The sequence below is a fragment of the Dermacentor variabilis genome, chromosome 3 (assembly GCF_050947875.1).
Source record: "Dermacentor variabilis isolate Ectoservices chromosome 3, ASM5094787v1, whole genome shotgun sequence".
Classification (NCBI taxonomy): domain Eukaryota; kingdom Metazoa; phylum Arthropoda; class Arachnida; order Ixodida; family Ixodidae; genus Dermacentor; species Dermacentor variabilis.
The window spans coordinates 94,123,544-94,195,632 of NC_134570.1; the positions used below are offsets into that span (position 1 = coordinate 94,123,544).

General features: G+C 46.0%; 1 protein-coding gene across 2 annotated transcripts; it reads right to left on the minus strand.

Moving 5' to 3' along the window:
* Nucleotides 1–11,330: 11,330 nt before the first annotated feature.
* Nucleotides 11,331–31,072, minus strand: LOC142576060 (3-alpha-hydroxysteroid sulfotransferase-like). 2 transcript variants are annotated; one of them, XM_075685985.1, is made up of 2 exons: nt 30,856–31,072; nt 11,331–12,420 (listed from the first exon to the last, which is right to left on the minus strand). In XM_075685985.1, exons 1-2 carry the CDS (start codon nt 30,871–30,873, stop codon nt 11,425–11,427), a joined length of 1,014 nt encoding a protein of 337 aa, XP_075542100.1. In that variant the 5' UTR covers nt 30,874–31,072; the 3' UTR covers nt 11,331–11,424. The 2 variants fall into 2 exon arrangements, with proteins under 2 accessions (XP_075542100.1, XP_075542099.1); XM_075685984.1 differs by lacking the exon at nt 30,856–31,072 and adding an exon at nt 12,494–12,641.
* Between the last annotated feature and the right edge of the window lie 41,017 nt (nt 31,073–72,089).

Here is a 72,089-nt window from a genome sequence, read left to right on the forward strand (position 1 = left end):
CCTTGTAAATAATTATTGTAGACACTCATGAAAAAGTTGTGTTAAAGTTTCTATAGATTTCGATGTTTGAAGAATACCGCGTGACTTTGTTTTGATATGGACGTTTAAAAAATGCAAGGAAATATAACAGATGTAAGTTCACCTACGACATTGCCTGCGTTGCCAACCTGTCCCCTTTGACCGAAGGTAAGACGTGCAAACACAGACACAAGAGAAGCAGGTAGCACTGACGCCGTCTATCAACTGGAGTGCGCACTGTGAAGGAAAAGAAAGTGGACGTAAAGCCTAATTACGCGTGCTCGTACGCATGCGTATGAAGGTTTTGTGTTTACTTTCTTTTCTCTTGCATCCGTGTCCGCACGCCTTACCTTGTGTCACCATCATCCCCTGCCAACTACTTTAACTTTATTTCGTTCTGTCCTCCTTGTGTCACGATGAGTCCCTGCCAACTAGCTTAACTTTATTTCGTTCTGTCCTCTGTTATACGCTGCGGAGTACAGCGCGTCTAGCCATGACGTTCCATTGACCAGTCTTCGTCGCCAGCACTATTAAATACAGAACAATTCAAGCTATTCTTAGACTTAAAGGTAGGTGTAGGAGACGTCGCACTCAGAGGTGATGCCAGCTATGCGTTTTTTTAGTTATGCCAGCAAAAAAAGAAAAAGTGACAATTTATGCAGTAGGAAATAAAAGAAATGTAAACCATTAATATTTTTCGGAAGGAAGTACCTGCTGACGAAGGACCAAAGGACTAATAGCTGCAGCGGCGATGCTTACCTTAACCCACTGTCTGTTTTCACTTCATATATAGAAATTGAGCGTGCACTAGAAGGAGGAAATAACTTTATTGAGTCCTGAGAAACCCCTCCCCACCCACTCTTGGTTTAGTTGTCGGCAGGGGTCGCGGACCGCACCCTCGATGGGACGGAAAGCCCGTGAGCCTCCGCCCTTTCGTGAGCCCTCTGGACGGCCCTAAGCTGCGTCTGCTGGTCGTCGCTTCGCAGGGCGTCCACCCAGTCTTCTTCTTTACTGAATACGGTGCCGCTTAACGCGGAGCATTGCCAGAGCGTGTGCGCTAGTGAGCAGTGCGACTGACCACAATCCGGGCATTGCGGCTCTACTTCTGGTGAGTAAAGGCTCAGCCTGTATCTCGAGAGGAACGACCCTGTCTGAAGCATTCTGAATATAGATGACTGTGGTCTGGTGAGTTTAGCGTGGGGGAGCCGGAAGGTCCTCCTCGACAACTGATAGTGCGTTGTTATTTCGTTGAAGGTGAGCCGCGGGTCTCGGTGCTCCCCTCCCTCCCCGCCACTTCGCTCGCCATGATCGCCGCGGTGCGTGAGTCCTCGCGCGCGTCCGTGCGCCTGCTCGTTGGAGTTGGGAAAGTCGGGGTGCACGTCGGCCCCCCATGTGGGCTGGAAACCATTTGGCGATGTGATGACCAGCGGCTCCCTCGTTGCCGAGAACGGCCGCCGCTTCCCGCGATATCGAGCCCTAGGCGAATGTTCTCGCCGCCAATCGCGAATCTGTGTACACGTAAGGACGTTCGGGGTCCCTCATTGCCATGGCTATTGCTACCTGTTCGGTCACCTCTGACGTTACCCCCTTGACCGATGCTGTGTTAATGATCGTACCATCCCAGCGTATTGAGACGGCCGTGTACCGCTCGCTGCGCCCGTACTGGGCCGCGTCTACAAATGCCGGAAGTCCCGGATAGTTGGCGGTCGATTTCAGCAGTGCTCAGGCCCCCGCCTTTCGGGTGGACGTTTCTCGGAAGCGGTAGTATACCTTGAAAGTGCCCCTGACCGCCGCACTGAGCGCGACCTTGGGTGCGTTGCACTCTGCCTCTGCATTTATCCCTGCTTCTTCTAGGATGCGTCTGCCGGCCCTGGTGGTCGACAGCCGCAGCACCTGTGCCTTGGTCTGTGCTTCGGAGATTTCTGCTAGTGAATTGCGGACACCTAACCGATCGAGCCGCTACGTGCTTGTAGTGATCGGAAGACATAGCACCCTTTTGATGCTCTTGCGCATCAGTGTCTCTATGTTGGCCGCGTCTCTCTTGGTCCATTTTAGATTTTTTCCTTTTTAATACTCCTGAGTTGCCACGTTGGATACTCTCATGCCAGCTTGTCGAGATTTAGGTTCGTAAAGAAAAATTTAAAGGTCTTGTTTATGCATGCTTCGTAGAAACTACAAGTCCATATTTTGCCTCGAATAAAAGGTACAAATTAAACCGGATGGCGATTCACAACTCCATCGCGTACACTTCGCTCCAAATAGCGCATCCAGCCTAACGTACTTACCCGCTCTTTCCCGGCCATCGCGAACGCAGACGAAGTAGTCCAATCCACTCAGTGTAAAATATCATTAGCATCGAAAAGCACTGTTTATAGGTGTGTTATCACAGATATTCTGCAAGCTTCACAAGTAAGGCGATAGAGGTGAGCATATCAAACAATGTTACTCTTTGTCTCGCGGCCTATCTAAATCCGCAGCGTTCCGAGCAGCTTTCACGCAACCGGCGCCTCGCCCACCGTGCAAGGTTTCAGTCTCTCGACGATGGCTGGGAGGCACGTGACGTTTAATAAAGTGGCGGAGGAACGCGCAACAAAACGTGGCCCATTTTGTCGCCTTATATGGACAGTACAACGATATACCTTTTCCGACAGACGAATTACGACGTTTATGAGCGCTAACGATTAAATCGTACGTTAGTTTGCCAGCAGCGATCTCAACACGGCCGTTCCATGCACGGAGCTTGTCTCCCGAGATTCATGGCAAGTCGCGAAGCGGAAACGCGCGATGCCTGCTTGCCACGATAGCTCCGGCGGAAGGGCGTCGCTATTTATGCGCCATGCGCAAAACGCCTACAACGTGAGCGATCGCCAAGGCTGCGATTCACAGGGTTGCCAGATCGGGCTATTAATAGCCAAATTGGGCGATTTTTTATGCCGGTTAGCGTCGAAAATTCTGAGTTGGCTGCATTTGAGCTATTTATGTCTTAAGGACTTCCCGAGTCCGAAGGACCACGTCAAAACTGAAAAAATGAAAGCCCAAATCTCATTGCTGCTATATAGATAAGCCGGCAATCTCGAAGGCTGTGTTTTTAGGCAAAGTTGGCGCTGGGAGGATAACGTTAAGTCCTGGCTGCCATGTTTGCACGTCATTCTAGCGCTAAGCTCTCTTCTTTTTGTTTTGGGTTCGGCGCCATCTGCTGCCGGTTCACGCGTGATTCAGCAAGAAAAACAGTGGGGCAGACAGCTGTCGACTACGTGTTCTGTGCCGGCTGCTATACAGGAAACATTTTGTGGACTTTCACAACAGCTCAAGTATACGTATGCATTTCGTGACACGTCATTTTCCCCCGTGGCCCATAATGCAAAAATGCAAAAACGGAGTGCTGGAAATCCAATGCTCGCCCTGCTATCTGAGCTCTTTTTGCCGCTACTTGTGCTGCCTGTTTCGAAAAAAGACCGTAGAAAGCGTGTTGTTCAGCCAGGTTTCATTGACAAAGAATGATCTGAGAAACCACATGTCGAGTGAGAGACTACGCTAAGTTTGGTGTTTCACAGAGTGGGGATTGCTGCAAGGCTTTTCAGCCAGATGAACAGTTTCTGTCGCGTTTCAAACCTGCAGTTCTATATGGTCCAAGTGACCGTGGGAGTTAACTCAAATGGGGCTAGATTGTGTACTTTATCCATTTGAGTAAATCCCCAGTGTGAGAAGTATCAACTGGAACTTTACGCAATGTTTCCTTTTTTCGTTCTTTGTTTTAGTCAAGCAGCTTAGTGTTACGTGAAAGTTGCGATTATTTGATGGTGCTTTTTGGACGTCACATATTATTACAATGATAAGCTCTCTGTAGATATGAAAAGGATGTACGTCCGCATTGAAGATGGCAAGGCGATTGCTCATAAAAGGTGGATTAGTGATTGCCTTGCCAAAGTTCAGGATGATAACTTGTCGATTTGGATACCGTACCCCTGCAAGAATTTTTGTTCATTTATTCTATGTGCGTACGAATAATTGTGATTATGGCGTACTTTTTATATGCACGTACTTTATGATCATCGTAATTCCTCTTTGTTCCATTTACTATGTATTGCATATTACTTTGCGCACGCGAATTTTCGAGCTGTGATGAAAAAAGAAAGAACTCCGTTCGATATACATACCAGTTGTTTGTGGCACTGTTACGTCCATATTTTATTATTTTTGCCCTCATCGCAGTGGTGGTTGGGCAAATAGTTCTTGCAAGTATGCAAGGGTTTATTAGCGTTCTACTGACTTCCTATTCTGATGTATAGTGCTTGAATTTACTAAATTACTAAAGTACTAAATTTGTTAGTCAAAGATGTTTACGCTTTACTTAACTTCATTACAGCCGTGCGCGACACATAAAATAAGTTTTGTGTGTTCCCTAGTGGAATTACTTCTTTGTTTCATATCGCATTCTAAGTAAGGTACACAGCCTCCCCTGGGAAATCTAGCAACACAGGCATTCGCGCCTGCAGTCACAGAAACTAATGTGCACGTTTTCATACTACACGAATCTTGCCGGCGAATCTCTGTTCAAATATTTTGCCGTTCAACTCTTTTCGATACTAATACCACCTGGATTTCTTCCAGCGCCGTAATCCAGCTAGCAATTAAAACTATAAACTTTACTTCACCTCTAGAGTTATGGGCCAGCAGGTCGTTCTGTTTGTTCCCACTCAAAGGTGAATTGCGGTCACAACAGCCGCTTCTTCGCACGAGGGAAATGCGAGAAGGTTTCCAGTTTCCTTCAGAGACTAGGGTTCCTCCAAGCAACAGTATTTGATAACTCAGCGTCGAGCTGCTTTTGAATAAATTGAGAGAAAAAGAGAAAGAGAGAGAGAGAACGGGAGAGAAATGACATGTTCATTTTAGAAATCAAGGCTGCTGGAAAGGCATCCCTATTTTAAACCCTCGAGTCCTGGTTGCCTCTTGGGAACTCGATCGTGACCAGCCTAATCTTATTCTCGAGTCTGGAGCTGGCAACATTGCGCCCGACTCTTCTGGAAAAATGCCTCAGGTAAATCGAGGCGCGAACTAAAGCCAGCTCAGAGCATGGCTCAGTAAATACCAATAAGGTCGTGAGCAAATCAGAAAATAATTTCTTCGGTTTCTTGTAAGAATATGTGGTGTCCAAATTCAGGTCTGTGTGGCATCTCTAATCAGCAATTCTTCACGCTTGCGGCGGAAGTAATTTTAGAGGCGGGAAAATATGCAATCCTATTTCAACACCATCTAAAGGACATCTGCACAACATCAACAAATCTATTGGCAATGTTTTTGGCTGCTTTTCGCTCACAAGAAATAAGGGTCTGGCCATTTTTGGGCTACACTTTGCGATTATTTGGCTATGTTTTTTTGGGACCATCTCGCCACCCTGGCTGCGTAGCTCAGGACAACTCGGGTGAGCAATGTTCCCGTCAGCGCCTCTGCGCGTTCTGTCATGTTTGCGTTCTTGATCATAATTTATCGCTTCTGTCAGCCTTCAGCGATGTCTTGAAGGGACTGGTACGCAATTGGGAGCTTTAACACGTAAGAAAACTCGTCAGTCACACACTTTGTTTGCGGTGCCGCTTCGCGAGCAAAAGCGACAGCGGTCGTGGGTGGCGGCTGTTCGACGGGGACGATAAGCAATCGCGCTTTGTTTACTGCAGTTTTAGAGCGATCATTGTGTTTTAACGGCGAAAGCCTTTCTAGGCTCATGGTGAAGTTTATGTCAGCAGACCTGACCGCCGCAGTGTCCGCCGAAGCGTCATCACGCCATATGAGGACAGATTAAAGACCGATTGAAGAATGAAAAATGATTGATAGTGACAGTTAGTGAATGATAACGTCATAATAAAGATTGGTACAGGTCAATAATGACTAGCATAAATAATAATGACTACTAATAACTCTGAAATGACCAATATGTGTAACGGCGGCACGTAATGACCCCAATTGATTAGAAATGAGTAGAAATGTCTAGTATTGAGTAGTGATGACTAAAATGGGTGTTCATGACTTGTAATGACTACTAATGACTACGGAATTAAAATTGGTTAAGTTATGGGGTTTTACGTGCCAAAACCACTTTCTGATTATGAGGCATGCCGTAGTGGGAGACTCCGGAAATTTCGACCACCCGGGGTTCTTTAACGCCCACCTAAATATAAATACACGGGCGTTTTCGCATTTCGCCTCCATCGAAATGCGGCCGCCGTGGCCGGGATTCGATCCCGCGACCTCGTGCTTAGCAGCCCAACACCATAGCCACTAAGCAACCACGGCGGTTGACTACGAAATAAAAATATTTCTGACGACGGCTTGTAATGACCACAATTGATTAGGAATGACTAAACATGCTTACTTGTGAGCAGTAATGACTAATAATGACTGAAATGACTTGTAATGACTAGTAATGACTGAAATCACCAATACATCTAGCAACTTGTAACGGCTGCAAATTATTAGAAATGACTAAAAATGCTTAGTAATGACCATAATGAAAAATAAAGAATGAAACGGCTTGTAATGAGTACTAATGTCTGTGATAGGACCAACATGTCTAACGACGGCTTGTAAGGACCACAATTGATTACAAATGAGTAAAAATGCTTGCTTAGTTGCGCGCAGTAATGAGTGATAATGACTGAAAGAGGCGGATTATAACAATACTAACTGAAACTGACTGAAAGAGGCGAATACTAAAAAGTGTTGGTGACACTGTCAAGTAACATAAGATATAAAAGCAATGTGATCTTGACTGAATGGGAAGCAAATTTTCAGCAATATCGTCTTCCGATATAATACCCGCGTGCTCCCGTGAAATCATCGAAACGCTCCGTTTGATTGACGATGAGACATGCGAAATTCATGCTGTGCAGGCAGTGGTAAGACGCAAGCATAAAATCAACCAACCATTAATTATTTCGAGAATCATATATGTTCAATTTTTCTCGAGCTCATCGTGCTGGTTTGCAAGCTTTACCGTTGCAGGCTTGTCAAGTGGCGGCACCTGTACGAACCAGTCACAGAAGCGACGGCGTTATCTCAACCCACTATAAAAAAATGGCACGTAAACGAAGAAAGTGTGTGCACAAATAACGGTGGTTGACAGGCCAACAAATGTTGGTATTAGAGACCGGGGCACTATAATGAAAGGGACATGCTGGCGATGAGCTACACTGCGTAGGAAAGCTTGTTAATGCTAATCCGCGGCAAACACTTGGCGCATAAGGAGACTATGTCATCCCAGACGGCCGTGAAGTCAGACCCATGTCGCATATTGTACAGTGTGATTTTCTCGCGCACAGTGACAGCGCAGAAATAACTATCTGGGACGCGCACAAGCGGCAAATCGCACGCACACACTTCAGTCATGCCTGCAGTGGAAGCAGGCGACTCCGGCGCGAGGCCCACCTGCGGTTCCAAGGGCCGCCGCTACGCGGCTTTCAGTGCCGCCTATAGAGGCGCCACTGAAAGCCACCTAGCGGACGCTTCCAACAGTACACGCGGGAGCAGTAGCAGACGACAACCCTTTGCAGCAAAGATGGCTGAAGTTCGCGGCTGCGATTTCTCCTATGTTCGGGTGACAGGCTGCTGACCTCTGTGTGAACGGGTATGAACACGATGTTACCGGTGTTTGGGAAAACATGGTCCACATACGTGCAAGGTGTGTCCCGCAGACAAACGCCATGAACCCCATTTAGATAGCGTGGAGCTCATGTTCACTAGCCGATAAATTTTGTTGAGTGATGCGATCTCTCGATGGTATTTTTTTATTCTACCCTTGCCGCAATGCTGCTTCTGTACCTGAATAATAAGCACCCGTCGTTAGTGCAGACTTATATCAAACAAATCCGCACGGTGCAATCTCTGCATATGCCGTTGTGATTTTTCTGCCGATGAATACATGTGACATCGCCGAATAAGTGCAGTCGAAATCGCCTCAAGAAGAGTAATTGCCAATTTATTGATGGAAACGCGTACACTAGCCAACGAAGTCACCATACACACCGGTCAATAAAAGCGCGTGTTAGTGCTGTACCACCGATGCAATTCTGCTGCATACGCCGATGAACTACCGTTCCCGCTACAGTTTGTGCAATTTTAAATTCCCCAAGGGAGCTGCTTGGAAACGTACAAAGCTAAAGACTGACTAACTTTGCAGTACTTTTCTATATTACTAGAGAGCTAGAGGTGCCACATGATATATTTAAAGGCAGAGCAGCGCCAGTCAAAGTAGATGAGCGCTGGCGGCAAGGCCCGGTTTAGTCGTCTGCAGCGTAAGTATGAGAAAGAATTCAGTTGAGTACAAAACTCACATGCAAGAAGGCACTACGTTGTGAAACAAACAAATCACTCGGCGTGTTAAGTTTGCTCAGGCAGCAACGAGGTGTGATGACTTCCCAAACGGGACGCGAACTTTCCAGCGAGAAATGGAACAAAAATACCATATGCAGCAGCTATTAGCAATTCTCGCCCTGAACTACCTATTTGCTAAACACATTTCCAAAAACGCAAACAATATCTAAGATGCCCTCGGACGAAGAGAATAAAGCTGTTAAAGAAGCACTTCCTTGGTATCATTCCGATAAGGCACAGCGTGATTTATACCCTTTACAAACAAGGCAGGGTGAAAATTTCGCAGCTCAAAAGAATCGTTATCCATGGAGCAACTAGCAACAGTTAAACATGTGCAAAGCCACGCATAAAATAGATGTAAAAACATGAAGTGCGCGACAGCTGGTGCGAGGATTTACTGCGCCACATGAAACCAACCATTTCAGTTCTTGCAAACTTCAGTAGCTTTAACATACAACGCAATGCGCTCGTGCATTCGTGCTGCCTAGCTAGCGCAACGCGGTAAAGAAGCGGAAAACAATATAAGCGGCAAACAGCATTCCGGACTTTAGCGAAATGCCTTTAAACCTCATGCTGCACTGCAGACGAACTTCGTTGCTCACGCGTCTAACTATGATCGAAGGGAAAATAACACCGACGAGACAAAGGAAAGGATAAGAACAAGAAATTTCCCTTCGAAGCGACGATCCATTTTTGCTACCGTTGCTCCCGCTGATGAGGCTTTGCCGGGAATGATTGAACCGTATCCCCGGCCCGTTTTCACCGGTATTTGAGCACCCCACTCTGCAACAATTCTTCTTCGACATTCGCTCAAGCTTTGGCCACCCCACACGTGCGAATGGTGTTGACTATCTTGCTCTGAAAACGTGAATAAGACAGAGAAGCACGATCAACGACACAACAAACTACGGCGCGCGCCAGGCTCCTCTCCCGCGTGTTCTGCGCAAGGCCGCCACCAGTGGCGCGTCCGTCGGCGTGCACGGCGCCTATAGGCATAGCGCATGGTGGATAGGCATGAACAGGCGAGTTTGTGGCTCTTCTGGCGCCATCTGCCGCAGCGTTGCAACAGTACTGCGAAGGTGGCTCTGTGGCTCGGACGGCTCAACGCGTATTGATTCACGCGTACTGCACCTAGTGTGTGCCACGGTTGTGGCCGTTTTGCTTTGTTAAGTGGCCCACCGCTCTTTTTTCGGATACGCCTTGCGACAGTGCCGTGGCATGCACTCCATGGACAAGCGTCGAAATTACGGAGCTCCGGAAAAGAACAAGTGGAAGCGGCGATACGGCTGCGTTAGACTCATTCACGAAGGCCAGCCCGGGATAAATTGGCACACGTTTCCTGGCAGGCCTTAATAACTAGAACGGCTAGAGGAGTGGATCGCAGCTGTGAGGAGAGTAAAGTAGGTCAGCATCTATCATGATATATTGGTTTGTTTTGTAAATCGCGCTACAGGTGCATGTTTCGCAGCTTGTGCGATGCTAAGCGGTCATGGCCGGGTCAGCTGCTCAACATTTGAAAGGCATTTGCCACGACTGTGCTGATTTGACGACTGAATAATGTTGCCTCAGCATTGTTGCCTCAGTCTGCGGTTACGCCGATGAACGGCGACGCTGAACATAGGCTTTACAGGAACGGGCGCCTATGAGTTGCGGCCTGAAATTAAAGTCAGAAGTCTCACGCGCCACAAGTGGGACCTGTTATGAGCCTCGCCATTGCAAGGGACTCCGGAATAATTTTGGCCACTTGGGGATGTTTACCCTGCAGCCAATTCATGGTGCATGGGCGTTCTTGCATTTCGCCCCACTATAAATGCTGCCGCGGCCGGGATTTGATCCTGCGACCTCGTGCTTAGCAGAGCAACGTCAAATCCAGCAACCATGGTGGGCGTTTCATCATCGCAGCCCAACATACGTGTCTTTCTTACACTTCGTAATGCTCGAATAGGATAGTAGACTTGATGCGTTAACTACCGTGTACAGAAAATGCAGTTGTGGACTTGAGTGATTTTATTACTAACCTAGTACAAACGCTCGCATTGCCAGATCTCCGGCGCTCAACTCCACAAGAATCGGCATACTTTTGTTAGTTTATTCACGTTGCCGTCGGGGTCAAGCGTAATGTTAGATATATCCAAATTTTTAGCACAGTGTTGCTGAGCACGGCCATGACATAAAAAGGAAAATTCTGCAGGTCTCGCACACTGTGAGAATTCGTGTTGCTCGAAGCATTTTGTCTATAGCAGGCTATTCAGCATCGTTTCGGTTTGCCATGCCATTAAGCTGATATGGCATGCGTGCATGCTATGCTTTCAGTTATGTCAAGTCCCTGTCACGACGTTACATGTTATTCATGCCATGGTGTGCATGTAGTGCATTGTACATTTTGATACATAGTGAACTCAGTGCAGTGATTAGGAGAGGAGATGCTTGAGCTGAACAGAAGGCAATCGCTTCAATGGACGAACTTGTGTCCTAATATGGCAGTGGTGACAGCGACAGGAGCAGTTGTCGGTCGGCGGGTCAGACTGCTGCTGATCAGACTGGCCATGACGGCATCATGACCAGCAACACCTACCTGGTGAAACAAGCTAGTAGACAACTTGGGTAATTGAATCGGTGTTTAGGTAATTAGAATCAAAGCTCCTGAACTAAAAAGAAACACTGGTTCCCAGTAAAATAACATGGCATGGGAACTCGACATTTTTTTTGATAAGATCAGTCAACTCTTGCTCAATACGCACTTTGGAACTCTTCATTGCTGCTTAGACCGGGATATTTCATACGTCGCGACTTCTCGGCTGCGTACTTTTGGTATCTTTTCTGAACTTACTGAGCGATTATACTGGTGATGTTTTGTTTTATTATGAACACCACGATATTGTACAGCATTTCGCTAAAATTTCGCCACAAGGCGGTTACTTCGAACGTAATAAAATGAAAGAAAAAGATAAAAAAGCTTACGAGGATTTATTTTTTCCGAAAGAAAACCGGAACTATGAATGCCGCACCAGCAGCAGGTTTCTTCGGCCAGCTCTGCAACTTTCAGGTTGCGCTTTTCGAGAATGCAATGGCCTCTTCGCGAATGTCTTTCCAAAGATCAATGAATGCTGCGTTGTCACCTTCCTCTTGTATCTTCTTCTCCAAACGAGCCAGTAGCTCTGACGTGAAGTACTCTTTCCAGCCACCCACGTTGGCTGCTCTCACCATGGCGTATTTGTTCTTGTCTCCTTCGTACCCGTGACAGCATGACAGCGTGTTCCTCTCGAACATTTCCTTGAATGCCGTGTTCTCGGTTTTGCCGAAATCCATTATTATTATCTTGCGCATAAATTCAGGCTTCGACCACTCCAATATTTTTTCCAGAAGCTCGGCGTCTTCCTTCAGGGCTCGGTAGTAGCGCTCCCCCAGGAACCGCGCCAAGCTCAGTACTAGCCCTCTGGTGTCCCTCTTGAGGTCCTCGTAAGTGATGAACAGCACGTTGGGTTCGTTTCTCAGGTTGTAGCCCGACGAGACGTGATCGAAGTAGCTTCCGTAGCCCAGGTCAGTCTCCAGAAAGGCGTCCACGAACTCCTCGAAGGTGGCACCTTGAAACTGCCAGACGCTGACCTCTGTCATCATGTGGTGGAAGGAGACGCAGATGTCCCACGGGTTTCGGGCGATGTATATGTACTTGGCCTCCTTGCTCATGGTGTCCTTGTTCAGAGGAAGATGCGAAAAGAACAGTCTCATTGGAAGACTGGGTTTCCAATCGTCGTGCTTCATGTACTCTAATGCATGAGTGTGACTGGTGAACTCTTCATATGACTCCACCGGTTTCCCTCCCTTTAGGATGAGTTGGACGAGGAACTGTACCCAGTGAGTTCCGCTTTTGGGATACGTGCTCGTTACGACGTCATTCAGCATGGGTCTGAACAGGTGGAGCTCGCGGAAGATGTCCGGATCCAGCCAAGCACATCTTGGCACCCCGTCGATCACTCTGTGGAAAGGCCTGCGTGGTGCTTTGCCTTCTGGCCGCGTGTGCGTGGAGAATTCATCAGTCTGAAAGAGATGAGTTGCTAGTATTAATGAAAGGAACATCAAAAAGCATGCTTAGGTTATCCAAGAACATTACCTGAAAATTGATACGGAAGCGCACTAGGAGCCCATAAGAACTCATGTGCTTATGGCTTCTAAATGTTGCCCACTGCTACATTTATTACATCAGGAGAGCATTAATGAAGCAGACCTTCTTGAGTTATTCTTCTCTTACGATGCGTGTAATCGTGGCTACGTAGCCCTTGTGAGTGCCGTGCAGTTCAGTATGGAATCCATATGGTTCCTGCATAATACAAGGGTATTTTCTTAGCTGCAAAAAATTGTTTAAACATTGCCTATGGCAGACACTACAATTTTAACCGTTTATCTGAATTTTCGATGATCCGCCCGGGTTCCGTAACCAGGGAGGACTCCAGGCACCCTCCGTGAGACAGACGCTGCGCAGCGTGGTGGTGATGAACGATGACTGACCACCGAGAAGCTGTGCTCGTCGGTTTTGATTTTGTGCGGTGACCAATGTTGCCCACACAGCCAGGCAGAAGACAAAGCCTGCTGGGCCAACGAGGATTATGCGCAAGGGGGCGTCACCTGCTCTTTACACACCTTGGTTCGTTAAATAAAAAAAACGTGCAAACTCAAAGCATAAGGCTCTCCCGCCATCCCAGCCAAGTCAACGGTGCCTGCCATCCAGGCGAGTAACGGTCCCGTGGCCTCCACGGTCGAGTACTCCGCCTGGGCGACGCTGTTGACGGACCGGGTGTTGTAACAGCAGGGGCTGCCTGAACCTACCTGGATCCGTCCGGAGAATGCGCAGTGACCTGTGTTGAGAGATGCTGGACTTTACACCGGCCCAACAGGTGCTGCACCACCAGCAACGCTTGTCGTCTCCGAGGAGGGCGTTGCTTCGGTGGAAGCGACTGGTGTTACCACTTTCCTCCTGCGAGCTGGACTTCTGAAGCGGCAATTGAGAGTGACAGCCAGGTCCGAGGCCAGGTTTAGTATGGTCGGAGTGTCGGTGCCACGCGGCCCTGTCTGGCATGTGGACGAGCAGCGATGAGAAGCTGGCAGGAGACAACGCCTATCCGGATAACCAGGGTGGGCCAAGACGGAAGTTCCTGGCGAAAACTGGAGCCCCCGAATATGGCAAAGGGCCAGGACGGCACCCTCAGGTAGCAGCCAGCTTCTGCTTCAGCTGCTACAGGAGCGCTGTGTATCGGAGCTCCAGTTGCAAGACGTCCAAATATGTTTTGAGCATCCGACCCAGCAGGGGTTTACATAGGGCAGAGTCAGTGACATCGTGGGGCATCGTCCGGTACTGAAACAGTATCTGGGCAACCTGCGTCCGGAAATCCCCAGACTGACTCTTCCTGAGCTTGTCCTTGATGGTCTGCACCACACACTCGGCTGCACCGTTTGAAGCAGGGTAGTACGGCGGAACCATCATTCAGCGGATTCTGTTCTTCGTCATCCAGGACAGGGACTCTTTGCTGGCGAAAGCACGAACACTGTAGGATATGGTCATCATCAGCAGCAGCCTGGTTACGCCCACTGCAGGGGGGCAAAGGCCTCTCCCATAATTCTCCAACTACCCCGGTCATGTACTAATTGTGGCCATGTTGTTCGTGCAAACTTCATCTCATCCGCCCACCTAACTTTCTGCCGTCCTCTGCTACGCTTCACTTCCCTTGGAATCCATTCCGTAACTCTTAATGACAATCGGTTATCTTGCTTGCTCATTACGTGTCCTGCCCATGCCCATTTCTTTTTCTTGATTTCAACTAAGATATCATTCACTCGCGTTTGTTCCCTCACCCACTCTGCTCTTTTCTTATCCCTTAACGTTACAACTATCATTCTTCCTTCCATAGCTCGTTGCGTCGTCATCAATTTAAGTAGAACCCTTTTCGTAAGCTTCCAGGTTTCTGCCCCGTACGTGAGTACTGGTAAGACACCGCTGTTATAAACAACTTTTCTCTTGAGGGATAATGGCAACCTGCTGTTCATGATCTGAGAATGCCTGCCAAACGCACCCCAGCCTATTCTTATTCTTCTGATTATTTCAGCCTCATGATACGGATCTGCAGTCACTACCTGTTTCTAAGTAGATGTATTCCCTTAACACTTCCAGTGCCTCACTACCAATCGTAAACTGCTGTTCTGTTCCGAGACTGTTAAACATTACTTTAGTTTTCTGCAGATTAATTTTTAGACCCACTCTCCGGCTTTGCCTCTCCAGGTCAGTGAGCATGCATTGCACTTGGCCCCTGAGTTACTAAGCAAGGCAACATCATTAGTGAATCGCAAGTTACTAAGGTATTCTTCATTAACTCGTATCCCCAATTCTTCCCAATCCAGGTCTCTGAATACCTCCTGTAAACACGCTGTGAATAGCATTGGAGAGATTTTATCTCCCTGGCTGACGCCTTTCTTTACTGGGATTTTGTTGCTTTCTTTATGGAGGACTACGGTGGCTGTGGAGCCGCTATAAATATCTTTCAGTATTTTTACATACTGCTCGTGTACACCCTGATTCCTCAATGCCTCCATGACTGCTGAGGTTTCGAGTGAATCAAACGCGTTCTCGTAATCAATGAAAGCTATATATAAAGGTTGGTCATATTCCGCACATTTTTCTATCACCTGATTGATAGTGTGAATATGGTATATTGTTGAGTAGCCTTTGCGGAATCTTGCCTTGTCCTTTGGGCCAGGATATGGTGACGTCCGACAAACCATGGGCGGCGAAGATCTGTCGCAGGGCCGCAACAGTCACGCCTGCTGAAGGTGTGGTGGCAGGTATAACTTCCGTTAACTTCGAAAAGTCATCCACCACCAGGAAGTAATGTGCTTTGAAGGGCGCCCCAAAATCCACCCGCAGGGGACCAGGGTCTCGGTGGAAACAGCGAAGGGATGATTTCTACATGGCGTCAGGACCGCTGATGCTCCGGGCATATTTTGCAGCTCTGCACCATGTGGGTGATGACTAGTTGCAGGCCAGGTAACCAAACGTGGGACCGGTCCACAACCTTAGTTTTTTTTCAACGTTAGAATGACCCGCGAGCAGCAACTTTCGGACCCTGGACCGGAGACTTTGTGGGATCACCACAATGGAACGCCGCAGTAGGCAGGCCTGCTGCAGGCTCAGCTCGGCCGCCTTATGTCTATAGGCCCGCTGAACCAATTTCTCCCTGCGGGCCACCGCCTTGACCACCTGATAGAGGAATGGGTCTTGGCTGGTCGCAGGCGATACTGCAGATCTGGAGAGTGCCTCTGGGTACACGCGCTCCAGCACGTACACTTCAGCAGGCTCTGAAACTGCAGCAGGCACCTCGGACAGGGACAGGTGGCTCAGGGCATCAGCAGGTCCCGGGCTAGTTGGTTACCCAGGTGGTCAACCAGCGAGTAACTGTAGGTTCCCCGCCTCAAGGCCCAGCGTACCACTCGAAATGGTGTCTGCACAGAAACCGCCTTATGAGGCCCCAGCAATCCAACAGCGGCTTGTGTTCCGTGACCATCTCGAACTTTCGACCCCACAGGTAATGGTGGAAGCGTTCGACCCCGAACATGAGGGCCAGGCCTTCGTTGGCCTGCTGGCTGTAGCGTTGCTCTGCAGCGTGAAGCCGACAAGAAGCAAATGACACTGGGCGTTCCTGGCCATCCTTGTCCCGGTGTGACAGGACGGCTACCACACCATACGGCGAAGAATCTACGGTGAGAAGGACGGGCTTGTCCGGATCAATTAGCAGCACTGGAGCCTTGGTGATTAGCTCCTTGAAGCTCTGAATGGGCAGGTACTGCTCCTTCTTCCCGATCCATTGCTGGCCATATTGCAGCCGAAGATGGAGCGATTGTAGGTGCTCCGACAGGTTCGGCAGGAAACTCCTTTAGAATTTGATGAGCCCGAAATAGCTCTGAAGCTCCTTCTTGTTCTGGGCATTAGGCACTTTGAGCACAGCAACAACTTCGCGGGGGGCCGGGACTACGCTGGCCAGGGAAATGACATGTCCCCGGTACTCAACACTGGGGCCCAGGAAAACGCACTTCTGAAACTTGAGATCGGTGTCCTGCTGTCGCGCCAGGACGTTGTGCAGTTTCGGCAGGTGGTCCCCGTCATCGCTGCCAGTAACCAGGATGTCGCCCCATTACACCAACACGCCCCTCATGCCGCTGAAGAAGCTGTCCGTCTCCCTCTGAGAAATGGGGGTCTCTGAGGGAGACGGACAGCTTGTCTCCCTCTGAGAAATGGGGGTCTCTGAGGGAGACGGACACGGTAAGCTACGCCAAACGGTAAGCTCGTCCACTGGAAGAGACCTGAAGATGTCGATATTGTGACATACTTCCTGGAGGCATCCTGAAGCACCAGTTGCTGGTTAGCGTCTGTAAGGTCGGGCTTCGTGAACTTTGGTCCAACGAACAACGCTGACCAGAGATCTTCAATCCGGGGCAGCAAGATACTTCTCGACGGTAGCGACGGGGTTTATGGTAACCTTCAAATTCCCGCACATTTTGACACTACTGTCTGGCTTGAAGACTGGCAGGAATGGAGCTGTCCATTGAGACGTCTTGGCGGGCAGCAGTCTGCCCTCTCGCTGTAACCGTTGCAGCTTCTGGGTGACCTTGATCTTCAGGGCGAACGGCAATGGTTGAGATTTCAAAAAAAGAACGATGTCGGGCTCTCTGAGGTAGATAGATGCCAGACGTCGTTCCGGCAACTGTGCCCACCCTAGCTGGAACAAGGACTTTAACTCGGTCAGGTGACTGGGCGTGTCTTTCCACACATGCAGGCTGGCTTCCTGGTACTCCGGCAGACGAACGCCCAGTGCATGAATCGAGTTTCAGCGCAGCAGCATCGGCGACGACCCCTGTTAAGTAAAGGGGAAGCATTGCCTCCGTGTCGCCAAAGCAAACGCTGACCTGGGCTTGCCCATGGACCTGGGTGTAGCTGCGCCGCATCACGCCGGAAACCTCGACAGACACCCGAGGAAGGTAAGCTTGAACAGTTTCCTGGCCATGACTGGCACGCTGGCTGCTGTGTCTAGCTCCGTGGAAACGGGTGCGCGCAGACTTCAATGGTCAGCATGTACGGCAGTACAGACGACAGAACAAGGTCTGTGTGCCACACGTCCAAAATCGGTGGTTCCTCGGCCACGACGTGGAGCCTGGCCGCAGATGAAATTAAGCTTGCTGCCGCACGTCTCCGCCGCGTACCTTTGCGACGGCTAGCCTGGTCGCCGGCTTGTGTGGAACTTGCACTTGAAGCAGGCTGCTGTTGTCCGCTGTTCGTCCTCCACCCTCAGCCTGCCCGTGCCAGGTGCTCAGTTTTCGGGCACGTGAAGCACTGTGCTTGAAAGAACGGGCATTGTGTGGGGGAGTGAGGACCACTACAGCGACTGCAAGTACTGCCCTTTGTCAACAGCTTGTTGACGGCCGCTTCCCCCAGTGTCCTTAGCGACAGCTTTCATTGCCAGTGTTGCCTTGAGGGCGTCGTCCAGCGAGAGGTCGGGGAGCTCCAGTAGTCACATCTGCATGCCGGGTGATTGATGCCGCGGACGAAACGGTCCCGGAGCATCCAGTCCAGCTGGTTCCCGAAGACGCAGGCACTCGCTAAGCCTCAACGAACTGCCCAAGAGTCTCTCGTTCCCGGCGGCTCCACTTCTCGAAGCCGAACCGCTCCATTCGTGTGGACGGTGCGAACTGAAATGCAAGCGCAGTATGGTAAGCACCTCACTCAGCGTCTTAACGTGCGGTGTGGGTGGCTTGAGAAGGTCGAGCAAGAGACTGAAGACGCGGGTCCCGAAGCTGGCAAGGAAATGTCGCACTATTTAGCTTCGGGTGTGTTGTTTGCCCGGAAGAACATGCGGACTTCCTCCTCGTAGACTGGCCCGGCGGACCCATCTCTCTCGAACGGCTCGAGGCTTCCGTGTGGAGGCATGGCGGCAGCAACGGGGGGCTGTGTTTCAACGCTCGTGACGGTGTGGGATGATGCGTAGGTACTCGTCGCCAGTGTGGCGTTCCGCCAATTTCGTGAACGAGGGAGGACTCGAGGCACCCTCCATTAGACAGACTCTCGGCAGCGCGATGGTGATAAACGATGACTGATCGGTGAGCAACTGTACTCATCGGTGTTTTTGGTACTGTGAACAATGTTGCCCACCGAGCCTGGCGGGCCAGCGAGGATTATGCCCGAGGGGTAGTCGCATCTTTGTTACAGAATTACTCGACGAGGCGGCCATTAGTTCTACAAAAAGTCAGAATGATCAATTGAATAAGTAACCTAATTACGCTAATTAGCTTCTAATTGTCTAGTTACGCCACATATTTCCGTTTACGAACAGACGCTGAGTTTGTACAGCTTATCCTCATGGAATAAGTTGTATGGACAGCAGCATTTCTGAGATATTAATTTAAGAAGTGTCCGTCGAAATGTGTTGCTGTTCCAGTTACTTTTGTCTTCTATGCATAAAACAGCGGCTTCAAAAAAACGAACTAATCAATAATGGACTAATTGCAGCACTAAAGTTGAGGGGCTCCTTCGTCTTCAGTGAGCGACGGACCCGGCCTCTCCGAAAGTTCATTGTCGTGCAAGTCTTCGCAGCCTTTGCAAGCTCACAACACTTCTCAAGGCGGGACACCTTTCCCAATAAGTGGGCTGCATTTTGCTGTGGATCTCAATGGGCGTTCATCCCTTGCTTCATATAAAACGAATTACGCTTCGTTGCTCGTGCGCTTTGGACGTGCGAAGTCCAACGGTGATCTTCTACTACTGACAGCGGGGCCGTGCCGCGGGGCTACCAGCAAATAAGGCCGGGCCGGTACAAGAAAGGTGCACTGCTGGGAAGGCATATGCTGATTTCGCATTTACATCCGTAACTTGTTTAAGAAAGATACTTTGTGATTCACCCTCGCAAATAAGGATTGTTCACGCTGGTGAAACAGTCGTGTTAATGTTCCTACTGATTTCAGTGTTTCAAGTATACCGCGAGACTTTCCTTTGATATAGAGGGTAAAGAGAATACAAGGAAATCTAACATGTGTAAGTCCACCTTCGACATAGCCTGTGTTCCTTAGTCGCTAACCTGTACTCTGTGACCGAAGGTAAGGCATGCAAACACGGACACAAGAGAACCAGAAAACACAAACACCGGCTGTCAACCGAAGGACGCGCTGTGGCGGAAAAGAAAGCGGACACACAGCTTATCTGCAACTGTTCATATGCATGCACAGAAAGGCTTTGTGCCTACTTTCTCTTCTTTTGCGTCCGCGTCTGCACGCCTTACCTTCTGTCACGATGAATGGCTGTCAACTAGACTGTAAAAATGTTTCCTCGTTTTACAGCAAATCTGCTCGTAATGTGTGGCCGAACGCTGTTCCGTTAATAAAGAATGGTCATTTTCGTAGAATGTACAGCCGTAAAAAGAGCCCGTATTACGAAATAAAAGTGCTTTCGTATCTAAAACAGAAGGCTCTGTACGCTGAATCTCTACTAAAACCATTAAGGTAGAGGTCCTTCTTGTATTCGGAAAACGGAACACGCTGTATGCTGAATCTGTACTATATCCGTTAAAGTACAGGTCCTTCCCATGTTTCGTCTTGCAGTGCATATGCATTGTTTGGAGAACGTACCATCAGGGACAAAATTGCACAGGACGCACGAGCGTCCACCAAATTTTATTGGTGTGCTATCTGCTGCGATCAGCCACGCTAACATCTGCGTTCGGAATGTACATACCTGGCCCACTGTTTCCAGCGGTCTTGAACGCAGAGATGCAATTTGGTCGACACTCGCACTTTCAGGGTCGTTTTTTTCACGATAGTACATATCCTTGAATGCAAACGTCATGAAGGCAGCTCATAGCCAAAGCAGCAGGTCACCATTAAGAAAGTTGTTATATGCCAACAGACTGAAATAGCTGAAAAAAGCCATGTCACTTTGCACTTCGTGATATGAATTTATTGCGCAGCATATATACAAAAAAGCGCAAAATTTCAGTCCTCATGTTGTATAGATCATACAAGCAAATTTATTTTCTTCAATCACTCGGCTTCCACATTTTCCTGGTGAAAGTTGCTCTTGAACGCCAGGACCTTGCAAGAATAAACTTGCTGCTGTTAGGAGAAACAAACAGTATTCGTGAATTTCCATCCTAAAGAAAGTGGCAAAAAAGTATAATGACAGAACACAACACAGCAGTAACTTCCGTGTTAGAAAAAAATGTATGTAGACCAGGATTGTTGGAACAAGGAATGTTGCTGTAGCCAACATTTCAACAAATGTGTTTGTCAACAGGGTGGCAAATGTTTTCCTTGGAAGCGTTTTTTGTGCATAGCTCCCTGGCCCTTACACTCATTGCGGGAGGAGAAGCTGGTGCACATAATTGGTCAAGAGAAGCCAAAGTGTTCAAATAAAGGCAGGAAGGGTGTACTTAGCAGTGGTGATCGTTGTGCAGCGGGTAGGGGCACTGCTGCCAGTTTTTGCAAAAAGTAGGGATGGCCAAAACAGAAAACGATGTAAACATGTAAGAAATCATTCATCCAGTTATCTTAGTCTTCCCAGAAGTCAAAATAGGAATTAAGATAAGCGGTTTGCGCATCTGGAGAAAAGCAACGAGGAATTAGGGAAAATAAATTTTGTGTCAAGATGCATCTAGTTAAGACCTGCGTAAAGGATAAATGAAGGCACATTATGAGTACACATTTTGTTGAAAGGAGATGAAAAAAATAATACATAGACCAAATATTAGAAAATAAGGACATCAAGTTCAAACTGCGTATAACCATAAGACAGTAAAGAACAGCCTGTGAAAAAAATGAGATGAGCAATATTATAACGAGGTGCAAAATTGCGAAAGATTGAGCGCTGTTTATATTCATGCTGCTGTTGACGGCTTCAAGTTTCTCTCTTCCTGTGGAACCTTTGTCTTAGTTGCACAAGGAAATTGGTCGTTTTTTAAACAAGTTTCAGTTCAAATGCTGTTCAAAGCTTCAGCGTTAATATAATGGAAGGAAATGCTATGTACTGTTACCCTGCGTGGGCATCCACTAAGCAATAATAGCCACAGGTGTAATCTCAAAATTTTGTGGTCTAAATGGACCTTAGCTCCTGGCAAACCACTGGCTGGTCATTTTTTCAGCACTGATGCCTACACATTACATATGTTGGCAGGAGCGCTAACAAACTACGTTATACTTGTTGCCACAATCAAAGTGAAGTGGGGTAACAATGAGTGAAAGAAACAGCGTTCCACATTACTGACTCAAGGCATCAGGAAAAGTTCTTAAAATTATTGTACCTCCCCACCCTGACATACAATTATACATCACACTGACTCTTACGGTGTCGATCGTGCTTTTATAACACTAGGCATCAAGTGAGGAGAATTATGGGATCAGAGGGCACAATTCTTTTTCTTATAACATGAAATGCGCTTAACATTAATGCTACATTCCAACTGACAAAGGAACAGCCGGTTTCTGAGGTGCATACGAAAGCTCATGACATTCTGTGCCGCAGAACGTTGCCGATAAGGTGTTATGTGCCCAAGTGCACTCTTTCATGCAACATGACAAACCTGCAGTCAAAGCTTGTGCAGACTTGCCAACCTTAGAGTTTCAAAAACGTCAAATGGGAAGGCAAAGACTGCTAAATTTGTTGAAGATTACTAAAAATTATTTGATTATTCATTATGTTTACGGTTCGTTAAAGATTCGCAGACTGTACTCTACAGGTGCTGGAAGCAGTCACCCAGCTTTTACAGTCGTAGCAACAATTATCTTTCGCGCAGACAAGGAGAAATGCTTTTGAAGTTTATGCAAGAGAATGTCCTACAAATTACACCCCACCTCAGATTCTAATCAGGTGGAGGAGGAGGAGGAAAACATTATTGTCTTTTGGAGTATGCATACTCCAGAGAAGAAGAAGCTGCTGTGCCCTAACCCTAAGCATTGCTGTTGCCAATGCATCTGCACTAGCAGTTACAATTGCTTTTCCACAAGCTGTAGTTAGTGCAAGCTGCTGCCACTTTACTAGCAGGGCAAGTTAAAACTGTCTTATGAATTTATCTGATATAACACAATTGGAATGCAATATTCTGCAAATAAGTGAAGCGCTAGGTACCATCCCATACAATGAAACACCTTTGAAGAACGTGGATCACCATCTTGGCCGTGACAAGGTGTAGAGTGTGTTCTTTGTAAACTAGTGCACCTGTATAGCCTAAAGTTGTGAAGATTGCATTTATTATGGTTTGTGAAGGTTTCTAATTTAAACTGCAGACCATAAAAACCTCCCTGCAGTCTTGAAAAATGCAAAACCCCCGTTGTGTTGTTAATTGGTAATGACACGTAGGGCCATAGCATGTACACTATGATCTTCATGCCTAAACAATCAAAGCGAGTGGCACCGCCCTAAGTGTTATGTGCCTTCTGTCTCAAATTTTCTGTCAAAAACTGTTAGTCTGATATGCTGCGGTTGGCAGACAAAATGATTTCTTGTGCAATATGATGTATAAAGTACTGTGATCTCAGTTTTTTCACTGCTGTTGAAGCTTCATCAGGTCTTACAGTAAAAAAGAATGAGGAATAAGTACAACATGTACGCAACCCTCGTTACGCGTTTAGTAGTCTGAATTATAAAGGGTCACCAATTTAGATAGGAAGTCAGAGTTTATTCCTCTGAAGGAAGGTCATCTTGTGAATGATTCTTGCATTTGGTGCTATGTCTATATTTATTTGTTTCAGTTGGAATGTGTATGCATCGTCAGCGATATCGCTTGAGATGTTTTAGATTTACTGTTTTCCCAATTTAGGCAAATCGCTATTCGCAAATAATCTTGTGGATGATACCAAGAACTTGCTTAGCAGGAGTATATCTTTAACATTTGCAAGATACGAGGCTCTTGAATGCATATCTAAGCCGGGGTTCATGGCGCCACCTAATGTCATAAGCAAGTTTCAGGAAATCATCTACAAGGTTTGATATGATGAACGTAAATTTGCTTGTACGGAAGAAACAGGAAACTTAAACAGGTGAACTATGCAGCATAAGAATGATGTCAGCTAAAAGCAAGCATCAAGAAGTACTCTATCAGGAAGCACTGGCGCTCGACACACATCGACTATCAAACAAGAATTCTTGGGAAGATTTAAAATTATGGCAGTGGAATGAAATCTGTCTTCTAATCTATATGTTAACTCTTTGATAATTTATTTTACTACCAATAGCTTCACCAGAAACGTTCATAATTATTATCATATCTACGCCAATTCATCCTGTCCAATATTCAAACCTTCATAAGCTGCTTTTTTCACTACTAATACTCCGCGGTAAATGGGTTTCCATATGAAGACCATACCATCTACTTATTTCCCTTTTTTGATAAATGATCAGGGAAGAATTACACTTAAACTGCATTGAGCCTGAGCAAGTTCGAGGTTCGAAGCTGTGGAATAGTTTTCCCTTTCCCATCTTTGACCACCTGGTTAGCTAAGTAGATAGAAAAGCTGCAGGAGAAAGATGGTGCCACCGAACTAGACTTATGCCCCAGGAGACCGTTTCACAATCACTGGAGGAAGTGCTTTTGGTTTTGGCTTCTGCAGACAACTGCGGTGGCCTCGGCACATTTCTTGGCGGCCATGGCCATGTCTAAGAAAGCTTGTCGGCACAGGTTGCATAAAAAAGGATAATTTTCTGAGATAAACCTTTTTCTGAACACAACCCATTTAAGTTGTATTCCTAGCTTTGCGACACAGAACTGCCGTGTGACCAGCTACTCAACGCACTTTACTTGGATTCCCTGGCTTCTTTCTCGGAAAGACAATTATGTAGCACACAATGAGCAACAGAAAGCTGTATCAGGAGGCTTTCATGTTGCTCTACAATGTTCTCATTGACACTTTTGATCTAAATAGTTCAGAAGTTTAATGGCTAATTAGGAGTAATTATATAATTAGGCAGAATGCAAAAAATAATCTGAGTGGCTCCAAGCGACGGCAAACAACATTACCTTGTTCTCTCTAGTTACATGACATTTAAATATTTCTAAATATTGGTGCATGATAGTTGGGACACCTTGTAGATCAAAAACAATATTACAATTTTCATTATCATGTCGTGCATGTTACTGGTGGCTATGGCTGCTTTAAAATGATCCTTTCAGTAAGGTGTGATGGGTTTTGAAGTCAAATGTTTTGTAGCAAGGGCAAGCAACCTAGAAAATCAAGCAAAATATCAAGTTGTATTCACTCTTCCGATGTTTAAGAAGCGGTAGAAAAATGAAGCAGGACACAACAGCTAAAGAACAGTGCAAAATTCGAGAATCTCAAATGAAGAAGAAAACAATTTTTGAAAATGCAGCAGAAAGTCACCAGCTCATGTGGAGTACGCCCTTGCTATGTACTCCAAGTGAAGAAGTTGCTACCACATTGCTTGGGCACCATACGAAAGTAACAATAAACAACTTTCAGCAGAATATTAACACCACTAAATGAGTTGGGCTTTGAATATTCTCGATTTGAAATCCTCAGCAACTTGTTCTGGCGTTTCATGTGTTGAGCTCATTCTGTACTATCAAAATTTGGCTCTCTGAAGGCAAGCTCGCAGCCACAATTTCTCTAAAGGCAACATCAGCTTAAGTCTCAAGATAGGCCTGGCCCGCAGATGAAGTGGATAATGCGTTGCAAACATCATGAACACTTTTACATGTTAAGCAGTGGGGTCACTCACGCAGCAATGAAATTATGTGATGCAGACACATGACATATTGCAGCTAGTTTCGTGAAGTGTTTGACCCTTCCAAGGCTTCCTCTCTAGTTGTGAGAGCTGTCTACACTACACAGATTACCGACAATAAAAAATAACTTCAACATGCTAACAATACGTTTGCCATTTGCAAGAAACCAGCAGTCTTTTTGGCTCCTAGCTTGGCTCGTTTTCTACTATGCCACAGTACTTGCTTTGCCCAGCACCAGCCACTTTAATATGCAATGTTTTGCATTTATGCATTGCTTGAGATGCAATGTTTTTAAATGCAGTACAACAGGCAGGTATTTTAAGGGGAGAAATGCCACAGACCCGTGCAGATGAAGTGCTGCTGCAAAGTCGTGAAGAGCTAACTTCTGGGAGAAGGTTGGCTTCAGTTGAGGGCGTTCGATGTGTTATCCTGTCCCTGTAGTAAAGATCAGTGGTGTGGACCCTTTTATACTGGCTTTCCTTTCTCGTCGGAACCTTAGCAACAGCTCACACCTTCCTTTTTTGAACCTGCAACATGTGCAGAGAAAGTCACATCATTCTGCTTTGAGGCCATGGCTTTATTTTTCTAAGCGAACCACCTACACACAATCAATTGTTTATGGTGCATTCCTACTTATGCTGAGCCATCAAACTGCATGATAAATGCTCCAACTGTACACATTCTTGGCTTTTGGTTACCTATGTGATTCGTTTTCTACTTACACAAGAAGTAATGGCACTGCAATACGAAAAATGATTAGAAAAAGAAATGCCGTGATAATCTTGCACATTTTCTGAGGACAGGAGCAGTGACCAATAGCACGTGGCTGAAGCTATATAAATTTTCAGTTTTCAAACACCTTAATTGTTTAGCTAGTAATGAAGAGGTACGCTGTGCACCTCCGAACGGCTAATGCAATCTTTGTACTTGAGACTGCACTGAGACTGCTGCCTTGTACTGTTCGGCTGTTCGGCTTTGGTTTTATGCTATACAGAATTGTTTATGTACTAGTAGCTTACTTTGCGATAAAATTGGACTTGGAGCACTGGTCATAAGCGCATAAATAATGCAACTGAAAATATAACACAAGAGGAGCATTAAGGGTCTCTTAGAAAAAGAACATATATATTACGATTATAATGTCATGTGATGCCACAATGAAACAGAAAACAACGTATAGAAGTTGATGGCGCTTCCATGCCACGAAGGTTATTGGACAAGCAGTGCTTCAGAAATGCCCGCGACACCGTCAAACAAGGCGAAGCCGTGTTTCTTAGTGTGTGTTTGAACAGAGCTCCACAAGCAGGAGCGATTCCGTGTGCTGCTTTCCAGTGGTTTAGCTCGCCGCAGTTTGAAGTGCCAGAAGATATATAGAGAAAACTGCATTATAGTCTTGTGCGAACAAGAATATATGGAGAAGTGCATCCAGAGACGAGAAACTATCGAAAAAAATCTTCTATATATTCAAGCAAATTGGTAAGCTTCGTGACGGGTTTCAAATGATAAATTTTCATGATGCACCACTGCGTAGGGTTTTACAGACAAAATCATATATATATATATATATATATATATATATATATATATATATATATATATCAGATAACGTAATTCGGCCTATATATTAACACCTTCGCATACTGCCACAGCTGCACTCTGACAGATGTGTTGCAATAATGCAGGGGTGCTTGCCCACTAGCACTTCAATGTCACTAACAGTGATTACCTATGCAGCTAAATAGATGGTAATGATGCAAGTAGCAAAAAGTTGAAAGAAAGAACCACTTACTTTGAGAGCAAATTACTGCAATAACTTTACAGAGATGGACCCATTACAGGCTGCAGTCCTCTTCTCAGCTCCAGCAGGACAACAGCAACTAGTTTTTCAATAAAAGAAAATGATTAATTAGTAATGATAAGTTACCTAGTTCCTGCTAAGTAACAATACAATCTGATTTCCATGAATATATACTCTCTGCTTTAGTAATACAACTGAATTAGTCTTAAAATACAGTCTATGATGATTGCATTCGCTTCTCTTGTCGGTCCACATTTTTCTGCAACTGATACATTTACAGCTCGCTTACTGAGACGAATGCCTTGACTGCCCCGACATCATTCGGAGCAAAACGTCTTGCTGCACCACAAGCACTTGTACCAAGGAAACACAGCAGAGCAGCCAGAGCGCAGAACTTTTTTGTCGCTACAATAAAAACATGCATGCAAGCAAGAAAGTTACGATCACACGTAGTGAACCACTGGTATTATTTTGAACGTTCAGTTCCGTATTAAAACAGAAGTTTTTGCCGTATCGGATAAAGTGTGCTCTCAAGCTGCTACAAGGGTCAATAGAAGTAGGCAACTGAGTGCAGTTTTATTCTACACTTTCAACGCAGTTGAGGAAAACGGTATTCGTGTCACACCGAAAATTGCGATCGCCATCGAGCCGATTGCGCTATCATGGAAATCGATCTGAAAAGACAGGTGATCCTTTTCCTCATTCGTGCGTCATTTTCGACCCGAAGACGCTGCTCACTGACCTTTTGAAACAATAGTTCTGTTCGCGACGCATGCTTACCACGCATCATTCTAACACGTAAGTTAAGCAAACACAATAAAATTAAAATGGACTTACCTCATCAGAAAATTACGCGCGTGCGTAGACTGTTGAACATCTATTGAGAGCAGGCTACCGGGTGTCCAAGTGCATACGTACACACGAACACAGGGCAACTTCTTCGATGCCACAGCGTGCAGAGTTTTGTAGATGAAGTGAAACACATGCAAATATCCCCTCGTTGTGGCGGCACATAACGAGCACACAAGCGTGCACCACACAGCAAAAAAGTCAGAAATTTGCCAATTCGACCATGCCGAGATTCAAGCAGCCTAATAATGCATCGCTTCTGTTCATCACTCCCGATGAGTCAATCTATCTACCGTACGGCCTTGCTCCACTAACTTGAATATAAATCAAACCATACTGTAATCTAACCATTTTTACAACATGAAAGGGTAAAAGCCGGCTGACTACACATGTGCCGCTTCGTCTACCACTCCTTAGATCGGAAGCGCCACGCACGCTGCCCCCTGGGGCCGCACTCTGTGAGCACGCAGAACAAAACAGAATCAGTTTGCTTTTCGCACGTGTGCTCTAGTTGCTGGAACAGTAAAATAATTGTTTGACAAATAACTGAATATTGTAAGTGAAGAACAATTTCTCTCCCACAAGGTAGTGCATCTTATACAAAGAGATAGAGAGTACAAGAAGAAGAAAGGCAGGGAGGTTAGCACGCCTCAGTGTTGCAATGAAGTACGGAGTAGTGCACTGCGATGAGTCAATAACCTCTAGTATAGCGCTAATTTGGGCTGGTTGGTGCATGTAATGAACGGGTAAATAATGTGTTCTGTCATAACATTTACATATGAATAAAGCACATGGAAGAAATGGTATTAGGCGCTGGCTTAAAAAAAAATAAAGTTCGAATCGTTAGGCCTACTCGGCACTGGTCGTTCTTTCTTTCCTTCTTTTCTTTTTGACAGTACACACAGTACTGGCACGGTACTAGGTCCTTCATCTTCAGCCAGTTTCCCGTAGTTTGCACATGCGTCGGTTCGTGTATGTTCGCGATCTTTATTCTGCCATACGAGAACGTGCGCGTACACCGGTGTTGTTTCAAGATGAAGCGCCAAATGTTTCCGAGAACATCTTACCGCAAGAATTGACAACGCATGAACAGCGAAGATTATGCGTAATCGCTGTGTGTCAATGAATACACAGTTTAGAATTAAAAAAAAAACAAGAACAGTGCGACACACCACGAGCGAGTAAATATGAGCACATGACAGAGCGCTGACCAGCAACCAAATGCTTTATTTTCAGAAGCAGCATATAAATACTTCATTGAAGGCAACATGAAGAGCATAAATATGCTGCTGCTGCAAATAAAGCGTTTGGTTGCTAGTCAGCCCTCTGTACTGCGCTCTTTACTCGCTCGTCCAACGGAGCACTTTTATGTCGCACTAACCAGCCTCTTTGAGTAATGCTAATGCTAATGAATAGACAGTGACTTGCAAATATGAGATATTTCGAAAATATCGTGATAAATAATTAAACCAACTACAATATAGTTCAGCAAAGCCCTTTTACGATTGAGTTAATTGCTTCCCGCGTTCGAAAATTTTATCTGGCTACTGTACTTGCATCTATATGCCGCCACTTCCCATTGGGGCCATTTGTTGCTAAATGTAAACGCAGTTACGGGAATTGTACCGCGTCCTGCGTTTTAGCATAGGTTTATAGCGTGCACAACTTTTGGCGTAGCGCACCAATGTCATTCCCAGTGCACCAGCACCTCAGTGCCGCAAGTTTGTTCATATTGGCACTTATGGCCACGGCTATTCGTTCACTTAAACATATATACTGTACAAACTGCAAATCACTTAATTTGAGAACACTGTAAACACACGCATATGTTTGCGCATAGATGAGCGTTATACAAGGCCCATATGGGCGGCAAACTGCAACCGGAACGGGGGATGCGTATAAATATTAATACCATCTGTTATTGCAGCTTTTGGTAGAAGGCTGGGTCTCACATGTTGTACGTATTTTCATTATGCGTACAGCTCGCGTGTTCGATAAAATACTGTTAGATTAAACTTTTTGAGTAGAATCACTCATTCCGACAGTGTGTATAGTTTTCCTCGCAAAAGTACAGATGTTCGCATAACAAAAATACGGAATTCTGTCTATTTCGTGCAAAACAGCGTAGCCACCGTATTATTACAGTGAAATGTCCGCAAAATTTAACACAGTGAGCACCTGGTTTATAGTCACGGAATATTTGCGGTATTTTTGAAATATGGCATACTTTCCGCATTTTTACCTGCACTTCCTCCGTAGAATGACGGAAATCCTCTGCATAGTGATGGAATTATTTATAGTGCAGTATAACTTCATTTGATTCTGTTCTCTGTTAGACGCTACGGAGTACAGCGCGTCTATCCGTGATATTCCATAGACGAGCCTTCGTCGCCAGAACTATTAAATTTAGAACAATTCAAGCTGTTCTTAAGCTAAAAGGTAGGTGAAGGAGGCGTCGCACTCAGAGGTGATGCCAGCTATACCTTCTCTTCTAGTAATGCCTTCTAGTAATGAAAATTTGTGCAGTTGGAAATAAAACATCTAAACCTCTAATATTCCGAGTAAAATACCTACAGACGAAGGACGAAGTGACTAAGGGAAGCAGAGGCACTACTTCACTTTACCCACTGCCTGTTGTCACTTTATATCACTTTGTATTGTAAATGACTAAATTTCATTGTTTTGTGCGAATGTTTGAATTCCTTTATGCATGGAGATCTTTTACCGATTCTCTCGTCATAAACTGCATCATATGCCGCCCTCATGTTATGCCTCTTCCTAGGACTGTCATGTCTTTCTAAATCAACTAAAATAAAGATTGAACGTGCGCTAGCTTTTTTCTTTTTTAGTACTCCTTAGTTGCAACGTGGATTATTCTCCTGCTGGTTTGTCAAGATTTCGGTTCTTAAAAAGAAATTTAAATGCTTTCTTTATGCATGCTTCGTAGAAACTACAAATCTATATTTTGCATAAAATAAAAGGTACAAATTAAACCTGGCGGCGATTCAAAACGCCATCACGTACACGTTGCTCCAAATTGCGCACCCAGCCTCAAGTACTTACCCCCTCTTTTCCGGCCATCGCCAAGGCAGTCAACACAGTCCAGTCCACTGAATGTAATGTACCACAGCGCGCAAAATCCCTATATATATAGGAGCGCTATCACAGATATCATGCAAGCTTCACGAGTAAAGCGACAGAGGTGAGCTTATAGAACAATGTTATCCGCAGCGTTCCGAACGGCTTTGACGCGACTGCCGCTTCGCCCACCGTGCGAGGTTTTAGAGTCTAGATGATGACGGGGTAGCACGTGATGTTTATTGAAGTGGCGAGTGAACGCGCAACTACACGTGACTCTTTTCGCCGCCTTATAGTAACACTACAACGATGTATGTTTTCCGACAAATGAATTAGGACATTTATAAGCGATAACGATTAAATCGTGCGTCAGTTTGCCGGCACCGATATCGACACTACCTTTGCCTGTACGGAGCCTGTCTCCCGAGATTCATGACAAGTCACGAAGCGGAAGCGCACGATGCTTGCCTGCGTGTGAGCGTCGTCGTCTGCGGTTGGAGGTCGCAATGTGTTGGATCCGGCGGAAGGGCCCTCGAACCAGATGGGCAAAGCGCACACTCCGGAAATCAGCGACCTTCCGCCATCTTCCCCGAGCTGCCAAAACGCGTTCGCGTGCATGTAGCGTATGTGTGTTTCGGGGTGTAACGTGTGCAAGTATGTCTGTGCCCGCAATATCCTAGTACAGAACGACATCGGGGAGTGACTGCGCCATATATGGATGTGCAAATAACTAGCTAAAAAGAAGGAGATTGGAGAGCACCGTTTGCGACGGACACGATGTAGGTGGAGAGCTGTGTCGCTCTGGCATATTCAGCCGGCACCACTTTCCGTCAGCCACAACTAACGCCCAGCTTCGGCACAGATGCATTAGTGCGGTGCACAGGAAGAATTACGTGCCAAGCGTGAATGCTCGAGTACGTATGTCTTTTACCAGCTCGGTGTGACAGGCTCGCTGCCGCGCTAAACTTGCGAGGACACTGGCACCCGGTAACTGCAGTATGGCCTTATGCAGGTGTGCTCGGACCATTTCATCGGCAAGCGGCCAACTGAGCAGAAACATGTGCAAATGCTTCGTCTTGGCTACGCTACCTTTACAAAATTTTTAGAGAAACTCTATAGACAGTCTATAGACATCTGTCTATGAAGTCTATAGACTGTCTATAGACATTTCTTTAGACTAGTCTATAGACAGTCTATAGACTTATGGCCATGCACTTTATTTAGACTAGCCTATAAAAAGTCTGGGTTTATAGACAGTCTATGGACATATACACTTTTTAGACTAGTCTATGAAAAGTCTGAGTCTAAAGACTGTCTATATACTGTCTATATACTGTCTATAGATTAACGAAAATTATTTTGTAGACAATTGTCTGCAGCGTGTCTATAGACAAGTGTATAGGGTTATTCAGTTCTATGTTTGTAGACTGAAGTCTATAGAATGTTTATAGACTATCTGTAGACATTTATCTAGACATTTTACACACTTCAGTCTACAAAAGTAAAACTATATATACAGTTCTGCTTTTGTAGATTGAAGTCTATGGAATGTTTATAGACAAATGTCTATAGATAGTCTATAGACATTCTATAGACTTCAGTCTACAAAAACAGAACTTTATAATCCGATACACTTTTTCTATCACATTCCGCAGGTATTTGTCAACAAACATGAATTTCAGTAATCTATAGACAGTCTATCGATACAGACATTTTATAGACAAGTCTACGAAGAGTGTATAAGGCCATAACTTTATAGCTATCGGCTATCCACAAGTTAGTTTACATTTTTGTTTACATGTGGTAGCAAAAAATTTTGAATATATTTATGCATGTGCACCTGCTGCTTTTCATTTGCACTTATGCATTAACGTTTGCAGATTAATAATGCTCTTGAACCAGCTCTACATTGATATACGTTGCATAAACAGAAAGAATTTAGCTCTGAATCATGCAGTGGAAGAAATAAAACAAATGCAGCGCCAATGAATTAATTGTTTTTATTGCACGATATACTGGATGAATTCTTTAAGATGCATGTCTTATGCTAATATGGAGAGACTAAATATTTACTCTACTTCCCCTTGGCAAGCATGGTCGCCAGGCTGGCCTTGAGCTTTGTGTCATTACTTCCAAAGGTGCTGCAGGTGTGCGCTGCAAATAAGTAGATGCAGCAGTATGAGGCAAAAATAACAAGTGTGTATTTTTTGTATGTTCATTAAGCAGCTTAATATATTTGCTCAAACCATCTAAGTCAATACTTAATGCGCTTTAACTATGACTAAGGGCTGCTTGTCAATACAAATCAGTACCTTTATACAATGTTTTATATTATGATATGGTAAACAAATAAACCGTCAGAACTGCTGCTCGTGCCAGCAACAGTATGTTCCCTTTCATGACAAGTTCATAAATGATGCATTAATGCACTAATCCAAAATGATATCTATATTTATTGCTGAAACGTGCCAAGTTGGACTGTCTGTACATTTTTTGGCTGGTAGTTAAGTATGCCCGTGCAGAGGTATACTCAGAGGTGCAGACGTGACTGGCATCTACAGTATCATGCCAAAGATTGTAATTTATATTGCTTAATACACATTTAAATGTCTTTCGCATACTCTTAAATGAATGGGTCATTGGCCATAACTTCAATAGAAGGCAGATGGATTGATTGTATTGATATCGTCACTTCGTTTCTTACGGGTAATGAGGCCTCTTGGGCATGCTAACAGGTTTCCAAGTTAGGTATACCACATGAGCACCCGAAATACCACACGAGCACATTGTGTCATGGAACGACAGATATGCACCTCCTAGGAAACAGAACTGATAGTATAGTTCAAATGAATTCTAGCACAGTAAATTATTGAAGGTGTTTTCAAAGATGAAAATTTTTCTAGGGTTTCGAGGTTCAGAAATTTTAGTTAAAGCAAAAAAGAAAAAAAGAACAAATTGAGTAAAAAATGCCTTGTCAGTGTGCTCGACATTCTTTTTTTTTTCAATAAATGGAACCAATTTCCCTCAACTTTTTCTGAAGTGAAACATTTTAAAAATATATTTAACAAGGAGATTCTCTGGAAACGCTGTATGACAAATAACAAGACAACATACCTATGTGGGCATTTTAAAATTTCACGATCTTTTTCCAAGCATTCCCTGGTTGTTTTCATGAAAATTTTCTGGCAATCTATGACACCTGCAACTTAAGTGCCCTAAAAAATTGTGGTTAATTGCTTGCCAAGTACTGCCAGTCCATAATATTTAGATAAAACCAATAACACGTCAGTCACTTGACATGCAGTATTAGATTCAACCGACTTGAATCCCTTGCTTAATAAAGCTGACAAGGGCTTCGCAAGTTCGTAATTGATGGCCACACGAGTGCAGCACGGAAGGCAAAGACCCGGAGTCACACACGTAAAGCAAATGCAACAATGTGAGGGAAAACTATTCTATGAGTTATCTTTACGGTTCAATAGTAGTTTTCTATATCATTTGCTCTCATCACTTCTGCCTCTAGTTACCTTTGTTTACGTCTGACAGAAGACTACATGGCAATATGAATCAGTACCATTATAATGTTTCGTTATATTACAGTATCATAAGCAGTTAGACAACCGTAATTGTCGCCGGTGCCAGCAACGGTACGTTTCATTTCAAGAGAGGTCCATGTGGCACAGAGGGTAGTTATAAAAATAAAAGAAATGCGAGAATCCCAAACTATTCCTATAATAATTGTTGAAACAAAGATACCCGGCTCGACTGTGCACATCTTTCAGGTGTTAATGCGATATGCCCGTGCCGAACGAACCTGCTTAGCATAGTGACTGCAGTTCTGAAAAATCACGTTAAGAATTGCAATTTATTTCCGCTTAGAACAGTCTGGAATGTCTCTTTTCTCATACTTCGAGATGAATACATTTGCCACACTTTCATTAGAATGCACATGAATGGGGGCGTATGATTAGGTTACTTATCAACTAAAACATGTTACAAGGTGTGTTGAAAGCGTAGAACAAATGCAATGTTCACTAAATTATTTGAATAATGTGTGCGTTATTTACTGAGAAAAGACCACCACATGGATAATCTGGCTCTTTTTTCTTTTGTACAGCCCATATAGTATACAGTCTGCCCAAGACGACGGCACTACATGCAACAGCAATGAAAAACGGAACACGTATTACACACGACAAGGGCTTCATACCATGCACGACTGGCACAATGCGAACCTTCGCCAGCAGCTGCCTAGTAATTAACATCACGTAAACTGCATAACGCCGAAGCACCGAAAGGCGCTTAACGCTTTTCATATAGCCCAAAAGATAACTTCTACTGCTAAACTGTTTATAAAAGAGAAAAAAAGAAATCTTCCAACTACCGTCAAACGCAATGCCTTCAGTTTGAAACGTGTAAAGGTGCTTCCCGGAGCGGCTAAGTTGTTGTTCTCTAATTTTTTTCGGCTAAGTTGCGAAGCTGCAAGTGACTGAGCTTATCGCAGGTTTCATGCTCCAAATACGCTTGTGGTTCCATATAAATAGATTGTCTGAATCTAGATATTTCTGCTAGATATTTCTTCATGTCTCGTGTTTTGCTTGCGGTAACTTCCCAAAATTATTTAGATTGGTGGCCAGAAACCTTATAAATACTGCTACATTTAAGCTATACGAAAATAGCAGCGCACACACTGCTGATGCATGCCCCGCAAACACGACCTTTCACCCGAGTACGCTAGCAGTTATTCAACTATACGTGCCTGTTTGAGAATTCTTCATGCTAAGACAATTTAGAGGTATATACGTAAAGCGTGTCACCAGAAATTCACTACACATGAGGCGCACCATTCATCGCGGTTGGATCGAGCCCCACGAAATGAGATCTACCACACTGGCTACCCAACACACACAATCCGCTTAGTGGCAGCTCAGTATCAAGTTAAAACATGGCGTACTTCCTTTTTTACGCACCTAAACGATAACGCTAGAATCAAGTCCGAGCGATCGCTCGCCGTAAAACATTCCGTATAGTGGAAGCGAGAACAAGAGCGCGTAATCAAATCATGTCAGCGATAAACCGACACTATATCCGAGTCGCATGTGCTACATGCAGCCGGTTAGCGTTGGGAAATGCGCTCACATAATCACGAGCTATTGACGCAAAATATCTTTGCTAAAGCTTACCGTTCAGTGTAGTGGACGTGGAATGCCACAAAGAAGACACGCATACACAGGCACCAACGTTCAGGCAGACACCGCACACAGCTACAAGCGGTTATGTGCCTTGCGCACTCATTGAGAATTCAAATTGACGTGGACAGACGGCGCACCGCCGCGCATGCGCAAGAGCTCCGCGCATGCGTAGGAGCTCCGCGCGCCAAGGCGTGCGCGCTCCGAGGAGTGCGAGCGCCTTTTCCTTCTTTCTTTTTTTTTGTCTCTTTCTCCCTCTCTCTGCGCGCCATGCGGGCCGGGACGGGTTGCTTTTCTTTTTCATTTCTCATCTTTTTTCATGGACGAAGGAAATGCGCTTGAAGGTTGTACTACAAACGCTGTGGGCTATCGTATGAGACTTGAATGCGCACATGGATGAATGCGTTGTTTGTAAAAGCCATTACAGGGCCCTTCAGACGCTTAAGACGCATTATCGCCAGCGACGATGAGTAATACAGTGCATTTGTAGCATATCTTCCAGCGTAGCGCCAAATGTGATGCCCGCACGTATGTTAGTGCTAATTTTCCATTCCGATGATAGGTCAAAGCAATCAGTACATCATTGAGGTACTCATATGCGTGGCTGAGCTGGCATACCGCCGGCGAAATAATGGGTCGGCTCAGAGAATTTGGCACATATTTTAAGTGAATGAGAAACCTTGATGAGTTTATAGTGCAGGATATCAGTCAACAAAAAACCGCCCGATGTTAGTGATGCAGCCGAGATATGAAGACAATGTGAAAAGTATCTGAGAATCGGACGACACACATCGTGCACACCATATGCGTGACATCGGTTCATCGTACACACAGAAAGCCCGCGATGTCAGCTACAAACATTAGGAGTCTCTGCGCAGTTAGCTTGATGCCTGTTTGGAATCCACTCGTAGCTAACGTTGGCGTTCATAACACCTATTATCATAATTGGATCGGCGTTTTGCTTTACTTATTTTACTGCCGCAAAAGTGATGCTATGACAAGTGTGAATGCTGTTCGGGATTGCCGTAAGCGACTACGTAGATCATATCATGTGGTCAACAAATGCGGAGGTATACACTATGTGTATACTAAAGTCTACAAATAGGCTCTACACAAATCTCAGCTGTATAGAACTTCAGTGGCTTATATCAAACGCAGCTCCTTTATCCACCGGTACCCGCAGGCGCTTGGTTACAGCGCACACGGGTTGGGCCCAGATTAACGATGTTTGTCTATTGTGAACCTATAGACGCCTTGTAAACCTGAAGAATAAAAATGTTACAGTGTCGGCTTATTTTATACTTCATCTCACGCCTTACCACAATCGGTATACGGGCAGTTCGCACAAGTTAACATGACCTTTGGTGACGTCCCACCCTATGGCCTTCACCGGCGGTGATATAGGAAACCATGGAAAATAACTCGAACTGCAAAGAAGTATGCGGGGTGCTTCACTTAATTGCGCCAGGTTTTAAGATATGCAAATGCTACGTAGCTGGAGAGAACCAAGGTAATGTTTGTTATCGCTTGGAGACACTCAGGTTATTTTTGCATTCCACTGATTAGGTAATTAGTGTGAATTAATTTCTCTAATATTTTGCCTAGATGAAAATTCTCAATAATAAAATTTTAAAGAAATATTGCAAACTCCCGATACAGTTGTCTGTTCAACGCGTGCTCCATAGAAGTGTTTTTCCGAGCGTGAAGAAGCCCGCGATTACACACAACGTGACTCGAGGGGCCGGTCGCGGAGCAATATATATATATATATATATATATATATATATATATATATATATATATATATATATATATATATATATATATATATGGGTTTTCTTCAAAGTTCAGCACGCAGGACCCGACGTAACATACGCAGGAAAGAGACGACGAACTTTTTGGGAGACTTCTTTTACTTAACGTTTTCGGCTGGTGGACCAGCCTTCGTCAGAGTACAGTGACGAAGAGTCAGAGTACAGTACTCTGATGAAGGCTGGTCCACCAGCCGAAAACGTTAAGTAAAAGAAGTCTCCCAAAAAGTTCGTCGTCTCTTTCCTGCGTATATATATATATATATATATATATATATATATATATATTAAACATTTTCTAAACATTTTCGCTTACGCAATAGAGGGGCATGTCCAAAAAGCTAGCGGTCATTGGCTGGTTAGAGAATGGGGGAGAGGAGGAAGGTGCGGTGAAGAATACGTTGGCTATTTGAAAGTAAGTATGCATTGCCCGCCCTGCAAACCCACATGATTTCACGAGGTGCCGCGTAAAGGCGTCTGGCTATAGACTTCTGGGGCCGAATTCCCAAACTTTTCGTTCGTAAGTGCTGTTTTTCATTGGCTGATTGCCTTCGCTAATAATATGTCCTACATCACTATTGGCTGGCACGAACGCGTTTAGCTTAAGATAGTTTTGTGAATAACGGGCCCTTCTTCGGTTGGCAGGCCCTGGACCCGAATTACCCGCCTTGGAGGCTCTATCTATTTCTGGAACGCATCTACTGCGGAAAATTATCAGTGCGACCAATGAGATTTGTGAGAATGAACAAACTTGTCTTTAAATAACATTTTATCGCTAATTGACTAACAGTTCAGTGCTGACACTTCTCTGGCCACTATTAATCGCGTGAGCGACCACGTAAAAAGTTAAGAGGCCATTTAACAGGAAATGCGAGAGAAATGCGTTAGAGTTATGTCGCACCTCTTTGAGGGTCTCGATCCATCTTTCAACGCACGTTCACCCCGTGGCAAAGTGTTTACTCAGGAGCTCACTCGACACAGACGCTGCCTCTTCGAAGTGCGAAGTGCAAATAATGGTCGTCCAGCAGACCAGTTTCACTATATATATATATATATATATATATATATATATATATTGAGGTAGGTCTACTGGGGCGCTATATACTGGGGCAGGGCTACTTAGGGCAGGTAGTGACCGCGGATCCGGATCATGAGACTGCAATAATCAGAAGAATAAGAATGGGCTGGGGTGCGTTTGGCAAGCATTTTCAGACCATGAACAGCAGGTTGCCGTTATCCCTCAAGAGAAAAGTGTATAACAGCTGTGTCTTACCGGTACTCACGCACGGGGCAGAAACCTGGAGGCTTACGAAAAGGGTTCTACTTAAATTGAGGACGATGCAACAAGCTTTGGAAAGAAGAATGATGGGTGCAACGTTAAGGGATAAGAAAAGAGCAGGTTGGGTGAGAGAACAAACGCGAGATAATGACATCTTAGTTGAAGTCAAGAAAAAGAAATGGGGGCCTGGGCAGGTCTTGCAATGAGGCGGGAAGATAACCGATGGTCATTAAGGATTACGGACTGGATTCCAAGGGAACGGAAGCGTAGCAGGGGGCGGCAGAAAGTTAGGTGGGTTGATGAGATAAAGAAGTTTGCAGGGGCAACATGGCCACAATTAGTACATTACCGGGGTAATTGTAGAAGTATGAGAAAGGCCTTTGCCCTGCAGTGGGCCTAACCAGGCTGATGATGATGATGATGATGTATAGTGACACGTGTTCTTGTTTGACCGCTTTTCACAGGCTAAACAAACCTAAGCATTATCACTCGCCGCAGGACGCGCCTGCATGTATCTGATCTTTCATGAATCTTATCGAGGCTTCTACCCACTGTCTGTTGTCAATGGATCTTGTGTAATGTGAGTGCTTATATGCGCGACGCTAATTGTGCAGAACTTTCTAGAAGACACGCGGACAGCAGCCATCACATTCGATGACTGATGTATAAATGCCGACTGTTTGACAGGCCGATCAGATTTTCGGTGCCAGACGGCGGTGTTTTTAGGCGCTATCGTTGTGCTTTGAGTGTGACTTGCTTTTGTGGGCACATGTCAGTCCCATAAAACGCAAGTTGCGTCATTCATAGTTTTTCTACTTTTTTCACCGTCACCACTGCGGGACAATATATATACAGGGTGTTCCAGCTAACTTGGACCAAGATTTTAAATATACACAAGAGCTCTAGAGAAAGCATACCGACTGCATAATAGCCGTGGTCTTATGTACTTACGGCCAGTATTTTGTCATCACGAAGTATTACTTAATTAATTACTTTTAATTAGTGAACTTTTTTATTATTGCTTCAATCGCAATCTTATCAATTACAAAGTTGTAGGGCACCTCAAATAGCCTCCGAATCATGCGTTTGTTTATGCTCAGTTTTGCCTCGTTGGTATTCTACGAGAAAAAAACAAATGCGCGCGAAACATCCAAAATATGAAATAGATAGGCGCTCGCGCGCCACTACTCAAGCGCTCCCAAGCGAATAGCCACCGATACACGGCTTTACTAGCGGCGGCAGCTCCATACAGGGCTTCACGCTACATGTTGGTCGCGGCATCAAGAGACGCCGCTGATGCATTGATAAGTGTTGCGGAGCCTTGTACGATGCGGCGATAAGAGAACGCAGCCGTATATCTTGCAGTGGTTACTCGTAGGCGCTTGAGCAGCGGCGTGCGAGTGCGCATCTATTTCGTATTTCGCGTACATCGCGGGCTTTTGTTGTTTCTTGGAAAAAACAGCCAGGGCCACTTCAGCACGAAATAAATGCTGCATTGGGAGGTTATTTAGGTGCCCTACAACTTCGTAATTGACATGTTTGCGATTCAAGGCATAATTTAAAAGTTCAGTAATAAAATGTAATTAATTAAGCGATACTTCGTGAAGAAAAAAAAATCCTGGCCGTAAGTACATATGAATACTGCTACTCTGCAGTCGGTACGATGTCTCTAGAGCCCTTGTGTATTTTTAAAATCTTGGTACAAGTTAGCTGGGACACCTTATATATATATATATATATATATATATATATATATATATATATATATATATATATGCTACGTGACCGGCTCTGCATAATTCGGGCACACACACTTTTTTTCCATGTTGATACTTCTATTGCTAATACAGTTAAAATATTGTGGCATTATTGTTGCGATGTCGTTGTTGGCAATAATGTCAATACTTTTGAGGTGTCAACGTCACGTTTTCTCAAACGCATGATTAATGGCGCATTCCCCATTTTCCATATATGTCGTGTTTGCGACTCGTCGTCACCATTGACATGTACGTTCGAATTTAGAAAATGTGCCACCACTGTGGAATTTTTTTGCCTCTGGAACCCTTCCAGAAATTATGAAGCATTGCTGTTTTGTGAAATTGCAGTAGTAAACGCAATTATTCCGTAGCCCTTCACTACAGCGTCCCTCATAATCCATTGCACTCTGCAGTTTCAATGCGTTCAAACTCCACAATTGATAATCTTTAATTGTTTTTCTCGCGTTTTATGTAACAGCTACGTGTTGCCTTATTCAAATATTCCAACTCGATTATGAAACTGTCAAAAGACAACAGCACATTATTAGAACCATGCCGTGATTTATTGTTTCAACACACAGGAGAGAAACGTGATCACTGGATCCACAGCGTGGGCCAAAATACCTTTCTATGCGATGGGCGTCAGGCCAGTTCTTAGCCGATAAAAAATAAAGATGCTCCGAGAGTTGTGAATCACTATATTTTCTGAAAATACTCATCATGAAAGTGTATGTCACTTGTGCGTTCTTCGTAAAGTTAAAAAAAGCAAACACCTTTGAACACAAAGCCTTTTTATTGACTTCACACGCGATTGGCTTTTCTAGAATCTTGCTATCGTCTAAGCACTTCAAGAAAAAAGAAAGGTGGTGGGGTCCGTGACTTAGACATGATGTGAAAATGTGAAAACAAAAATAATTTAAAAATCGTATGAAAGGATACATCTCGATGTTGAGAACATGCAGCAATAATCAGCGGCTACAGACGTAATAAAAAGGAGTATAATTAACTCGTAAACGAAGGGGGATATGGATGCCTGGGTTGATCTTTCCTTCTGCCGTTCCACCCCCAAGTGCCATCTGACTTGACTGCCGCGTCCTCCGCTAGATTGCGGGAAGTGCTGTAGTTCGACACAGAATGCTGTGGGAATACAATAAGTTCGAGGTGTTCCTGGTTAGGTTGAAAGGTATAATGACTCCAATGCTTATATTTGGAAATTCGGTTGTTTCCTTGAAGACAGGGGTACAACAAGGACTCCATGGCAACCAATTGTCATTGAGAAATCTCGCATTGGGCGCTCTGGGGAAGACTACAGATGAAGCTGTGCTGGGTGATGTGGGCTGGACACACTTTGAATGGATAGATGGTCAGCGTAAAACTGATTTTGAATAACGACTGAGGAATATGAAAGAAAGTAAATGGGTTGCGAGAGTGTTTAGCTATTTGTACAGGAAACCCATTGACTCACACTGGAAGTAAAGGACTAGGACGCTTGCCAGCAAGTATGCGTCCGGTGTAGTAAGCAACATGGAAACAAAGAACGTAAACGGAAAGTCAGAGAGGCTGAGACAATCTCATGGGTGGCAGCAATGGAAAAGAAACCTGGTATGTGTACTTACTCAAAAAGAAGCAGCGAAATCAGGAAAGAAACAATTTATGAAAACTCAAAGGGAATCTCTTCCCGTTTCGAAGCGAGATTAGGATGACTTAAAAGTTAAAAGCGAAGTACACCAAGAAAGAATCAGCATGCGCTGGCTGCGATAAAGCAAGAGAAACTATGGAAAAGCTTTTGTTACAATGTGAAGATATCTACCCAGCTCTTGGTTTAGGTTCCGCTGGCATGCTTGAAGTCCCTGGGTTCAGGAAAGGCAGGAAAAAAAGTAAACATGTCCGCAAATAGAGATTAATAAGAGGCGATTAGGAGGTTTGGTGGCAGAAAAGTAGGGAGACCACAAACAAAGTTTCCATCAGTGGTTAAGAAAATATTGTGTGGGGAATTCTTTTGGTGTTTTTTTTTTTGTTTTTGAAGATAGGTAGGGCAATAGAGAAAGTAAGAACAAGAACTTGGTGGCGCTGCGCACCGCCCCGTTTGAAAGGGGACGCTCACCGCATCCATCCATTCGTCCATACATACGACACAGCGGAGTGGAAGAAGCACGGAAAGCGGAGAGGCACTGCGGCACGAGTGCGTCGCCCGAGTCTTAATTCGCGGGCGTGTATTGAATGAGCCGTAAGATCGCCGTACCAATGAGCCATATGCTTAGCGGTATGGCGGAACATAAAAAAATAAAAGAAAACCAAGAAACGAGATTATGGTTACATTCGGGAGTGTCAACCGCTGAAAAAAGAAAGGATCAATCAAGTTTTGACGCTAAACAACGCAAGCTCGACGCAATTGAGCATGAAATACGATGTGAATAAGATACGATATGAGTGAATAATAAACATGAAGAAGGGACCGAAAAAGACCGAATATATATATATATATATATATATATATATATATATATATATATATATATATATATATATATATTCCTCATTTAAATATCAAGTCATTCGCATCAACATGTGCGCCGACGTTGCTTTCTTGAGCGTTGACACTTCGTTCGCCCTTTATTTTTTGTTAATTTCCTCCAGCTGTTGGAACCTCGCTCGCATATTCATCGATGCCTTCTTCGGGGCTTGGAATCCTCTTACTTCGCATGGAGTGTTTCGCAGTAGGAAAGAAAAATTGCACACGGCGATGTGAGGGCAGTAAGGTGGAGAAATCATGAATTCTACAGGGTCGACAAAGCTCTTCGTTCGTAAGTGCTCTTTATCATTTGCTGGCTTCCTCCACTAATATTGTGCCCAGCATCAGGATTGCCTGGAATTTTCTTCGACGAATAAAACTTTAGCGCTAAGAGCTTTTTCTTAATACAGGCCCAGTTACAGGAGGTGATGTTAGGTGCTTGCGCAGGCACAAAAGGATAGCGCAACATGTTCCCTCTCGGTCCTACCATTGGCTGCCATCCTTGCAGCTTGCTGGAAAGTTCGGGTCGGGTAGGAGGGGGGAGTGGGGTATACTGTTGTGCATACCTCAGCTGCATAGCTCAACGGTAACAGTCCTCTATTCCACAAGCGGTATACAGTCGTGACATGAGCGCTTATTAAGAAGAAACATGCCCTTTTTTTCTTGTTGAGACTTCGTGGTTGCATCATTTATCCCTTTTTTTAACGCATGGTCAAGACGTTCCCACTGCGAGGCACATTCACACACCTCGCTTCACATGCTCCACAAGGCTGCTCCAAACAAGGAAGCCCCATAGAAGCATAAGAAGAGCACCCGAGATCACGTACATTTATAACCCCGCCGAAATGTAGGAAGTCAGGCTTTCCTCAGATGACCTGGAAGGCCGGTGCAGTCTCGCCGCCCGGACTAAAGAGGCAACCTAAGCCATAGCCTTCCTGGAATAAGGTATGCTCCCAGCTTGGTGTAACCGTGTGCTTACCCAGATTACCGCTTCAGGGAATGAAAATGTTTTTATCTCTCTCTCTCTCTCTGATGAGGGTCGGAGAGGGGGATCTTTATTTCTGGAGCTATTGGCCGTTGGGTGATTGGATTCGTTAATCATATCTGCAAGCTCACTTTTGAACGGAATATGGTCTGACTAAAAGTTTAGGCGTACGGACCTTTTGCGAATGAGGGCCATGTAAAAGTGAATATAGGGGCAAAGAAGGATTCACATCCACAAATAAATGGAACAGCTTTCTTGTGAATGCCGGCCTTGCAATGTGAATAATCGTGCTAATAAGCCTTGGTATTGATGAATTACTTTTTACGCTACAAATATTCCTAACAGTATAGATGACAGCGAATCCTGATTTCGGAGATTGGAGCGCAGGCAGCAGGCCATTGGTAAACCGCTCCTACGATAGAATACTCTGTAGATTTAGCTTCAAAAATTAAAAAGGTTCTTTCCCTTTTGCATTCGTATCAGGATATCATTTCAGATCAGTCCAATTCACGTAGCGCTGCCTCGATGTGCTTCGGTTGTGTACACTGGGCGTACATATCTGCATAACCACAGATCCACCCACATTTGTTTTCGAATGGTGGCCATTATCTTTGTGCAAGCGTGAGAACAAGGAAATAGCGAGCATGGTGGGCGGGACAGTACAGCTGACCCAAGGCTCGTGTAACTAACCTGGATGCTCTGGTTGCTTCAGCTTTTTCTTCATTTTTGAAATCTTCTTGCGCGGTCATGACCGGAGCCTTAACCTTCTTCACCGCCTTTATCGAACTGCCCTGTACTTTATTTCTTAGCGCGCAATCATTTGGAATGCCTGAAACGCAAAAACAAAAAAGAATAAATGTGAAGAAAGATGGTATTGTGCTGGCGGCGATCATTTATGAAATCACGGAGGCACAGATAACCCGGACGGTCCCCAGGCTTTCTTTTCTGGCGACCACCGCTTACTTTGTCTCAATTACACGATGTTTTACTTTTTCCTCCTATTGCGCTGGTGGCCGTTCTTGAGATGCCCAGTTGAGACGTCCTCTGTTTTCTCGTCTCCTTTTCCTTTGCGGCCATTGCGGGTCGTTCACATGCTCTATGCGTACGTCATGTGAACTTATAGTACTATACCCTTTTCTCCTTTCCTTCTCTAAGCTGCCTTATATAACTCACCGAGCTGGTCGAAGGGAAGGTGAACGAACGAGAAAATCCTGCGCTCGTTTCCTGCTCGTCCTTCCTATCCTCTCCTCCGACCGCCTTTGTCTCGCGTGAATCCCGCCGCATTACTCGGTCTTGTTACTCTCACCGCGGGGTACATGTGCGTAGAGCCCGTGTTCTTCATAAACGACCTTTTCTTTCTGTCAACCCTGCTTAGTCCCCTTTCTTCACCCCTTTTTCTTCCTCCCTTCCCCCTCCCATCCCTGCCTTTTCCCTCCTCCTTTTTTTCTCTCCACCCTGGTGGCAGCGCACTGTGCGCGCATTCTTTGTCCAAGTCCTCGCTTTTCCTGCCGGTCGTCTCTCTCATTACCTTTGACTCAGCCTCCCCTCCCCCCTCCCTCTCTCCGCCTACCCGCCCGTATGTCATAACGCATTCAATACGGATGCCTGCTTGTTACTCGAGGAATGAAGGATTGCTTTGTGCACTTCGTGCTCGTAACTCCTTTGTTCTGGGGTTCGCTTCAACCTTTTGTTCTGTCACGATACCTATTGTCGAAAGGAGGCCGGAGTGCGAGCGCGTGGGAATGGCATGGATGGCGCTCACGTTTCTTGGCGATGCACATCCCTCGTCCACGAAGCAAAGGGTGCGTGGACTCGAGGAAAGGGGCGGTCAAAATCATTTCGAAAGCTCCGAAAGGATCCCTCCTGCATTCTCGCACGTGGCCAGAAGACAACGATGAAGTGCGCCTGCGAAAACACTAGCGCTTATGGCAGGAGCGTGCCTTGCAGAACGTTCGTCTCGCTAGTTCTTTTTCCCACGCCTTAACTTCTGCCTGCCAATATTTTACTGGTCCCTTGAGTTTGATAGATCGTCGGCAGCCAACCGCGAGTGTAAAGACGCGACATCTCCCTCTTGTGAAAGGTCGGTCCAACATAGGCGACCTTCTGAACAGCGAGTCCGTTCCAAAGGTTTGGTCGAATTTTTTCAAGTGCTGCTCTCTATATTGTTAAGAAATCTTAAAGACAAATGTTAAGTGACACTAGAGTGAATTCGAAGGTGCACAAAACATCCCATTTACGGACTAACGAGCCTTCGTAAGCTAGAAAATTCAGCAAATGCATAGACAGGGTTGTCGACAGCACAGATATGGAGACGAAGGTCAACGAGACGCTTGTTTGGTTTGCTAAACTACACAGGTGGAAGGAGGTCAAGAGATGTTTAATTAGGAATAAATACATTAATAAATGAAGAATGAAAGAGGAGGGGAGAGGAAATGATGCACTAGCAGTGCGAACACATTCGGCTGCCCATCACGCCTGCAATCGGTCACTGAAGCGGGCAGATTTCAGAAATTTTAGTAATGCCCGCGTCCCTTCTGATAAAGTGTGCCGGCTCCCATGTTGTCAAATTGCTGTTAGCTAACCACGAAAAGCATGCTAAATCACGTTTTGAAATAAATATATGCAATTTACCCAACCTCATTACATTTTCTACAGAAAACCCTAACTGGTGCTAAATCCTCTCGCCACACTCCCGGTGCTATTCGCAGAAGTGCGGCGCTGATTCTGCGGAGCCATCTAAGTCACTCGACACCGCAATGACTTTCGAGATGGCCGGATATTGGAATCGTGGAAGCATTGTGCGGTACTGTTCTTGGTGACTTTCTACAAAACAGTGTCTCTTGTTTTGATCTGAAAACCACCTTAGACATTCTAACGGTATAATCCATCAGTTCAGAAAAAGTCTGCTTACTTCCAGTGTGCTTTTTACACAGAGAACGTCAGCGCTTGCGCATGGACAAGCTGCGCGTTTTGCAAACAGAAAGACATGACGACTGAGAGATGCCGGCGCCAACAGTAAAGGACGCGGAGTGTTATTGTTCGCTGCGTTTATTTTATTTCGTCAACAATCTTTGCTGAGCAACTTCTGAAACGCAGCCGAGTTTAACATCGTTGCACCTGTGGAAAATATCACAATTGTCTTTTGCTGCGTGCTGCTCATCCACCCCCTCCAAGACAATAACATGACGCAAAAAAGAAAAAAAAAGAGAAAGGGCAGGATGACACAAACTAAGTTTTTGTACAATGCAGCACATAAGAACTACACAAGTTTACTACATCCGCTGTTTATTGAATTGATGTCTTGTAGAAAACTCACGCCGGTAAATTTTAAGGATATCTTTCTTTTTCTCGTTTGCATAAGTAGCTCCAGGAGGGCACAAAGCCACATGATTGCGACGTTAACCTCTTCAGCCTGTGCGTTTTAGCTAAATGCCGATATATAATAGTGAAGAGCAGAGGGGGTCTTAATATGCACCCTGCAGAGCCACTGGTGATTTCTAATGACGCTGTGTTTAAATGACAATGCGTTGAAACGTTACCTTAACATCTTTAGGGAAAAAGTACAGTACTTGAAATGTTTGTGACACGGCGGCAACTATAAATAAGAAACCGACGCCGTTCCATCGAGCGTCTAGTGCCGACAAAACCAGCAGCGCTGCATTAGGGGCTAAATTCCGCTAGAAGTAGAGTAACGCTAAAATTTATACGTTGCGGTAAAAGCTGATTTCCAGTTCTTTGCTTTTAGTTTGGAAGAAACAACTTGCTTTAAACTTTCCAAATCTATAATTTGACTAGCATTCGCGGAGTCAGGTGATCTATTTCTGCCTCGTCAAAAATTAAACAACATGCATTTACAAATGACATGTAACGTGCAGTTGCACGTATTTTCAATGATAACTGCGTGAGCTGTCGTCATTGTATCTGTGATTGCATTTTGGAGCGCCTGCGCTGATGCATATTCCGGCGTTATGTTCTTTTCGCAGATGAGAACACAAGTATTGTTGCTACAGTTTGGCTTTTCTTCATGTGGGGTCAAAATAACATCTTGTTTTCGTAGCCATGTTACCCAACAAGGTCACCAAGATTTCAGTTCTTTTATGTTTCTGGATTATAATTATACTTGTGCCACCATTGCCGCCAATTCTTTTAATACCCATTTGAAAGAACGGTGATAAATGGTTGATTTAGGTTTAGGGAAAAGACGGGGAATGCGGGAGATGGAAACTGAAGACGATGAGCAAAACGTGAACAAGGTGAATGCAGGAGCCAACGCTTCGACAAGTGGACTTGTCTTGTCTCACACCCTCTCCCCTTTAGAAGAAACCCACCTATACATACTGTGGCGAGGAAAGCGTACGTTGCCTTGAAGAAGACAAGTGGACTTGTCTTCTTCAAGGCAACGTACGCTTTCCTCGCCACAGTATGTATAGGTGGGTTTCTTCTAAAGGGGAGAGGGTGTGAGACGTGAGGTTGCGGAAACGAGGGAAAGTGTGTTAGCGTGTCGAATTGAGGGTAAAGGACCGCTGTGCACAAGGTCAGGTTTATCATTTAGGTTTATTTTAGGTCATTTTAGGTCATTTAAGTTTAGTCACACAAAGGGCAATTCTCTATATGAAGTGCCAGAACGGCAAGTTCCTAAACAAATAGCTGCTTTATGCTGAACATGCCGCAAGAAAACGCATTTTCTAGTTTTAGGCACCCTGTCAAGTGGAGTAGAAGATTTTTATCAGAATGCCATTGGGCCCGGCCTTCAAAATTAGTGACAGTTTGCGAGGCGTTGGTGCTATTGTTGTGGCAGCATTCTTTTGCGTATTTTAGAACATGCGGAAACAAACTGCTTGTTTTTTCGGCAACAGGCCATCGCAACATGAAAATAAATAAATAAAGATCAAGCAAGAAGACGTTACAACAGTGACTATCACACCTTTTGATAACAAAATGTTCTGAACAATACTGGTCACACTGACATGGATGCATTGGGACAACCACGAGAGGTGTCCCATTTGGCCACAAGCAAATCAGCATAATTGAAATTACTAGACTGAGAAAGCGCTCAGGAGAATATACTTTCGATATAAAACGATCAGACAGCCCCACAAAAAGATTGTTTTGAAGATTCGGACTGGATTACTTCAATTGGGTGCCGAGTATGTTTGGTCTAGTTTGGCTTGAAAGTACTGTGCGGCTACGTAGTTCGGTGACAGCTCTGTTGCATGGGGACAGGCCTGTTATCACAGAAGGGCATATTTGTCGAACATTCTAACGGAAGAGTGGATGAGCTTTCATGTTTGTTGCTGATTTTCTATAACCGCACCATTTATGTCACTTTTTGAATGTCGGCACAATGATGATGAATTGGGCGATTTAGAACACGTTCATTGTGTATCAGCGCAACTAAAGGACACGGTGTCCCCTCCTCTCCACCGTGTCTCTTCGACGTGTTGCTACAGAATAAAAGACTGGCTCTCCAATGAAGCGGATAAGTATTTCATTTCGCTATATACTATATGGTACCAAATTTTGATATCCTATGGAACATCGAGTTCGTTCGTACTGTACATTCTTGGTGCATTTGCGAAGTAATATGAGAGTGCATTGATACTTTTTTTGACATTCATAAAAATCCTTGAGGCAAGGATGCTCCCCAATACATTAGATTTCTTTATTCTTAGGAGCGTTCCTTGTAATTCACTTTCATCTAATGGAAGCATACATCATTAGATAATTCGAAAGTAGTATTGTGTGGCTTATTTTCTTCGCGGTGCATCACAACGCAACCCCCCTCCCTCCCTCCCATTTCGCCACGACCTTTCGCGCGACCGAAGACGGCGCGTTTGCTCTCCGCTCTCTCCGTCAAGCGCGCCAGATTGAGCCGCGATCATCGGCTTCCTTCGCGCGCTTTCACTCGCACATACAGCGTACGACGCGCGGCGACGGTGTTACCGGCCTTGGACTTCATACTGAACATAACGCAGACGAAAAAAATGAACCTGGAGTGTCTATATAATTTATATCGCAATAAAACAATTGTGGCGAAAGCGTAGGTGATAGCGGAGCCTTCGTTAAGCTGGTTGATGAGCCATGGTTGAGGAAATCAACGGTGTGCAAGCACACGTGGCACCCGTACTGTCGTATGTAGTCCTTGGTCAGTCTTTGTACTACGCAATTTTTTTCCTTGAATACGCTAATAATGCTCAATATCGCAGAAAATTCAAGTGCGCATTTGAAGTAAGCGACAAATGCTGTTTAGTTGTCGGGCATTACACATTAATGCATCTCCGTCCCCTTGTGTCAGTGAAAGACGTCCAGTATGTCACGTCGGGCGACGCGTAAGGGTCCCTTGCTCATCTTTCTTGTGTTAATAATTTCACGTGTTTAGAAAAAAATGTTATTATTCCCACTCGTTCATAATTCCTACTCGTTTATATTTACACTTGTTGTGGAGTGTTGCGTTTAAGCATGCCGCGTTCCACCACTCCTTATGCCCGCGTTTATTTGTGCTCGTCTCTCTTTCTCTCTCTCTCCATCTCCCCCTTCAACTATCTTTCTCTCTTTATCCCCCTTAAACCTTCCCCCCGTGCAGGGCAGTTAACCGGAACTACCTATGGTTAACCTCCCTGCCTTCCTATGCACCATTTTTCTGTCAAAGTGCATGCATTACACATATATAAATGCAGCGAAATAATGTGCCCATTTTTCTTCCACGCTTAAGGGGCACATGCTAGATCGCCATTTTGTGGTCGTCCGGTCCGTTCGTTGCAGCAGCTTTTCTCTCTCGCTCTGTTTCCCTATGACGTATGATGTATGAAATGACAAGAAGAATACAAACCGGAAGGAACGACACATCAGGTAAATCATGGATAACCGGCAGCTGATCACATAGCACGGCACATTTTAAACATCATTATACAATCTAAGCGGTGAGCAAGAGCAAATAAGTGCAGTCAGTACGCAAGGTCATGCGAGGCTTGCATTGCAGCGTAAGTAACGATTTTTCTGTCCACGTTTATAGCATGCTCTCTTTTTTTCGATCCTGAGAGTCCTTTCATTTTTCGGGAAAATTCGTCTTTTTCTAGCAAAGTGGCGCAAAAGCCCATGAAGGGAGGTCAGCAACTGTAGCAATCTCTCCGTCCTCACGTTGAACCATTTCATCGCCCTCCATCGCCACGTTTGGTCACCTCAGTGGGAAAACAACCACTTTTTGCAAGTGCTGATAGTACCGTATAGCACTACCACTTCCGCCAGGGGCTGCGTGCTAATTCATTTTAAAGAATAGGCATGCATTGCCCACGATTTCGTGATCCTGCACCTCTATGTTAGATGAAGTATATTTCGAAACCTGGCAAAGTGGCGTTAGGTGCCTGACGTTCTGCGCGGTAATCAGGGTTGACAGTTTGACTTTTTAAGAATATACACGCGTTTTCCTAACCACTGGAACGCTGCGCGAAGATTGAATCGCTTTACTGACGTCGTTGGCCGCTGCCTGCCCTTTCTTTCCACCTGTCTCGACAGGGTCGTTGACGCCATTTCTACTCCAACAGAGTATTTACCACATCAGCGCGCCTCGCTTGCTACGACGTCATTGAGCATTGCCTCAATAATCGCATCGCTAAGTAGAAACTCGCCGGCATATCTTTGGAATTCTTGGGGCATCTGTAAGGCTACGACGCCACTTTTTTTCGAGAAAGATCGCAGGCTTTCTGTGAAATATCTCACAGACATTTCGCGAAATATGTCATGGACTTCTATTACTGGAGCATTATTTCCTCGGGCAGCTCAAGTACTATACTTTTCTTTCATATATGGTTTAATCGCACGAAGTGCAATTAGGAGGTATACAAAGAAGAAACAAACTCTGATTTAAACGTCAAAAGGCCAGCAACTGAGACGATGCAGACTGTCAGGTCGTTCCAGCCGTCGTTTGTCCCTGGTAACAAAGACCCGGAATACTGCTAAGTTGGACGCATTAGTATAGATACTTTCAATCGCTGACTGAAGGGGGGTTAGAGAAAAATGGAAGGACGAAAAAAAAATCTCATAGATAATTTTTCTGGTATATTTTGTGAAAGGTTCACATGCGAGGGATAGGTGAACTAATAATTGACCAGGAAGACCCAAGGATATCTTCAACTTCGAAACGCTAACAGTGCGAGAGTAGTTGGACTGCAGGAAGCGTGCGGATGGCTTTTGTTTGGACTCCAGGATCAGTGCAAGGGACCAAGTAGAATGGTCCCAATCAGAAGATGCATATTTCAACTTTGACCACGCTGGGCAATTGTGTAAGAATAGCTTTAGCGACACAGGTGACAGAGAGAAGTTACGAGGCAGAAATTCTAAGGTACATTACTTTATGCGCCGCTATTAGTCAGCCTCTCGAATACCGTTGTAGCTCCGGAGGCTCAACCACAACGTCTCTCAGCGTGTCTAATTCTGTAGTTCGCAACTCTCCTGACCGCGAAGCGACTACTTTCTGCAGCCATTCTGGAGTTTAAACTAGAACAGAAAGCTTCACAAGTGCTAAAATTTCTCCGTGGCCTTGTGGAATCAAAGTTGCTTGAATGTCCAGCAGAAACCACTCGGCCTTCGATAAAAATTTCTAAATATGATTTGTTGATTCTCCTTAAACGGAGACAATATATTTTACTTATTCGAACACTAAACTTCAATGTTTATTTTTGGAGTGCTGAATTATTCTCGTCTGCTCAATAGATGCATGGTGCTCCTAATATTAGCGTATCGCAGGATACACATAATAAAGGAAACCCATATGACAAACGGTAACACGTAATTCACTTTGAAGTGGTCGATTTAAAAAGCAGCTATAAGGTCTAATACAGCATCATCATCATCACCACCACCACCACCACCACCACCACCACCATCATCATCATCATCATCATCATCATCATCATCATCATCATCCTGGTTACGCCCACTGCAGGGCAAAAGCCTCTCCCCTACTTCTCCATCTACCCCGGTCATGTACTAATTGTGGCCCTGCTGTTCCGGGAAACTTCTTAATCTCATCCACCCACCTGACCTTCTGCCTCCCCCTGCTACGCTTCCCGTCCCTTGGAATGCAGTCCGTAATCCTTAATGACCATCGGTTATCTTCCCTCATTACATGTCTTGCGCATGCCCCCCCCCCCATTTCTTGTTCTTGATTTCAACTAAGATGTCATTAACGCGAGTCGAGTATTTCCCCTCCCCCAATCTGCTCTTTGCTTATGCCTTAACGTTACACCTATCATTCTTCTTTCCATAGCTCGTTGCGTCGTCCTCAACTTAAGTAGAACCATTTTCGTAAGCCTCGAGGTTTCTGCCCCGTACGTGAGTACTGGTAAGACGCACCTGTTATGCACTTTTCTCTTGAGGGATAATGGCAACCTGGTTGTTCATCATCTGAGAATGGCTGCCAAGCGCACCCAGCCCATTCTTATTCTTCTGATTACTTCAGTCTCATGATCCGATCCGGGTCCGCAGTCACTACCTGCCCTAAGTTTATGTATATATACTTAGTCATGCACACAACACGTTTGCGGTATACTGAAACGTTGTGGTATAAGTGAAAACTTGGCTAGTGTTGAAAGCGTATGCCTAAAATACGTGTTCTTGATGCACATTTTCACGACCTAGAAAACTGTCAATCCATAAGGCAAAAGCGACTTGCTTGCTAATTGTCGATGACCCAAACAATCATTCTGACACTAAAGGGTAACTTTAAACTAAGCATCAAATGATCAATTCGGTAGAAGTTCAGGTTCCACCTGCAATGGTGGTAAAATTTTCCGTAATGTTGTAAAGCGCTCTTTTAAGTGAAGTCAATAGTCAGTAGTCCTGACTGATTGTTAAGCTGAAATGCTTTTTAGAATTTTCAGGGTCATATACGAAATTGCATTCCATTTGACTAAAGCACGGAGCGCATACAGTTCGACGTAGAGATTCTGAATTAGGCCCTCACCAGCCTTAAGTTGTGCTGAATTCAATTTCTATTTCGATTTCTTTCGTCAAAAATACAAATTTTGCATTTAACACCCTTGATTACTATTCAGTTTCAAGATGTTCCAGTACCAGTGAACGCGTTGCTGCCAAAGAAGAACTCCGCTTAGCACGAACGTGAGGAATTGTCAACGTACAATCGAGGCTCGCGAAAGACCAAGGTGGTTTCAACGTCTTAGTTCGACCTCTAGCGTCAAGACCGAGGTAACCAAGAGCAGTAAGGGCCAAGTACGCTCGGGAATCAGATCTCCTTCGAAGGCTCTGTAGAATGGCTCGCCTGGCTATCGTTTGTTTGAGGCGGCCAATTTGCATCAATAACCTTTGCGAAGCTACTAGGCTAAGAGGTCTCGATAGAGACTCATAAAGTGCTGCATTGTTAGGAGCAGTCTGCGGAACGCCAAGAGTCCTCCTTAGGACTTTTCTGTGCAAAACCTCAAGTCGTTCCAGCTGTGATAGTGAGGGGGAAATTAAAGGGAGCTGGTATATTACTCGACTCGTCACTAGTGCGTCGTGCAACCTGATCAATGAAGAAAGGTGATTTCCCCATTGCTCCCTTGCAACTCTATGGATCACATTGAGACGCGGACATAGTGATGTCACAATAGAGTCCACAGCTCGTCGCCACTGTAGACGGTAGTCAATAATGACGCCCAAAAAGCGCTTATGCTTCAACTGACGAAGGCAAGATTGATCAAGGCCTATCTTCAGCCGCGCATACCGTCTTCCTCTACCTGGAAACATGATGAAGCCAGATTTTTCCACCTGAGAGTCAACCCAACACCTTGAAGGTAATTTTGAACTGAAAGTCATGCCTGTCGAGCTATCAGAGCTAAACGCTTGTGTTGATATCCCCTTAACCAAATACAAATGTCGTCCGCATATATCGACATACGGATATGTCTGCAATGTTTTTGCACTTCAGTGGGAAGAACAGCCATTACAACATTCAACAGCGGCGGGGAAAGTACACTTCCCTGAGGTACACCTCGCGATACCGCCCTTTCGGTGCTTATGATACTTCCTAACCATACTTGAATTTTACGATCACTGGTAAGTGAGTGAATGAATCGCAGAAGATAGCCCTGTACGCCTATGGCCTGCAAGCTGTTTAGTATTGAGCTCTGAAGGACGCTATCATAAGCCTTTGATACGTCTAGGAAAACAGCTAGGGTTGAGAGGCCGAAAGCTCTTTGATGTTCAATGTGGCTTATCAAGTCGAAGACACTATCTTGCGTGCTTAAACCTGTGCGGAATCCAGTAATACATGTTGGCAGAGCCTTTCTATCTTCGAGCCACCATGACAAACGCTTACTTGCCAGCTTCTCCATGAGCTTAGCCACACACGACGTCAGTGATACAGGATGATACGAGGCCAAGTCTGTCATTTCTTTGCCGGGCTTCAGCACTGGGACAACAGAAGCCACCTTCCATGAAGGAGGAACGTCGCCAGTCTCCCATACTCGATTGAGATAGCTTAGGAGCACCTATATACTGACTCAAACGCTGTTGCATTAGCGCAAAGTTCCGGGAATAGCAAAATTTATATCTCGAGAGAAAAGCTGGTAGACGACTTTCAGTCAAGTAGCAGTAACGTTTTAGTGTATTTCCGCCGCTGCCATCTAATCTTTAAAGAATGAATCAAGTACTGCAAGAAAGGTTTCCTGCGTTATTTTTTATCCATAGTTGTCATTAGCTTTTATGGAAGCGGGCTGCTTTGCCGCGCAGCTTGAGCATTGCTTAGACCATTACATATCTCCAGAAAGTAACCGCGTACCCCTTTGAAGCGATTACCGTGCGAGACTGGAAGTCAAAGGCACATCTTGTATTTCAGATCCTGTTTATTCGTAATACTTTGCAACAAAGTCAGAAACACTTCTCTGTGTGGACCCATTTTTGTTGCTGATTCCAAGTTTCCCAATAGTCTGGTTTGAAGAAATTTGGCCCCTTATTTACGGTTGTGGTGTTTTTCCAGGCAGGCAGGAACCAGGCAGTTGCAGGGAAAGTACATAAAAGAATTTCTTTATTCCATGGAGAAGGTGACTGGCGAGCGCCAGCACAGCTGGGCCGCCGTCTGTGATAAGCTTAGACGAAGTGCGCGGGCTACGCTCGGCGCCGCGGTGTATAAGCCCTTACCAAAGGGGCGTGTCGCAGTAGCGCACGTGTCGGTTATCTGTAGGCGTACAGCCACTACACTGGTATATAGTCTAACAGTTTATCTACAAATGATATGTTATGCAGAATACTTTCTAAATTGGCATTTTATTTGCCTGTTTAGATTCCTGTAATGAAATGCCAACGTTCACTCAAGTAATGCTGCACGTACGAATGTGCCCTTCCATAGTAAAATAATAAACCATTCCAGTCAAACAGCCACTTTCTCCCTTCACGCGCCTAGGAGTTATTTCCAGCGAAGCACGCAGAGGCGCAGGCATTATTTTTTTTGCAGAGCTGACGTCAAAGCCACCCCCACAAACAAACACACGAGCTAGGTGACGCGTTTCGATAAATAATCGCTTTGTTTACCAGCCATGACAATCTCTGCTGAAGATCAAGGGTGGACGGACGTATGCTTTTCGTTACAACAGCACGGTAGAGACGGTGGCGTACAGGCCAAGTGAAATTGCAGATTACTTGCACAGCAAATTATTGGGAAGAGGCTGCAGCGGGCACATTCGTCACCTCCGTGTCATCGCGTTTCTCTTTGCTCATCTAGTTGTTGCATTCTAACATTAGCCATAAATGTCAGCCCCACCCCAGCGATCGGAATTTTTCAGCTATAGTGAGATGCTGCTTCAGAGGTTGAATTTGTGATGATGCTCTGGTGGTTGTAGGTTTATTGTGTATAAATAAACGCGAAAGGAGGTAGACACCTATTTCCGGGCGGTACGACATTGCATATTGAAACCAAGAATGACTGCTTTTGAGAATCTGGCATTTGTCGTTCTCTCAATGACCATCATGTGCGGGTAAGTGCATCAGCCCTGAGGCAGTAAATGTGTAGTCTTTCACTATAATCCTGAAATCGCGTTTGCGGTGCCTGTCAGTCATTTTCTTTACGCTGAAAATTATGTTGGCCCTCGTTAAGCGTCCGTTCGGACACCACTTTATGCTGAGATTTACATCTATTCTACGGTGATCAAAGAAAATTTCGGCCAACTGTGAATAGCTTTGATGTCATGTCGCTGCGGCAATGCCCAGTTGGGACCTTGTCCAGCTGACCACGGCATGCGATTCTGAGCAGCTTTGCGAGTGTGATGACATCTATAGGCATATTTCGGAGGCGACAACAGGCAATAATGTAATGGACGAGAGGGACGTTGTGGGCATTGCGAAGGAGTTGTTTCTGAGAAGATGGCGCTACACGCAGTGAGAGGCTGCAGTCTGGGGATATGAGTCCTGGGTTGGAGAAATTGTTGAAGTCTGCTGCCTTTTCTTGCTTCTTTTTGCATTGAAAGAAATGATACTTGAGGCTTGCTCAGTGTCCTGCAACAGTAGTGCACCAAAAGCTACAGCGAAAAAGATGCAGAGCTAGCGAGCCGTTCGAATAGGGTAGACGCGTTGCTCATTCTTGTGGCACACTGTATTTGCAAACCTGAATCTTTTTACGAGTGCAACCACTGTATTTATTTTCTCTGCGTTGCTTATAATGTCACTTCTATTCGTTCTGGCTCCATTCATATCGCATAGGCTTCCGAGCATGTTACGTTTACCTAAAATTGCAGAAAAAACACCCTAGTGGAACTTGTAAGATATTGTAAGCATTTTTTCAGCCCATCATCATCCGTCGTATCCGAACGCTTCTGGTCGTATAATGACGACGATCGCTTACTACATTAACTTGCCATTATTGTCTATTTCGCTCAAACAATTAATACTTTATTATTGCGTCTGGCCACTGTCTGCCTACATAATGAATTATATTGCTACGGAACAGCCGCCACAGTGTGGCTGCACTGAGGAGGAAAAAGACGACGTGTGCCCTCTTGGTATAGCATCGCCCATTTGGCCTACCGTTACCTTCCCTGTAAATAAATGGTATATAGCATTGGGATTCAGCTACACGTGACATTAATTTGGTGGAGGTGGACGTTCCCCGTACGCGTCATGGAGCTTCGCAACGGTCGCAACGGCGACAGTGCAACTTCGGCTCCTGCTGGCGGCATTTCATCTACGCAACCGTCTCCGCCTGCAGCCCCGACCTACGTCGCCGTTTCCCCCCCTCGGGATCCTGGTGTTTTCAACGGAGTCGGCAGTCCTGATGTTGACGACTGGCCCCGCTTAAACGAACCTGTCAGCACCAGTAACAGGTGGGATCCGACTATTACGCTGGCGAACGTTATTTTATACCTCGACGAAGCTCCACTTGCATGGTTCCAGACTCACGAAGAGGAGATCTCGAGCTGGTATCTCTTCCAAGAGAAGCTCCGCGACCTTTTGGCAATTCGTTCGGTCGCCAAGTCAATGCCAAGAAAGCCCTTGCCACACGTGTACAGACGCCGACCGAGTCCTACGTGTCGTACATTCTCGACGTCTTGGCCCTTTGTGCCAAGGCTGACCCAACCATTTCTGAGGACGATAAGTTTAATCACGTCCTCAAAGCCATTGCTGACGACGCCTTCAATTTACTGGTGTTTACGAACGTGACCAGCATCGATACGATCCTCAAGGAGTGCCGCCGTCTCGAGCATGCTAAAAGCCGCCGGATAAACCAGCACATCTCGTGACTTCCCAACACAGCTGCTAAGTCATCCTGTGACGACCTCTTCCACCAGCCGTCGCGATGTGACAACTTGACCCACATCATTCGTCGTGAGGTCGAAGCGGCACAACCGGCGGCCCCTTCATTCTCGTTAACTGAACACACTCCGGTGACAATTTCCTTGATCCAGGCCGTCGTCCGTAAAGAGTTGTCCAACGTCGGCCTGCAATCCATTCGTTCCGTACACTCGGAACCTCTTTCTGCACGCACGTCCGCACCGCGCTCTTCTTACTCGCCTTATGGGCAGCGCAACCCCTCTGAATGGCGAACGATGGACGACAAGCCGATCTGTTTTAACTGCCGACGCATTGAACATGTTGCTCGCCACTGCCGCAGCCGCTGGATTTCTCCGACGTGCTATTCTCCTGATTACCACCCTCGCCCCTTTGGGCGCGTCCTTTTCCTTCGCGCCTTCTATGCCCGCTCCATCATCTGACCCTGCGACACCTTTAACAGGACCCCGCTACTCCCGCTCGCCTTCTCCCTCCCGTTGTCAATCTCGTTCGCCCCCGTCACGCTGTGCTCCTTCTCTGACCTACTCGCCGCACCCCCGACCGGAAAACTAGACAGTGCAGCTTCTGGAGGTGAAGCTGCAATGATGACATTGGCACAAAATCCTTGCTTCACCTTACCCACGAAGAATCTTTTGGTCGTTCTCGTCGACAATGTTCCTGTGGGGGCGTTGATTGACACCGGGGCGCATGTGTCCATTAAGAGTGCTGCTCTTCGCCGTCGGCTCAAGCAAGTTCTGACACCCGCCCCGAACCCAATTGTACAAGTCGCCGACGGAGGGACTGTCGCTATTGTTGGCATGTGCTCTGCCCGACTCATCATTGTTGATAGACACGCTGTCGTTCTCTTCACCGTCATCGAGCATTGCCCTCACGAACTCATTCTCGGTCTGGATTTCCTTGCGAGTCACTCTGCCCTCATTGAATGTTCGGTCGGCTCACATCGCCTTGACTTGCCCCTTCTTGCCGACCCTGTGGACCCGTCTCCAAGCCGTTTCAGCTGCATGGATTTTATTTGCCTGTCGCTTCACTCTGTGACAGGCGTCGACTTGTCCTCACCAGCTGTGCCTGACAGTAATTACGTGGTCGCGCCAATTCCGGCAGTTATACTTACACATGGTGTTAGCGTGCCGCACACTGTGCTGACAATGACTGGCAACCGCACCTGCCTTCCCCTTATCAATTTCGCGCTAACCGCGCTAGTTCTGCCTGAGGGGATTTCATTGGCTATAATTAGCGCTCTGAAGGATGATGAGATCGAGCCATTGATAGTGGAAGATCGTGACAGCTCAGCCAATACCGTTACGTCATCGCACGGCACTGACCTAGACATTCAGAAGATGGTTTCTTCTGACCTTACACCTGCTCAAGCTGAAGCTCTTTGCCGCGTTCTTGAAGGCTATCGCGACATTTTTTACTTTGACAATCGACCCTTAGGTCGAATATACGTCGTGACCCATCGCATAAACACTGGCGATGCGAACCCTATTCACCGACGTCCGTATCGTGTTTCTGCGTCCGAACGAGCTGTTATCCAACAGGAAGTCAAAAGGATGCTTGCAATGGACATTATCGAGCCTTCCTGTAGTCCCTAGGCTTCTGCCGTCGTACTTGTTAAAAAGAAGGTTGGAACGTGGCGTTTCTTTGTAGATTATCGCCACCTGAAGAAAATCACAAAAAAGGGGCAGGAACCCTTTGCCACGTATTGATGAAGCTCTAGACTGCCTGTACGGTGCCACTTATTTTTCTTCTATCGACTTACGGTCCGGCTACTGGCAGATATTCGTCGACGACATGAACCGAGAGAAGACTGCATTTGTTACCCCTGACGGCCTTTATCAGTTCAAGGTGATGCCTTTGGGTCTCTGTAACGCACCCGCCACCTTCGAACGAATGATGGACTCTTTGCTTCAGGGGTTCAAGTGGTCCACCTGTTTGTGCTCTGGACGACGTCATCATTTTATTCGCCCACATTTGACACGCATCTAGACCGTCTTTCAGCGGTTCTTGACGTGTTCCGCCACGCTGGTCTCCAGTTGAACTCGTCAAAATGTCACTTCGCTCGCCGCCATATCACCGTCCTTGGACACCTCGTGGACGCCAGAGGCGTGCGACCTGATCCAGACAAAACTCGCGCCGTTACGAACTTTCCTGTTCCGAAGTCTACCAAGGACATTCGTAGTTTGGTAGGGCTGTGCTCTTATTTCCGACGCTTTGTGAAGGATTTTGCGACCATCGCACATCCTCTTACCGACCTCTTGAAGAAAGACGCCCCATATTCTTGGGGACCTGACCATGCCACATCTTTTTCCCAGCTCACTACTCTCCTTACCACGCCTCCAATTCTGGCCCATTTTGACCCGTCTGCCTCAGAGGAAGTTCGAACTGATGCCACTGGTCACGGCATAGGAGCAGTGTTAGAACAACACCAGCGTGGGCACGATTGCGTTATAGCTTATGCCAGCAGACTCCTATCACCCGCCGAGCGCAATTATTCAATCACAGAGCGCGAGTGCCTCGCTCTTGTGTGGGCTGTTGCGAAGTTTCGTCCATACTTGTACGGACGCCCCTTCTGTGTCATCACTGATCACCACGCGCTCTGCGGCTATCCTCGCTGAAGGACCCCACGGAACGACTCGCTCGCTGGGCGTTACGCCTGCAAGAATATACCTTCTCTTTGGTATATAAGGCGGGACGCTTGCGCCAGGACGCCGATTGTTTGTCCCGCTACCCCGTCGACGAACCGGCTGATGCGGATGCTATCGCTAGCGTTTTCTCTGTGTCCCAGTTGCTTGAAATTCTCAACGAGCAACGCCGCGATCCTTCATTACGAGCCCTCATCGGCCGTCTGGAGTCAACGCCTGGCGACGCCTCTCTCCGGATGTTTCTCGTTAAAGAGGGCACAATATACCGCCGCAATTTCGATCCACATGGCCTTGACCTTGTGCTCGTTATTCCATCGCACGTGCGTTCGACTGTCCTCCACCAACTTCATGACGCTCCCTTGGCTGGACACTTGGGCGTCTCGCGCACATACGACCGTGTACGCCGTCGATTATTTTGACGGGGTCTCGCCCGCTCCGCGCGGGTGCCGCTTGCCGCTTGGGTACGTTGCCGCTTGTGAGCCCTGTCAGCGCCGGAAGAAGCCCTCCACACCTCCAGCTGGATATCTCCAGCCGATCCACATCCCACCCGAACTCTTTTTCCGTCTTGGTCTAGACCTTCCTGGATCATTTCCTCTCTGGTGCTCCGGAAATAAATGGGTCGCCGTTGCTACCGATTATGCTACGCGGTACGCAATCACCAGAGCCCTCCCGACAAGTTGTGCTACTGACATTGCCGACTTTCTGCTCAATAACATCATTTTATTGCATGGTGCTCCGCGCCAATTACTCACTGACCGTGGCCGCAGCTTTCTGCCGGCAGTCGTCGAGGACATCGTCGGCTCCTGTTCGACAAAGCACAAGCTCAGCACATCCTACCACCCGCAGACCAACGGCCTCACGGAGCGCCTCAACCGGACCATCACCGGCATGCCTTCGAAGTACGAGCCACCGACCACCACGACTGGGATCTTCACTTACCATATGTGACGTTCGCGTGTAATTGATCGCGTCACGACACCGCCGCTATTCGCCATTCTATCTCCTATATGGCCGAGAATCTGCGCTGCCCTTAGACACTTTGTTGCCCTCGGCCACACGTTCAGCCACTGAATACGCCCGCGACGCGATCGCACACGCCGAACACGCGCGCCAGCTCGCCCGCAACCGTCTCGAGGCCTCACAGGAGGAGCATCAGAGACGCCTCTGTGATTGCCACCATCGCGACGTGCAGTTTACTCCGGGTTCTCTGGTGCTTCCCTGGTCCCCCATTCGACGTGTGGGCCTTTCCGTAAAGCTGCTGTCGCGCTACATTGGCCCATACCGTGTGGTGCGACAAGTGACCGATGTCACGTATGAAGTCATCCCCGCCGACCTCTCAGCATCTGCGTCGGCTGCAAGTGACATCGTTCAAGTGGCGAGACTAAAGCCATACCACGCACCTTTCACCGCGGATTTGTAGATTAAGCACCGGGACGCTTCTACTTCCGGGGGTGATGCTACAGAACAGCCGCCACAGTGTGGCTGCACTGAGGAGAAAGACGACGACGTGTTCCCGCTTGATATAGCATCGCCATTTTCGCCTTCCGTTACCTTCTCTGTAAATAAATTGTATATAGCATTGGGCATCAACTACACATAACAATATACAAGGCCTACTTATTCTTAAGTAGTCAACATCTATTAGGCTAATTAATGCAATGAAAATTGTTCTTATGAGCCTATTATTTTTAATTACCATCAGTCGGTCTTTATTACGTTTAAGTAATTTTATCACAATCATTATTATACGTCTATTATAAGTTTAATAAATCTTTAAACCACTTCAGTACTCGCTACATATATTTATAATCAGAGAGAAGTGGTTCTTGTGGGGAAGGAGAAAAGGCTGGAGCTATTTTCTGCAACCCATGCGGGAGCACGGCTCAGCGCCAACAGGGTGGAGGGGATGGGGTTAGAAGAGATAGAGGGTAAGAGGGAGAAAGGTAGAGGGACGTAGAGATGGAAGCGAATTAGTGGCCGATCAGGAAGCCCGAAGTGGTGGGATGGCCGTTCGGCCATCCGTCTTTGTAGAAATGTCCTATAGTGTAGCCGAGAGCCCCGACGAGTCGAGGTACTCGACGACACTTAGGAAGGCTGGTGGCTGATTACGAGTGGGGAAGAGGACATCTTCCTGTCGTGAACATGGGAGCCCCAGGCGGTGGAACGCTTGCAGAAGTCGACCGCGGTGCTGCAGGTGAGCAGGGCAGGCCAGCAGGAGGTGCTCGAGAGTTTCTGGTTCACCACAGGAGGCACAGGCTTTCGAGGTGGCTTTCCCAAGGCGGTGCCGGCGGGCTGCCGTCCAGTAGCAGCCAACTCGCAGTCGGAGCAGCAACGAGGCATCCCTTCGTAGGAGGCCGTGCTGTGGAAGAGGCCGTGGAGGCCGGCCCAGGGACAGCCGTTTATCCGGGTGGCAGGCGATGATGTGCCGGCGCAGCCTGTGCCTCGAGAAGTCTGCGGCCGTTACAGCAGGGCTGAGGGGGACGCTTGGGTGGTGGGCACTTTTTGCCAGAGTGTCCGCCTCTTCATTGCCCGGGATTCCCACGTGTGCCGGTAGCCAATGCACAGATACTGAGCATCCTGCGCCCTGAAGGGCCGTCAGTGTTGAAGAGAGCAGCGCTACCCCAAGGCTAGCCCTGTCAGGTTTCTGCAGGCAGAACATCGCCGCCTTGGAGTCGCAGAAGATGGCTACCGGGGTCGCTGGTAGCTCCTCTGCAAGTAGGTCCACAGCAAGGTGGAGTCCTGCCAACTCTGCTGCGGTAGAACTTGCGTGCCCCGGGAGACGGCACAGCTTCCTCTTTCGTAGGGCCGGTGCAACGCAGGCTGCTGTGGATGAGCCAGTCTCCGGTATCACGGATCCATCGACGAAGATGTGAAGGTGGTCCCCAAGTCTCTCTTGGAGGAGAGAGGCTGCCGTCTGCTATAGGGCACATGATGGGGAACGATTCTTCGAGACACCTGGCAGCTCCGTCGATATAGGGATTGGTGGTCGATGTGGTGGGCGAGGCTGCACAGCGTTCGTAGGCGTGTCCCCTATGACCTCCTTATAGAGGCCGCACAGCCGTCCCATGTGTGATGCTGGCCGGGAGCGTAGGCGGGTCAGGAGTGCTTGACCATCTGCGGCATGGTGTAGGCGATCAATGTGTCGTAACCCCTGTTGTAGGAAGAGTAATGACAGGGGCAAGGCACCTGCCTCTGCCAAAGTGGCGGCCACTTGTGAGATTCGGGGAATGCCAAGACAGAGCCGTATTGCTGACCGATGCTGCAGCTCCAGTTTCCGCAGGCGGGGGGGGGGCAGCGCCACAAGAGGGAGGGCATACAGTAGCCGTGAAGTGACTGCAGCTTCAAATCTCAGTAGGCGTACAGAATCACAAGACATTTTCATATACCCCCACAGGACCCCAGGCATACCTTGGAGTGCATCGTGTCACGCGTTGCGGACAGGTTGACCAACGAGCGGACAAGCTTCAGAGGGAAGTCGCGCGAGAATGTTTGCGCATTAAAAATTGGTTACACAGACGTATATGCACAGGAAGTACACCGGAGTGACTCTATATAGGATAATATGGCTCCTTGCAAGCCTAACACACTAGATATTGCATTTGTGTATGGAGATGGTTGAGCGGCATTACGTTCTGAACAACTCCCAGTGCCATGCATTTCCATTTGCCAAACACTTCTTAAATCTTATTCCAGGCATACACAGTGTATACAACGTCGGTGTATACACTGTGTATACACAGACGTTAATAATTTAGTGCATTTAGTGTTTGATTTAGTGCATCTATCTGCAAGAAAAAATTGTAGGTTTATATGATATTTGCGCCTCCCTCTCAGAAGCATCCCGCCTTTCCACACCTTGTCAATAGCGCTATTTAGGTTTTTGCTTTAGAAGGCCATATATAAAAAAAAAAACAGACGCGTGAGCCAGTCGCCTCAAAGCGCTTGCTGCCCCCTTGTAACGGTAGTGATAAGGTTGAAAATCGTTGCTTCGTTGTATGATTGGCCTAAAGGTTAGAAGCTGCGGTAATTGCCATGTAGGATTCTGGTTTGAGTCGCAGCACGGGAAGGGGGTGATTTTGTATTATTCAACATACCACGAATGAGGCTACACAGCAAGATATCTTATTAACTCCTTAATTGGGTTTTACGTGCCAAAACCGTGATCTTATTATGAGGCGCTCTGCAATGGGGCACTCCCCTGGGGTTTTACGCCCACCAAATTATAAGTACACGGGTGTTTTTGCATTTCACCCCAAACAAAATGTGGCCTCGGTGGGTATTTACAGTAATATGGCTTCGCATTAAAATTTGCAAATATAAAAGAGTGCGCGCGATTGGTTTCGGTGTGGGTCCAGACGTCACAGCTACGGCTGTAGGTTGTTTAAGCAAGAAAATAATGCGAACTAGTCAACTCGAAGGAAAGCCTCAGATGAGGTAGGAGAATTTCTCCCCTCTGCATTAGTGACCGGAAGACAGAGCTGAGAGTCGGGGGTTGGTGTGCGCGAAAGTCGAACACTTCGCAAAATGGTTGACTTCCACAGGGCCACGCTACACTCTCCGCCCTCAAGACAGAGGACGTTTCCCTTTTGTTCATAACAGCCATTCTTGCAAATGTGCGAATGAGAACTCCTGTTAATTTTTCTGCCAATTTTTCTGACATGCTAGATCGTCGCGCTCTGTTTCCCTGACGTATTAAAGGCAAGAAGAATACAAACCGGGAGGAACGGTACATCACGTAAATCAAGGATAACCTGTAGCTGCTCAGAGAACACGACATATTTTTAACACATAAATATGCAATCTAAGCGTAGAACAAGAACAACTATATGCAGTAAGTACGCAAGGCCATCACGGGCTTGGATTGCAGTGTCAGTAACGATTCTTCTTTCCACGCTTATCGCATGCTCTTTTTTTTCCATGCTGGGAGTCCTTTTTTTCCGCGAAGATTCGCCGTCTTCTAGCAAAGTGATGCAAAGGGAGACGAAGGGAAGCCAACAGCTACGGCCATCTCTCTGTCCTCACGTTGAACCATTTCAGCGCCCTCCATCGCCACATTTGGTCGCCTCGGTGTGAAAACGACCACTTTTTGCGAGCGCTGGTAGTGCCATACAACACTACCGCTTCGGCCAGTGGCTGCGGGTTATTTCACTTCACACAATAGGCATGCACTGCCCACGCTTTCGTTATCGAGCACCTCCATGTGAGGTGAAGTATGTCGGAGCCTGGCAACGTGGCGTCTGGTGCCTGATGTTGTGCGCTCTAATCAGGGTCGGCAATTTGACCTTTTACAAATCCACACGCGCGTCCCTCAGCCTACGAACGCTTCTCGAAGCTTGAAGCGCTTTATTGACGTCGATTGGCGCGGTCTGCCCTTTGCTTTCGACTACCTCGACAGGGTCCATGACGCCAATTCTTCTCCAACAAAGTATTTACGTCATCAGCGCGCCTCGGTTGCTACGACGTCATTGAACATTGACTCAATAATCGCATCGACAAGTGGAAACTCGCCGGCAGATTTCTGGAACACTTGGGGCATCTGGGAGAATATGATGTGTCTGTTTTTTTTTTAGAAATATCGCTGACTTTCTATGAAATGCCTCATCGTCATTGCGCTTAATATGTCATGGACTGCTATGACAGAAGCGCTGTTGTCTCTGGCTCCTGAAGGAATATAATCTTATTTGATATCATTTCATTTATTCCCACTAAGCCTTATTAGGCGGTACAGAAAGAATTTGTTAATAACGAAGAATATTCGAAGCAACACAAGTGCTTGACGAATGCTGATTTAAACGTGTAAATGTCAGCACTTGAGAGGATGGACACTGACAGGTGGTTCCAGCCGTCGTTTGTCTGTGGCACGAAAGACCCGGAATACTGCTTATTTGGCCGCATTGAAATAAAGACCTTCAATCACTGATCGAAGGGAGGTGAGATGAAAATGGAAGTACGGAAAAGATTATCTCGTACATATTTTGTTTGGTATATTTTACGAAAGGTTTACAGGCGAGAAATACGTCGACTAAAGTAATGACTAGGAAGGTCCAAGGATATGTTTGTCTTAGAAAAGCTAGCAATGCTAAAATTATTAGACAGCATGAAGCGTACAGATTGCTTCTGGATGGACACTAGGATCAGTGCAAGGGACGAAGGGTCCTAATAAGAAGTTGCATATTTAAACTTGAACCACACTAGATACCTGTATAATAATAGCTATAGCGGCGCCTTCGACAGAGCGTACTTACGGGGCAGAAATTCGAAGGTGCATTCCTGTATCAGTCAGCCTCTCGAATGCCGTTTTCGTTCGAGAGGCTCAACCTCAACTTTTCTTAGCGTGTCTGAGTCTGTGGTTGACACCTTTGTCACCATAAAGCGACAACTTTCTGCCGCTATTCTCGAGTTTCACGCGGAGCACAATGCGTCAGAAGGGCCAGCATTTCTTTGTCGGCTTGAGCAATCAAAGTTGTTTTAACGGTCAGGAGAAACCGCTCAGCGTAAGTTAAATGATTTCTACATGTGATTCGTTGTTTGTGCTTAAACGAAGCCAATATATTTTATTATTCAACGACTAAACACAAATGTTTATTTCTGGAGTGCTGAATGATTGTCGACTGCTCAATAGATGCATGTTGCTCCTAAAAAGACTGCATGACAGGCTACACTTAATATAGGAAACCCATATGATGGAACGGCAGGAAACACATAATTCACTTTGAACGGGTCTATTTGAAAATAAGATATGCCGTCGGATATATGTACACTCAGTCATGCACACTACCCTTATGTGGCATACTAAAACGATGTAATATTCTCAGTCAAGGTCACGGGTGTAAGAATGACAAGTGCGCTGTTTTCCTCAAGCATCATCTCCACATTGGATGATCATGACCAAGTGGTTCAAATTGAGGGCGAACACGGCCCAGCTATTAATCTTGTGTGTACGTGCACCTTCTACAGGGGGGATCGAGCTGTTCATTAGGTCGTGTTTTTAAATAATTGCAATCTTTTTCGGAGGCGGTGGGTCTAGCGAAAACGAATTTGCCCGACATTTTATTGCTCATACGAAAGGGAAATTTCGTAAACAAAATATGTCTTAGCAGTGAATAAATGTCCCTTTATATCCCTTGGTGGATATTGGCGCCTTTCAGGGCAGAAATTTGGAAGCTGCAAAAGCAGGGTAGCTGAATGACCGTAGAAAATGCGGCCTTAAAATCCTACCGCTGTACTATACTCTCCAATAGTTACGGAACACTGATTGAATACACGGAATAACCGCTATGTTTTGTGTCTGATTTGGTGTTTGCGTGATTGCCGGCCAGAAAACTGCTTTGATGTTTTTTGAAAAAAAAAATTCGCGTGTTGAGGAAATTGCATAAACAGGCCTGGTGTGTGGCCCGATCCCGGTGACCAGAACCGGTGAAGCACTCTCCCATCAGACCAGAGTTGGCCATCCTGGTGCAGTACTTGGCCACAATCTCCGATATGAATACAACAATCAAACCCCGGCCCTCAGTCACCAGCAGCCGCGAAGCAACTGACCCAGGCGGCGGTCAGATCTTTGACACAGCAGAGGGTGCTAAGAATCCCTGGCTCCGGACAGGCCGCCATTGGAATCTGAACCTGGTACCGTTTAACGTTAGAACTTTTTATAGTGAGGCGAGTCTAGCAGTGTTATTGGAGGAACTAGAGGGTAGTAAATGGGATATAATAGGGCTCAGTGAGGTTAGGAGGACAAAAGAAGCATGTGCAGTGCTAAAAAGCGGGCACGTCCTTTGCTACCGGGACTTAGCTGAGAGACGAGAACTAGGAGTCGGATTCCTGATTAATAAGAATATAGCTAGTAACATACGGGAATTCTATAGCATTAACAAGAGGGTGGCAGGTCTTGCTGTGAAACTTAAGAGGTACAAAATTGAAGGTCGTACAGGTCTATGCCCGTACATCCAGTGATGACCAGGAAGTCGAAAGCTTTTATGAACACGTGGAATCGGCGATGGGTAAAGTCAAAACAAAAAAAACTATACTGATGGGCGACTTCAATGCCAGGGTAGCCAAGAAGCAGAATTGAGACAATTCAGTGGGGGAATATGGCATAGGCTCTAAGAATAGCAGGGGAGAGTTATTAGTAGAGTTTGCAGAACAGAATATTATGCGGATAATGAATACCTTCTTCCTCAAGCGGGTTAGCCGAAAGTGGACGTGGAGGAGCCCAAATGGCGAGACTAGAAATGAAATAGATTCACACTCTGCGCTAGCCTTGGCATCATACAAGATGTGGACGTGCTCGGCAAGGTGCGCTGCAGTGATCATGGATGGTAAGAACTTGAATTAGCCTAGACTTGAGGAAGGAACGCAAGAAACCAACCCTTGCATAAAGCTTTCATTGATTACGAAAAACCGCTTGATTCATTGGAAACATCAGCAGTCATGGAGGCATTACGGAATCAGGGTGAAGGCGAGCCATACCTAAAGATACTGAAAGATATCTATAGCTGCTCCACAGCCACTGCAGTCCTTCATAAAGAAAGCAATAAAACTCCAATAAAGAAAGGCGTCAGGCAGGGAGATACGATCTTTCCAATGGTATTCACAGCGTGTTTACAGGAGGTATTGAGAGACCTGGATTGGGAAGAATTGGGGATAAAGTTAATGGAGAATACCTTAGTAACTTGCGATTCGCTGATGATATTGCCTTGCTTAGTATTAGTAACCCAGGGGACGAATTTCAATGCATGCTCACTGACCTGGAGAGGCAAAGCAGAAGGGTAGGTCTAAAGATCAATCTGCAGAAAACTAAAGGGTTGTTTAACAGTCTCGCAAGAGAACAGCAGTTTACGACAGGTAACGAGGCACTGAAAGTCGTAAGGAAATACATCTACTTGGGACAGGTAGTGACCGCAGATCCGGATCATGAGACTGAAATAATCAGAATAAGAATGGGCTGGGCTGTGTTTGGCAGGCATTCTCAGACCATGAACAACAGGTTACCATTATCCTTCAAAAGAAAAGCGTATAACAGCTGTGTCTTATGAGTACTCACGTACAGGGCAGAAATCTGGAGGCTTACGAAAAGGGTTCTACTTAATTTGAGGACGACGCAACGAGCCATGGAAAGAAGAATGATAGGTGTAACGTTAAGGGATAAGAAAATAGCAGATTTGGTGAGGGAACAAACGCGCGTTAATGACATCTTAGTTGAAATCAAGAAAAAGAAATGGGGCATGGGCAGGACATGTAATGAGGATGGAAGATAACGGATGGTCATTAAGGATTACAAACTGCATTCCAAGGGAAGGGAAGCATAGCAGGGGATGGCAGAAAGTTATGTGGGCGGATGAGAATAAGAAGTTTGCCGGGACAGCATGGCCACAATTAGTACATGACCGGGGTGGTTGGAGAAGTATGGGAGAGGCTTTTGCCGTGCAATGGGCGTAACCAGGCTGCTGCTGCTGCTGCTGATGATGATGATGATGATGGCCCCCGTATTGTAATGAGTACGTCGTCCAAACCTGGCAACGAGGAGTTAGGTGTCTGACGTTCTGCGCTGTAGTCAGGGTCGGCAATTTGACATTTTAAGAATCTACACACGCGTTCCTCAGCCTACGAATGCTGCTCGAAGCTTGTAGTGCTTTAATGACGTCGATTGGTCCAGCGTGCCCTTTGCTTCCAACTATCTCGACAGGGTCTTTGACGTCACTTCTTCTCCGCCAAAGTAGTTATGACATGAGCACGCCTCAGTTGCTACGAACGTCCTTGGATATTGAATCGCATGGATACGTTGAAACTCGGCGGCATATCTTCGGAATTCTACAGGCATCTGAGAGATTATGACGTCCTTTTCTTTCCGAGAAAACTGGCGGACTTTCTATGAAATGTCACACAGTCTTTTCGCGAAATATGTCATGGACTTTTGGTACAGGAGCGCCGTTTCCTCGGGCACCTCAATTACTATAATTTTGTTTGATATCATTTGATTTATTCGCACTAAGCGCTTTAAGGTGGTATAGAAAGAAGTTGTTATAAACAAAGATTATTCGAAGGAACACAAGGGCTGATTTAAACGTGGTAAGGACAGCAACTTACACGATTGAGCGTGCCAGGTGGTTCCAGCCGTCGTTTGTCCAGGGCACGAAATACCCAGAATACTGCTTAGTTGGATGCATTAGCATAGAGATTTTCAATCACTGATCGAAGGGAGGTGAGATGAAAATGGAAGGACGGAAAACATAATCTCATAGATAATTTGTTTGTTATATATTGTGGAAGGTTCAC

What these genes read in the sequence shown, in the direction of transcription:
- LOC142576060 (XM_075685984.1), bottom strand. Translation starts at nt 12,538, where the DNA reads ATGAGTTCTTATGGGCTCCTAGTGCGCTTCCGTATCAATTTTCAG. An exon ending in GCTTCCGTATCAATTTTCAG is followed by an intron (nt 12,421 to 12,493) that starts GTAATGTTCTTG and finishes CATCTCTTTCAG; the next exon opens with ACTGATGAATTCTCCACGCA.